General features: G+C 38.8%; 2 protein-coding genes and 2 long non-coding RNA genes across 4 annotated transcripts; 1 reads left to right on the top strand and 3 right to left on the bottom strand.

Moving 5' to 3' along the window:
- Nucleotides 1–37,005: 37,005 nt before the first annotated feature.
- Nucleotides 37,006–39,413, bottom strand: LOC131024426 (uncharacterized). The gene is made up of 2 exons (XR_009101828.1): nucleotides 39,079–39,413; nucleotides 37,006–37,739 (listed from the first exon to the last, which is right to left on the bottom strand). It is a non-coding gene; the product is annotated as an uncharacterized LOC131024426 (long non-coding RNA).
- A 1,549-nt stretch (nucleotides 39,414–40,962) lies between these two features.
- Nucleotides 40,963–42,431, bottom strand: LOC131024425 (uncharacterized). Its single transcript, XM_057953935.1, has 2 exons — nucleotides 42,014–42,431; nucleotides 40,963–41,938 (listed from the first exon to the last, which is right to left on the bottom strand). Exons 1-2 carry the CDS (start codon nucleotides 42,379–42,381, stop codon nucleotides 41,119–41,121), a joined length of 1,188 nt encoding a protein of 395 aa, XP_057809918.1. The 5' UTR covers nucleotides 42,382–42,431; the 3' UTR covers nucleotides 40,963–41,118.
- Nucleotides 42,432–52,166: 9,735 nt separating this feature from the next.
- LOC131024424 (uncharacterized) lies at nucleotides 52,167–53,155 on the top strand. The gene is made up of 2 exons (XR_009101826.1): nucleotides 52,167–52,248; nucleotides 52,869–53,155. It is a non-coding gene; the product is annotated as an uncharacterized LOC131024424 (long non-coding RNA).
- Nucleotides 53,156–58,706: 5,551 nt separating this feature from the next.
- Nucleotides 58,707–59,678, bottom strand: LOC131025927 (uncharacterized). The gene has a single exon (XM_057955708.1). It carries the CDS (start codon nucleotides 59,676–59,678, stop codon nucleotides 58,707–58,709), a length of 972 nt encoding a protein of 323 aa, XP_057811691.1.
- Nucleotides 59,679–72,089: the final 12,411 nt, after the last annotated feature.

The raw sequence follows: 72,089 nt of genomic DNA, 5'->3' as shown, positions 1-72,089 counted from the left end.
AAGAGAAACCTTAATCCAACAACCTGCTCCACCGAGGCTATTACAAAACTAAGTTTAATTTCCACTGCGTATGATATCTATCTGACTGAACTATTGATTAACACTCATTTTGCATTGTTTTTAGGAGTGTTTAAGAGTTCAAAGTGCTAGAATTATGCTTGGTTGTGATATCATTTGGTTTAAGTTTCATATTCTTTTGTGATATTACTTTTGGGTATGGTTTTGGTTATTTTGCTTTAGGTTTGAGTGTTTTGAAAGCTACATATGGATGTTGAAGATCCAAATATCAAGTTACTAGTGTTTCGGATGCAAAAATCGACGAAACAAGCTTGAAGAGCTCGAGAAAAGGAAGAAACGGAGCTGCCGGCGATCAGCCGGCGACCGCCGGCTGATGGAGGAATTTAAGGAAGCAGTCAGCGACCCAGTCGGCGCCCGCCGCTTAGCCCGCCGAGAAATCGGCGTGGCTGGCGATCGGGCGGCGCCCGTCGGGCGCCCGCTGCGTGCAGAAGGAAAATAAAGAAGGAGGCGGCGACCGCCGGGTGTCCGCCGTGCGACCGCCGCGAGTCCGGGTTTTTGCGGTTTTATTCGTTTTTCAAAGTCCTTTTCGAGCTCAAACTCTGTATTTTACCCTGGTACTATAAATAGGTCTTCTTTTGACCTATTTTGGGTTCCCTTTTTCAGTTCCCAGACTTTATTTTTCAGTTTTCTAGCTTTCAGAATTTTATTGCTTTCTAGTTTTAAAGGCTTGGATCAAGACTGAAGATTCAAGCCGCTACAATCGTTTTTCATTCGGTTTTTATACAATTTAGTTTTTATAATTGCATTCTTCTTAATTATGTTTATGTTTTATTTCAGCATGTCTGGCTAGTTCCCTTTAGCTGATTCTAGGGTTTGTAAATAGTTGATTGAATTTATGTGATTTATTTGTTATTACCTTTGTGCCTTCCAGTTTATGATTCATAATTCCTGGTGCTTAATTTCTTGTGAATTATCTGATCAATAGTTTGCATGTTTAGCTATTCGGTTTGAGACCTAGCGGAGATAACTGTTTAGCGGATTCAGGAATGTATGATATGATTTTAACCTTGAGACCTAGCGGAGATAGGTGGATCATAGGGAGCTATTCTTATGAGCTATTGGGAGTTAGTAGATTTTCTTGAGACCTAACGGAGATAGATAATTTACTAATCTACGATCGTTGCTGCTCTAGCGAGAGTGATTGATTAATTAAGTGATCTCTCATCATAACTGGATTAAACTGGTACATAGGATTAATAGATTTATTATGTGGATTTAGTTAATGAATTTACTACCCTAGGATCAGTTGTCTTTTAATATTCGAATTTTCCTACGTCTTTTTAATTATTGTTAATTGCGTTTTAGTATAAGTTAATTAAACCTTCCTGCTTTCGTTTACCTGCATACTGTGAGAGTCTGTTTAGGAAATAGCTAAAGTAGTTTCGTTGTGTCAGTCCCTGTGGATACGATACTTGGTTACCAATTTGTGCTACAATTGCACCGTGTTAGTTGCGGTAATTTGTTGCTAATAAAATAGTGATCAACTTTTTGGCGCCGTTGCCGGGGACTGTTAAGAAGTTGCTTTAATATTTTTGATAGGACTTTATAGTACTACAGGTTTTATTTGTTTTTATTTTTTCTAATTTTTAAAGTGTGATTTTGTAGGTTTCGCATGAACACAAGATCTCACGGTAGTCCTCTTTTTAAGTTTGATCCTAAAATCAACGCTACTTTGCGCAATATCACCAAGCAAAAGAATCAAGCTGAGCAGGATACGATGGCCACTCCTGAACAAATGTAAATTCAAATGCGAGCTCTGCAAGAGCAAGTGAAGAAGTTACTTGATGAAAAGACGGCTACAGAGGCTCAGAAGCCTCCAATTAATGAGGCATTCATTCCGCAATATATTTACCAGGAGCCACCATGAGTGAACGTTAACAACTTTGAGCTGAAAACGGGTTTGATCACGATGGTCCAACAGAGCCAATATGGTGGACAAGCGATCGAAGACCCTAATGTGCACCTGGCATATTTCCTGGAGCTGTGTAACACGGTGAAGATGAATGGTGTCCCCGATGACATTATCCGTCTTTATCTTTTTCCCTTCTCACTGCGGGATAAGGCGAAGTCGTGGTATCATACGCTGCAGCTGGGAGATAATATCATATGGGAAGATTTGGCTCATGCATTCCTACGCAAGTTTCATCCGCCTGGCCTTACATTGAAATTGAAGATGGACATCGTGCAATTTCAGCAGAACGAGGGAGAAAAGCTAGCGGAGACTTGGGAGCGGTATCAGGAGAAGCTCAGAAAGTGCCCAAGCCATGGATTTGATGAAGGCACGCTCGTGATAATGTTCTACAATGCTTGCGGGGAACGTACAAGGATGCACATGGATACAGCTGCAGGTGGCTCTCTACTTCAGAAAAGTAGTTCTGAAGCATGGAACATTATTGATAGTATGGCTTCTACGAGCTACCAATGGCCATCTGAGCGAATTCAATTGAAGAAGGTTACAGCTGCGTGAAGTTCTGATCCTATTGCAGCAATGGTGACTCAACAAGCAGCGATGGCTACACAGCTGGCAGAGTTGACTACAAAACTTGGTGAGTTGAATATTGGACGTCCTGAGCAAGCTGTGATAGACCCATCAGGCATGGAAAATGTCAATTATGTGGATGGCAGAAATTATGGGAATTTCCAGCGAGGACAGCCAGGAATGTATGGCAGAAGTCAACAAATTCAGCAGGGTCAGCAGCAGTTTCAGCCAGGAGTACGCCCGCATCCTAACCTTTCTTACGGCAATCCGAACAATGCTTTGCAGCCTCCACCTGGATTTTCTGTATCTAGCGGAGGAGTTATAAATGAGCCGAAGAAGGTATCGCTGGAGGATATGATGCAGCAAATGTTAACAGAGATGTCTAGCATGAAGATAACTGTTAATACAAGGATGACCAATTTGGAGTCTCAAGTGGGTCAAATTGGAAATAATTTTTCAGCACTGTCCAAGCAAGTGCAGATATTGGAGACTCAAGTTGGTCAGATGGCCAACCAAGCAGCTGCGCAGAACAAGCCAGGCCAATTACCTAGCAACACTCAGTTCAATCCGAAGAGCCAATATCAACAACCTCAGCAAAATCAGCAATTTCATTCCATCCGGGTGGTTGATAATTCAGTTGAGGATGAAGAGCAGCGGAATCATCCAGAGCAGCGGGACGGCAAGGATGGCAAGGAAAAAAATGTAGAGATTATGGAGGATGATGACCTGGAGACGATTGTGTGCGATTCGCCGCCTACTTCTAAGGTATCATCGAATACCTCTACTGTTAAGAAGCCTATTCCTACTCCTACGTTTCCCAGGCCAGAGTACAAGCCTGTAGCACCTTTCCCTCTTCCATTCCCGAGGCCAAGATTAGATGAGCAAAGCTCCAAATTTTTGGAGACATTTAAGAAGTTGGCTGTGAATATTTCTTCCGTGGAGATCTTGAGAAACAAGCCAAATGAGGTGCAAATTGTGAAGGCTTGTGATGGAAAAGAAGAGTGCATTCAATGAATTTGAGGAGGTGCTCGCAGTGAAGGAGTATCAGTTGCCTCCAAAGAGAGAAGATCCGGGCAGCTTCAATATTCCTGTGAAGATTGGAAAGTCATTGTTTGAGAAAGTGATGTGTGACACCGGAGCAAGCATAAATGTCATGCCTTTCAAAGTTTATAGGAAGTTGAAGCTGGGGGATTTGAAGCCAACCAACAAGACAATTCAGCTTATTGATAAGTCTTGCTCTAAACCTCTAGGAGTTGCGGAAGATGTGCTTGTGAAGGTGAGTGATTTTTTCTTCCCAGTCGACTTTGTAGTGTTGGATATTCCGGAGGATCCAAAGATGCCTTTGCTGTTAGGGAGACCTTTCCTTGCCACATGTGGAGCAAAGCTAGATATGCAAAGGGGGACGATGACATTGGGAGCCTATGGGGAAACTGTGATTTTCAAGAAACCTCCACCAAAGGAAGTTCCCCAGAATGAAGTGATAAATTTGGCTGACAGTTTTCTAGCAAATTCGGAGGATGAAGAGGTTGAGAAGAATGAGCTGCCCAAGTATGAAGCCAAGAAAAAAACTCCAAAACCAAAAGAAGTTCTGACTTTTGAGATGTGTTTGTTTTTGGAGCATGATGGGGGGTCTTTGAAAACCCATACCCCCAAGAAGAAGAAAGTGAAATTCCGGATTTTTCGGAACAAGAATGAGAAGGGGGCAATGCTTGTGGAGGATGTTCGAGCCAAGAGAAGTGTTTTGGTGGAGAGAGCACCCAAGAGTAAAAAAGCTTTCCAATGGTTAGAGTGCTGTTTCCGACCTCCATGAAGTGTTTTTGAGGTATCGTCGAGCTCTAGACGTTAAATTAAGCACTTGTTGGGAGGTAACCCAACTGTTTTTCTTTGTTTTGTTTTTCTTTCTTTTAGTTTCGTTTTGTTTCTTTTTGTTTTGTTGTTTTGTTTGGGGTTTTAGTGCAGTGTTAAGCTTGGAAGATGCGGGAACTCGCGCTTTATTCATACCACCACCATGGAGCATGTTTTTATGTGAGTAGTGACACACATATCATCATCCCTCCAAACTTATTTTCGAACTTATGTTCTGTAATAAGTTTGGGGGAGGGGGGTGAGAATAGATATGTGTATCACTTTTATCTTTATGTTAGCTTTATTGTTTTATCCTGCTTGGTTGGTGCTTTGTTGCAATGCTTTTGAGTTGGTTATTACTCCATTAGATTTTTGGTGAGGGGCTTATGATGATTTCTTTGATTAAATTTTGTAGAATTCAATCTTCTTTGACGAGTTGAGCATAATTTGAACTAATTTGCATAATTTAGGGTGATTTTGACCTTGATTGTGGGACGTTGAATAAACCTGTGAGGATTTGAGCTTTAACTGTTTATCATGCACAGTTTATTCTTTGTTGTAAGTTTTGTCATTGCATGTGGTGATCTTCTAGAACTTGCCATGGTTTCTGTGTTGAGGTTGCTGTTGTGCCCAGGATTAGGAGATGATTTTAGGCCATCTTTTGTTAGCCACATTATTTTCCCAAACATTGTCCTTAATGAAAAAATTATCCTTTGTTATCCACTTTGAGCCTATTTAGCTTTGATTCTTTAGCTGGATGATAGGGGGTGATGTAGTATATGGGAATCTTTGTGTGGTGAATATTCATAGTGGGTTGTGAAAAAGAAGGGATGATTTTGTGTTACTATTTACTCTTATGAGCTCTAGAAAAGTTGTGAAAAAAAAAAGGAAAAAAAGTGTGAAGTCGAGTGTATATTGAGATATTTGTTTGAAAGTCGACTTTGTTTGTTGGAAATAAATGGAGAGCATAAAAGAGTGTTTAGTTCTGTTTTGTGATGATTAAATCCCTTGAGTTGTGTTGATTATGGTGATATAGTTGGGTGGAAGATGAAATTTATTCCATGCTTGATTAGTGAAATCATAAGGGTGGTGTTCTTGATTTATTTGAGTCACTTAGCCTATATTTCCCTACCTTAACCAATGGCCCTACATTATAACCCAAAAATAAAGACCTATTTGATCTTAGTCTTGGCACACTTTTAGCGATGGAGATTGTAGACGATTGGCAAGCCTATGGTAAGTGATCTGCATTGCATTGAATTCGATGAGAGTATACACGTCCCATCATACACATTGAGAGTTGAGTGAAACACATACATAGTGAGATTCAATTGTTTGAAATTCAAGGTTGATTTTGCTTTAAGTCGTGTTTAATTGGTGAACTTTATGTTTACTTGTTGGAGATTTGAGAATTCTAACTTTCTACATTTTTCTGAGGCCTCTGTGATCCAAATTTCTGCCCATTCGTGTTTATTGAGTTTATTCTTTCCATTATTCGAGGACGAACAATGATGTAAGTTTGGGGGAGTTGATAAACACTCATTTTGCATTGTTTTTAGGAGTGTTTAAGAGTTCAAAGTGCTAGAATTATGCTTGGTTGTGATATCATTTGGTTTAAGTTTCATATTCTTTTGTGATATTACTTTTGGGTATGGTTTTGGTTATTTTGCTTTAGGTTTGAGTGTTTTGAAAGCTACATATGGATGTTGAAGATCCAAATATCAAGTTACTAGTGTTTCGGATGCAAAAATCGACGAAACGAGCTTGAAGAGCTCGAGAAAAGGAAGAAACGGAGCTGCCGGTGATAAACCAGCGACCCAGCCGGCGACCGCCGGCTGATGGAGGAATTTCAGGAAGCAGCCGGCGACCCAACTGGCGCCCGCCGCTCAGCCCGCCGAGAAATCAGCGTGGCTGGCGATCGGGCGGCGCCCGCCGGGCGCCCGCCGCGTGCAGAAGGAAAATAAAGAAGGAAGCGGCGACCGCCAGGTGTCCGCCGTGCGACCGCCGTGAGTCCGGGTTTTTGCGGTTTTATTCGTTTTTCAAAGTCCTTTTCGAGCTCAAACTCTGTATTTTACCCTTGTACTATAAATAGGTCTTCTTTTGACCTATTTTGGGTTCCCTTTTTAAGTTCCCAGACTTTATTTTTCAGTTTTCTAGCTTTCAGAATTTTATTGCTTTCTAGTTTTAAAGGCTTGGATCAAGACTAAAGATTCAAGCCGCTACAATCGTTTTTCATTCGGTTTTTATACAATTTAGTTTTTATAATTGCATTCTTCTTAATTATGTTTATGTTTTATTTCAGCATGTCTGGCTAGTTCCCTTTAGCTGATTCTAGGGTTTGTAAATAGTTGATTGAATTTATGTGATTTATTTGTTAATACCTTTGTGCCTTCCAGTTTATGATTCATAATTCCTGGTGCTTAATTTCTTGTGAATTATCTGATCAATAGTTTGCATGTTTAGCTATTCGGTTTGAGACCTAGCGGAGATAACTGTTTAGCGGATTCAGGAATGTATGATATGATTTTAACCTTGAGACCTAGCGGAGATAGGTGGATCATAGGGAGCTATTCTTATGAGCTATTGGGAGTTAGTAGATTTTCTTGAGACCTAACGGAGATAGATAATTTACTAATCTACGATCGTTGCTGCTCTAGCGAGAATGATTGATTAATTAAGTGATCTCTCGTCATAACTGGATTAAACTGGTACATAGGATTAATAGATTTATTATGTGGATTTAGTTAATGAGTTTACTACCCTAGGATCAGTTGTCTTTTAATATTCGAATTTTCCTACGTCTTTTTAATTATTGTTAATTGCGTTTTAGTATAAGTTAATTAAACCTTCCTGCTTTCGTTTACCTGCATACTGTGAGAGTCTGTTTAGGAAATAGCTAAAGTAGTTTCGTTGTGTCAGTCCCTGTGGATACGATACTTGGTTACCAATTTGTGCTACAATTGCACCGTGTTAGTTGCGGTAATTTGTTGCTAATAAAATAGTGATCAACTATCCTCTGATAGTAAGGAAGAGTGATATCATCTCTATCTTAGCAAACACGACTGAAGCCCTTACTTGGATCAGTTAAGTTCCAGCAACTTAACTGATAACTCATTACTGAAGAGCTTTCAGTATCAGTCATCAACCCTGTTGGTCAAAACTGTTTTCAGTAAAAATAGGAGTCCTTGTTTGCGTGCAAAGTTTCGTTTCAATCTCTGACTGAGATCCCTCTGATTGAGGTCAGTAGATTGTTGCAAAAATAGCCTATAGGTGTATTTCCCCCCCCCATACACCTATTCGATCGAGACCCCCCGGACCTAACACCCCATTTAGGGGAATGCATGAAAGGAACGAATGTTTGTTATTACTGCGGAGAAACAGGGCATTTTGCTTCAGCATGCCCAAAGAAAGGAGGAGGAGCACCCCAACAACAATATCCCGGAAACCAACAGGAACAGAACCAAGGCCCTAGAGGAAATCAAGGGCAACCACGATACGTTAGGGCCTATGCCCTTAACCAACACCAAGCAGCAGGAGATTAGGGAAACCTGGCAGGTACGATTAATGTTTCGACGTACCGAGTATAGCTTTGTTTAATACTGGAGCTTTTCATTTCATATGCTGCTTTTAAGAAATTAGAATTTGACGCAATCCTCGAGTTGGTTGACTTACTTAAGTCAGCGCCACGATACTTTTAACAAGAGAAAGATCCCTCTTCAATCTTCAAGGGATGACGAGACAAGTTTCCACGACATAACGACGTACCAGATTTTTGATTTTTTTTTTAGTTTGCTAAACGATGTCGCGCAGTTAAAGAATTATGCACGTGTATGATTTAGTGCCGCATAAGAGTTGAGTGGAATGAAAGTCTAGTATCCAAACTAGATGACCCAGATATGCAATTTCGAGGACGAAATTTTTATAAGGAGGGAGGGATGTAACACCCCGCCCATTTATATTATGATTAGAAGTATTTTTGAACTTAGATTTAAGATGATTCACGCCGGATTGAGAAAAAGAAATTATTTTAATTCCAACAAAAATGATTTACAAAAGCATTTGTAAATTTAGTAATTTAATTTATATGCATTGCATATTTATTTAATTAAACATTCAAGCATTTTAGGTGTGTTGAGATTTATTTCATGTTGGGCCTTATGTTTTATTCACATTTGAGTGCATAAATGAAAGCCCAACCCATCATCTTCCATCAAGGCCCAACCCACCTCTTTCCTTGATATTTTCGACCACCACCACCACCGCCTCACTATTCTCTCTCTCTTCAATATATATATCTCCTTCCCTGCACTCCGATCTTTCTCTTCTCATTCACTCACTTCTCTCTCGTTTTCTCCCGGACTGAGCTTCGAACACTGAACTCCAAGAACAGCAACCAACGATTCACCCAGCAAATCCAAGCCAAGGTTTCACCTTTAAACTCCCCTGCTTCTTTACTTCACTTTTCGTCCAATAAATTCAAAATGCATGTTCATGTATTTGTGTTTATATGTGTTTTAGCTTCATAACTGTTAAATGAATAAGGAAAGGTAGAGTCATGAACTGTGCTGCTTTAGTTTCGAGTCTTGAGCATGGTTTTTATGGAGTTGGTTGTATGGGTTGAATGGTGGCTAAATTGGAGTTTTGGATGAGAGTCGAGAGTAGATGAGAGTTGATGGGGGGGAAGGCCGTGGTTGCTGCGGTCCCCGGAAACAGAGGGAGGTACAGGCGCTTCGCCGTTGCTAAGGAGATGATCGGTGAGGTGTTCAGAGGTTGGAAGAGTAGAGCAGAGAGATGAGGGCAGAGCATGAGAGCAAGGCCAGCGGAGTCGAAGGCCAGCAGAGTCGAAGCCAGCGGAGTCGAAGGCCAGCGGAGTCGAAGACCAGCGGAGTCGAAGGCCAGCGAAGTCGAAGCCAGCGGAGTCGAAGCCAGCGGAGTCGAAGGTCAGCGGGGAAGTGATTTCTCTGTTCAGCGGGGAAGTGATTTCTCTGTCAGCGGGGAAGTGATTTATCTGCTCGGGAGACTCGATCCCTCTGCTCGGCCAGAGACGACTTCGCAGAGCTGGAACGCCCGAGCTGTAGGGCAGAGCTGGGATAGCCAGAGCTGGTAGAGACCAGAGCTGATTAACGTAACCGAGCAGAACGGATGTAGAACTCTTGTGCACTTTTTAGTAAATACTCTTTATGCTTAATTATGAAATGAGTCATGCATTGCATCACGTTTTAATTGGTTTTATTTATAATTCCAATTGCAAAGGAAAGACGAGTAAGAATATTGTTGGTGTTCTTGACTCCAGAGAATTGTTTTCAAATAATTATTCTTTAAATTTTGAAAACCCGGCTAAGTGAATCATAGAATGTAAGCACTTTACCATGACTTGAGTTCAGATTTAAAAGACCTATTAAGAATAGATTTCTTGTAGGCTTTGAACGTCAGGAGGATTAGCATTGCTATTCCGATTCAGAGTTAAGATTTAACGACAGGCATTGCCTAATCAGGTGGGCTTACTTTCCAAATGTACAAAGTATGATTGAGTTATTAAGCTCTAAATGTTTCAATGAAATGCAAATTGTTTATTTAATAAAATGCAAACTGTTTATCCAATAAAATGTTTATGTGCACTCTGCTCTGTTTAAGGCTCGCAATTCATGGATCGATCGAGGTTCTCTTATGGCCTAACACGTTATTTGAGGATTGTGTACACTTGTTAGTTGTTTCGGTGGGTTGATCTCCTTCGGGCACTAATTCATGTAAGAGGCGTTATAAGGGTGCTTGGCAGGATGTGTTCCGGAGCATGTATCATGTAAGGCCTGCCTGGGTAGCATCCCGAGGTCAATTCAACTTATCCGAGTTACGTCCTCAGGGCAAGTGCAATGGGATAAATGGATCCGTCGGTGGCAAAAATGTCCGGGATCACAGCGAGTAACAGAAAGGGAGTGTGACATGTGCGCACAAATGAAAAAAAATATTTTAACATGTTTAGAAGTCTTTTAAAATCTTCTAAGTCATGTCAAGTATAATTGGATAAACTGCTCTTATGATTATGAAATGTTTATAAAAATGCTAGCCCACTAAGTACATTAGCCCAAAATTACTTTCAAATGTTTTCAGGTTGATTGGTCGGTGCTGACGGAGCGAGCTGAGGCTAGGGTTCAACTCTGTATTTTGTCTTCCGCTGTTGCACTAGCTCTTTTGTCTTTTGTTTCTCTGACTTAAGACCTATATGTAAATTCTGAATTATGTTTCTTATCGAGCTTTGACTCTCAACTTATATATATATATTTTGTTGAGCCGAGACTATTATTTCACAAGTATTTCATTCTAAATGTTGGTTATCAGAAGCATGACACTAAACTTGTGATCCAAAGGGGACTAGCCCGACTTGTTATTTTATTCGGGTTTTAACAAGGTTGTTCCTTGTTTATTTCTATGAATTAGTTGCACCTCGATTATATTTATTCATTCAAGAATTGGGGTGTGACAGTATGCCAATTTCAAGAATTTAATACTCAAGGTTAAATTGTGGTCGCTGCTTAGATATCATTTCAAGTACAATGTACAACTCCCCATCGGAGTCCCTTCTTGAATATGATATGGTCTAGTTAAAGTCCAACTATTAATTTCCTTTGTCAAAAGGTCAAGTTAACATGGATGGAAATTAAACGACTAGGTAAATAGTCTGGTTGAGGAGTTCATGTGTAAACGTCCACCCTATCGTGGCTTACTCGTGAGATTCCTTGGGTAGTTGGAGATTTCATTAATATTGTTTTATCAAAAGGTTACAATATTATTGTTACAATTTATGTGCTTCATGTTCTTACATGTTTATTTGTTTACATTCAGATATGTCTATGTCTCCAATAATCTCTATTCTCGCCAACAATCCTCTCACCGGTCCTAATTACTCTGAATGGAAACGCCGTATAATGTATATTCTTGATGCTGAGGAGCACAGTTTTGTGCTTACTACCCCACGTCCTGCAACCCTTACTGATGAATCAACCGATGCGGAACGAGAGGCGCATAAAAGGTGGCACAAGTCAAATAATATGGCCAAGTGTTATATTATGATGACTATGTCACAAACCTTGCAACTCCAGCATCAGGTCATGGTTGATGCAGCTGAAATCATGCTGAACCTCTCTGAGGTTTATGGGGAATCTGAAAGATCTGCTCGCTTTAACATAATGAGAGAAATCTTGGCATGTAAGATGAGCGAGGGCAGTTCTGTGCACGAGCATGTCATGCATATGATAAATCTGTTTGACAGGCTCGAGTTGCTCGGAGGCGGTATAGAAGGGGATGTCAAGGTTGACATCATCCTAAATACTCTCCCTAAGACCTTTGAGAACTTCCGTCTCAATGCCATTATGAGCAAGGCCAACTATACTCTCAATGAGTTGTTGAATGCTCTGGTTATGGCAGAGTGAGTCATGGGTAGTGGGAAAGAGGTCCTTGTTGCTGCCAAGGGATCGGCTTCTTCGTCGAAAGGCAGGAAAAGGAAGCAAAAAGGTCCAAAAGGCAAGGGTGACGGTGGAGCTAGCAGGAGTGGTAAGGTGGGCGGCCCTACTGGTGGCGTGAAGAAGCCAAAGGGTAAGGGCAAGTGCTTCAAGTGCGGAAAGAATGGGCACTGGAAGAAAGATTGTCCGGTGCTCAAGGCAAAGGGACAAGGTACGTCACAAGTTCTAGTAACTGAGACATGTTTAGCTTCGTTTTTTACTCATTCATGGGTAGTGGATACGGGGGCAACTGATCATGTTTGTTACACCTTGCAGGGCTTCAGGCCGACAAGGGAGCTGGGAAGTGACGAGATCACCATCTCCATGGGCAATGCGTCGAAGGTCGCAGCTGTTGCTATTGTAGAGTTATCTTTATGTTTTGGTGATGACATTTTAGTTTTGAGAGATGTTTTATATGTGCCAGAGTTTCGGCGGAACATTATTTCTGTTTCAAAATTGTTTATGGATGGATTTTCTATTTCTTTTGATAGAGGTGTCTCTATCATGAAAAATAACAAGATTATTTGTTCCGGAATTTTGAACAATTATCTCTATACTATTACATGTCCAATTAATAACTCTGTCCATGTTGCATCTACATCATAAATTTGTCCAAATCCAAATAAAAGGAAATACTTTTCTCATGAACAATATACACATGCTTGGCACCTAAGGTTAGGCCACATCAATCTAAGTAGGATCCAAAGGCTCGTGTCAAATGGAATCTTGAAAGACTTTCAAGCTGTTCCATTTAGAACCTGCGAATCCTGCATAGAGGAAAAGATGACGGTAAGCTCTTTTAAGGCAAAGGGGAATAGGGCCTCGCATGTGTTGGAATTGATTCATTCTGACCTGTGTGGACCGATGTCCACAAGAGCTCGTGGAGGGTATGAGTATTTCGTCACTTTCATTGACGATTACTCAAGATATGGGTATATTTACCTACTTCAACACAAGTCTGAATGCTTGACAAATTCAAAGAATTCAAGGCGGAAGTGGAGAAGAGATTGGGTAAATCTATCAAGTCATTGCGGTCTGATCGCGGTGGCGAATACCTTGGAAACGAGTTTAAGCAATACTTGTCAGATTTTGGGATTATATCCCAATTGACTGCACCGGGTACTCCCCAACAGAATGGTGTAGCGGAGAGAAGAAACAGAACTCTTTTGGAGATGGTACGATCAATGATGAGTTATGCATCGTTGCCTATTTCATTTTGGGGATATGCCTTGCAAACGGAGGCTTACTTGCTGAATCTAGTACCGTCCAAGTCTGTGCCTAAGACTCCCACTGAATTATGGTCAGGGCGACAGCCTAGCCTGAATCATGTGAGGATATGGGGTTGTCCTGTATACGTGCTTGACAAAGAGGCAAAGAAATTGGAACCTAGATGCGAATTAATGCTATTTGTAGGATATCCAAAGGAAACGAGAGGTGGTTATTTCTATAATCCTAAGGATCAGAAAGTGGTTGTTAGCACCAACGCACGATTCTTGGAACATGATTATATAGATAAACACAAGTCAAAGTTTGAGGTTGTTCTTCAAGAAATCGAAGGCAATGGACAGGCGATTCCATCACCCCAGCCAAGTGTGCAAGTGAATGCACCACAGGACACTGCACAAACCGTTGTCACAGCTGTACCACCACCGCTTCGTCGTAGTGGGAGGGTTATCGTCCAACCCGATATATTTATGTTCTTGGGAGAATCTTCGGATCTTCTCCCTGTTGATGAACAAAAGGATATCGACCTAGATAACTTTAGACAAGCAATGGAAGATGTAGATGCAGATTCTTGGTACGACGCTATGGTTTCTGAAATAGAATCCATGACTGCTATGGATGTATACGAGAAAACCGAACTACCAGATGGCTTTTTAGCTATAGGTAGTAGGTGGGTATACAAGAGAAAAAGAGATTCGGATGGCGAAGTCGCAGCTTTTAAAGCTAGACTGGTGGCGAAAGGCTATACACCCAGGAACAGGGTATAGATTATGATGAAACTTTTTCGCCGGTTGCCATGCTTAAGTCTATCCGAATACTCCTTGCCATAGCAGCCCACATGAACCTTGAGGTTTAGCAAATGGATGTCAAAACCGCTTTCTTAAACGGTTTCCTTGAAGAAGGAAGGAACATCTATATGCAGCAACCCGAAGGGTTTGTGAAGAAGGGCGAAGAGCATCTTGTATGGAAGCTGAAGAAGTCTATTTATGGACTTAAGCAAGCTTCGAGGTCATGGAACAAACGTTTTGACGAGGTCATTAAATCCTATGGATTTACTCGTTGTGAAAATGAAAGTTGCGTGTACCATTTAGATGCCAATGGTGACGTGGTTTTCCTTGCACTTTATGTAGATGATATCCTCCTCATTGGCAACAATGTGAATCTATTATCGGACATAAAGAAGTGGTTATCCGAACAGTTTCAAATGAAGGACTTAGGAGATGCAGCGTACATCCTGGGGATCAAGGTTGTTCGTGATCGCCAGAAAAGGATGTTGAGCTTATCTCAAGCGTCCTACATTGATACTGTGATTGCTCGTTTTAGCATGCAAACTACCAAGAAAGGGTTGCTACCTTTCAGACATGGCATTCCTCTGTCTAAGGACATGTATCCTAAGACGCCTAGTGAGGTTGAGGAAATGAGGAATGTACCATATGCTTCCGCTGTAGGTAGCCTCATGTATGCAATGCTTTGCACGAGACCTGATATTTTCTATGTCGTTGGCATGGTTGCAAGATATCAGTCGAACCCTGGACCAGGACACTGGACTGCGGTAAAGTATATTCTCAAGTATCTGAAGATGACTCGAGATTATAGGCTAGTTTACCAGTCAGACAGTCTAACTCCTTTGGGTTACACCAATTCGGATTTTCAGGCTGACCGGGATGAGAAGAGATCTACCTCTGGCTATGTGTTTACCTTGGGAGGTTGATCCGTATCATGGTGGAGTGCAAAGCAGAAGTGCATTGCAGACTCCACCATGGAAGCCGAGTATGTAGCTGCTTCCGAAGCTGCTAAAGAGGTTGTATGGTTCCGGAACTACCTCTTGGATCTAGGAGTGGTACCTAATTTGCCTAAGAGTATCATAATCTATTGTGATAACTCGGGTGCAGTGGCAAATTCTAAGGAACACAGGAGCCACAAGGCGACCAAACACATAGAGAGAAAGTACCACATCATACGAGAAATCGTAAGCAAAGGAGATGTGCTGGTTGAGAAGATCAATACTTTGGAGAACTTAGCTGACCCTTTCACAAAGAGTCTGCCGCAAAAGGCCTACGAGAAGCATGCTCGAGGGATGGGATTGCGGTTGATGCCACCCACTTAAGGAAACTTTCAGTATAAGTGGGAGAAGAAGTGATAGTGTTGTAATAGCTAGTATTTAGACACATTGTATACTAAAAGTTTGCTTTAGTATAAGTGGGAGATTGTTGGATTTGTATACTGTAAAGCAAGAACGTTTTATGCTTGTATACAATGTTTCCTGTTACCACTGTTTAATCTCCTATCTGATTGTGTTCATGATTGCACATATATGTCCCTTATCTCTTTATAAGTAGATTATATGATGTGTTGTAGATCACAGAAGATCATATAATTGGAATAACCTTAAGAGATATAAAAAATTATCACAACCGAGATGACGTAAGGACGAGTTATTGGTTTAGGCTGCGGTATAGATGGAAGTAGTTTGTCTTGACTACTTGTCTATACTGGTATGTCATAACGTATTGATAGGACCACAGTGAGATATATTCTTCTATCTGACTTAAGTAAAGAATCAAAGATCTCGGTGACTTATAAGATCTTAATACTAATAAGATTCCAGATATATATATGTTGATTCGTATATCACATTGATTTACTATGGGTGAGAGTTATATAGTAACTTGAGTACTGATGAGGAGTAATATGTGCAGAGTAGAGAAAGGATACAAATCAGAGAAATCATCCTCACCAGAGGAATCATACTGGTCAGAAGAATCATTCTTACCAGAGGGATTTCATCCATCAGAGACAACTCACCCTCGTCAGAGAAGTCCTCCATGCCAGAGAAGTCCTCCACGCCAGAGAAGTCCTCCACGCCAGAGAAGTCCTCCATGCCAGAGAAGTCCTTCATGCCAGAGAAGTCCTCCACGCCAGAGAAGTCATCCACGCCAGAGAGATCACCTCCATCAGAGGGATCGCCAGAAACGCGGAAGACTTCCCGCGTGAAGATGAAATTCCAGATATACCCTTCGACCACGCCAAATACATGCGCTTACACCAATTTTACCATTTTACCCTTCCCTGTACTCTATAAATAGATCTCGCACTCGTGCATTGTAATTACGCTATCATTCGCTTTTGAATACAACAGTTATATTTTGCTCTCGTGCTCAATTCTCCGATCGTTACTTTACTCTTTCCGATCAACTTTACTAGGTATAGTTTATGCTTTTCACCTCGTAGTTTAGGTGTTGGTTTCATGAAACACCAACTGGCGCCGTCTGTGGGAAGGCTACTGAGCTAGGATGTGAGATCACGGTCGCCGGCGTACGCAGATCTGAAATTCCAATCGGATTTGCGGGCGTTGGCACCAATTGAGCCGATAATTCGGACACCCAGCTGTTTTTGATCGGTTAATTGCGTCTTCCGGGTTAATATGTTGTTAATCTGCTATGATTTGCGTTGATTTATGTTTTTGGTGCATGGGGAAAGGTGGTGACGGGCATAAGTCATGAATCGGGGAATTTTACGTTCATTTACCGTTTGTTTGGGTTAGTTGTTTATGGACGAAGGGTTTCCTTGTAGAATTGATGTTTTCTTCACTGATCTAGTGTTTTGTATGGGAAAATTGTGGTGTGAGGCTCTGTTTTGATTATGTTGGGTGCTTTTTTCTTACGGATCTAGTGTTTCGCATCGATGAACGGCGGATTGACCTTTTGTCTCTGATATCTTGAGTTTATGCTGTTAGTGTACGGGTGTTTTACGTGTAAACGTGTTTTCTCCGATAATCTTAGAATTATGCTTGTGGGCTGTTGAGTATTACTCTGTTTTTGGGAGGATGTGGGGTTTTGCTGTTAATTAGGGGCTTCGCACTGATGAAAGATTGTTTAGCACTTTGTCTCTTTTTTCATGGACCTTTTTGCTGTTAATTCACGGGTTTTGCACCGATTAATACGACGATTAATACTTTGTTGTTGTTGTAATGGGGTTTGTGTTGCTGATGGGTGGATAATTTGCGTTTAAGAGGAATAATTACTGATGTCCTTCATGCTTGTTTAGACTAACTTTCGTCCTATACGCTGAATACTGCATTATGCTACTGATCTGGCTGATTGCCGTAATAATTCTGTTGTTTTGGGTTTGGTGGTTATTATAGTGCATGATCGTGTCTATTTTTGGGTTATAGTGTTCATATCTTTACACATCTCTTACTTATTCATCATTTCTAACGTATTATGCTAACCAGCCTTTTAATGGTTGCTTGATGTATGTTTATCTTTGGGTTTCCTGCCTTGGTTCTCTCGATGCTCTGTTTTCTCCGCCGGATCTTAATGCGGTTTCATCGGGGAAAAACTCCGTTATGCGGGTTCTGTTTTTTAAATTTATGCCCTGGGTTTATTTCCCAGTGCATAGCGTTACCTTAAGGGGAATTTCTTAACGGTCTCTGTACCGGTATCGGGGATTTCTTATTGGATTTCTTATATCGGGATTTCAATCCATAAACGGAGGATTTATGCTTTCGTCGCTAGGATTTTTCTCTCACTCTGTTTATATGCAGGTACCATGGGATCCTCTGATGCTCACCGGAACTTGGAAAAGGAGTTTGACTCTGCTGCTGTCACTACTGAGGTGCCTACCTCTTGTTCACTGGCCTTCAGGGCAATCCTACTTTCACTGTGCCACCGGGTTTTCAGGCTATCTCAGCCACGCCGACAACAGGGTTGAATGTCAGCGCACAGAGGTTTGCTTTGGTCACACCGGGTTCTGATCTGCCGAATCTGGCTCCCGCGTCTGGTGGAGGATCGATTAACTTTGGGCTGGCAGAGCAAATGATGGCCTTGCTCAGCTACGCTAATATGCGGCAGGCACTGGGAACTCCGATGATGTCCGTCATCCCTACTGTGGCTACCCCGGTGGGAGCAGCCAACCTGCAGGGTACTCAGGCCCCACCTCCCGCTGCTCAGGAGGCAAATATACTGGCAATCAACAAACAGGCTGTGATGCCTGGAGAAGGGCAGGGGGACGCTGTTGACAGAGAGCTAGCTATACCAGAGGGGAGCCGCGTTAGGCTTAACAATGTTGTCAGGAGAGAACGGGTGGATGAGTCTGACAGTCAATCCGTCTCCCTTGTGTTCGAGGAGGAGAGACCGAAGGGGAAGGCACGGTTGAAAAAACAAGTGTCACAATTGAAACATCAGCTTGAAAATCTGGAAGAATCGCTGAGGGAGAAATCCCGGAGGGAAGACAAGGAACAGAGATCTGAGCGGTCCTACAGAGTAGAGAAGTCTCATCACCTAGAAAAATCACGGTACACCAAAGGAGGAGAAGAAAGGGAGCTGGAGTTTTCCTCTGGCAGGCCAGGGCACCGGGCTCACAAACGTCATGACCGAGACATGCCAAGGGACAGAAGGGAGCAGGGAAGATATAAGGAAGATAAGAGGGCTAAGACTTCAAGGTTTCATCCTATCAACAACCGCAGTCCTTTCTCTGACGATATCTTGGCAGACACCTTACCTAGAAGCTACAAGCCCATCTCACTGGATTATGATGGCACTACCGATCCGGAGGTGCACCTCAATCGGTTTGAAGGGTTGGTTACGCTACACATGTACACCGAGGGCATCAAGTACCGTATTTTCTCAACTACTTTGACTGGACCAGCTCAGTTATGGTTTGGAACGCTTCCCCCGAATTCTATTTACTCTTTTGAAGATTTACAGACTCGCTTCCTACGACAGTTTGCGAGTTCGCGGAGGGTAGGAAAGTCAGCTCTTTCGCTGATGGATATCAAGCAGGATCAAGGTGAGACGTTGCGGGAGTATACAGCAAGATTTAACCTCGCTGCTCTGGAGGTGCCAGAGGCAGAATCACAAATAAAAAATTGCGCCTATGTCAGAGGACTCAGGCCGGGGATCTTCTTTGACGAATTGCAAATCCGACCAGCAAGGGATTTTGATGACATTATGGCAAGGTTGCCGGGTTACCTGCAGTTGGAGGACGCCAAGATGGCGAGAAAGGTGGAAAATGATAAGCATAGGGTCAAGAAAGCCGAGGAAGCACCTGAGAGACAGAGGCATCAAGATAGGGCCCCATTCAGAGGGTTGCCTCCTAGGGTATTGCCACCCCAGGGAGGAATGTCATCCCATCAACAACGCACTGTGAATGAGGTTACACGGTTTACTGAGTACACGCCCTTGAATAAACCGCAAGATGAAATCTTCCATTTGATAAAAGACCAACCGTTCTTTCGGGCACCGGGAACCTACCGGAATGGGCCGCTACAGGAAGGGTCCAATAACAAGTTGTGTGAGTATCACAATGCCTTCGGTCACCTTACAAAATATTGTGGACATCTTAAGCATCAACTGGAGCTATTAGTGCGCCAGGGACTCCTTGATCAATTCATTGACAGAGAAAATGAGGGTCAGAGGCGGAATGATCAGAGGGATCAAAGAGATCAGAGGGATCAGCGAGACCAGCGGGATCAGAGGAATAATCGGGATCTGCGACAGGAGCAGGGGAACAACAGAGATCATAGGCCTGATGACAACCGGGATAATCGCAGGGAGGGGGCAGAGAGGCAAGCCCCTCCTCCACCATACAGAATGGAAGTGCATATGATTTGCGGAGAGAACGGGACGCCCACGTCAAATCGGGCTAAAAAGCAAGTCATCAGAGCAGTAAAAACAGGGTATTATCCTAAAAGGGTCATGGAAATTACGGGTGCGGCAGAAGAGCCGGCGATTACTTTTGGAGCAGAGGATATACGTACACTAATGTACCCGCATGATGATGCGCTGGTCATCATGGCGGAAATAGCGGGCTGCATGGTTCACCGTGTCTTCGTCGATTCAGGGAGCGCCGTGAATATTTTATACAAGGAATGCCTCCAAAACATGGGAATAGAAGTGCACATTGAGCCCACAAACGCTCCTTTGTTTGGGTTCGGGGGAGAGATGGTCATGCCGTTAGGTTATATGGAGCTGCCGTTGATCCTCGGCAGTGCAGCCAATAGCAGCAGAGCAAGGATGGTACGATTTTTAGTTGTGGACATGCCCAAACCTGCGTACAATGTCATACTCGGACGACCTGCCTTGACGGCATTCAGGGTCGTGATCTCTATGTTCCATTTGAAAATGAAATTCCCAGTCGAGGGGGGAAGAGTAGGAGAAGTTTGTGGGGATCAAACAGCGTCGAAAGCATGTCACGTCCAAATGCTTGCACACTCATCGGGCCAGAAGAGGGAAAGAGTGACAGAGGGATCAGATACACGGAAGAGGGGAAAGGTGGGCGAGGTGCATGCCTTAGCAGAGGAACGCCAAGAGTTGGCGGATTTATTAAAAGACAGAGATAGCACAGAAAAAACCGCGCTGGTCTCCACCAGTGATGTCTGCAACATGATAGAATTGTTTCCAGGGAAAGAGGGTTTCCAGACAAAGATTGGGTCTGCCATGAGTGATCAGGTCAGAGAGGAACTCATTGGTTGTCTTCGAAGAAATGCAGACGTGTTTGCATTCAGTACCACCGATTTAAAGGGGATTGACAGAAAGTTGGCAGAACATTGCCTCAACGTGGACCCTAAGGTGAAGCCGGTAAAGCAGAGAACAAGAAATTTTGGGGCAGAGAAGGACGCGGCAATAAGGGAACAGGTCTACGGATTGTTGGAGGCAGGGCACATTGTGGAAGTGCAATACCCGGAGTGGATTTCAAACGCGGTGATGGTACCCAAGAAAACAAATACCTGGAGGATGTGTGTGGATTTCAGAGATCTAAATGCTGCTTGCCCAAAGGACCATTATCCTCTGCCGAGGATCGATCAGCTGGTGGATACCACTTCAGGGTGTGCTTTATTGTCCATGATGGATGCATACCAGGGATATCACCAAGTCAGGATGAATAAAGGAGACATTGCCAAAACGGAATTTGCCGTCTGTTGCGGGGTTTATGGATGGAGAAGTATGCCTTTTGGCTTAAAAAATGCGGGAACTACATATCAGCGGATGATGGAGAAAATTTTCAAAGAACAACTGGCAAAGAACATTTCGGTATAAGTGGATGATATGCTTGTACGGAGTGTCAGGGCAGAGGATCATGTTTCTGATCTGGAAAAAATCTTCACGGTGGTCAGAGATCATCGGCTTATGCTGAACCCAGCGAAATGCACCTTTGGAGTCACAACAGGGAAGTTTTTGGGATATAAGGTCACGCCTGCAGGGATTGAGGTTAATGCAGAAAAGGTCAAAGCTATTATGGAAATGACACCGCCCAGAAGAATCAAAGAAGTGCAGACTCTGAATGGGCGCATCACTGCTCTGAGCAGATTTATATCACGCTCGACAGAACGCAGCATGCCGTTTTTCAAGGTGCTGAGGAAGGGAACTAAGTTTCTGTGGACAGAGGAATGCAGAGCGGCGTTTGAGGATCTTAAAGTGTATCTAGCCAAGTTACCGACTCTGACCAAGCCGGTGCCGGGTGAAACATTGTATCTGTATATAGCGGTGGGAGAAGATGCGATCAGCTCTGTGCTTATCAGAGAAGAGGGAAGTCACCAGAAGCCTATCTATTTCGTTAGCAGAATCATACAAGGGCCTGAGCAAAATTACATAGAGATTGAGAAGGCTGCTCTGGCAGTCATGGTCACGGCCAGAAAGTTGAAGCCTTATTTCCTTTCACACCGAGTGGTAGTACGCACGTCTCTTCCCTTCAAACAAGTTTTGGGGCGCCCGGATTTGTCGGGAAGAATGGTTAAATGGGTTGTGGAATTAGGGGAGTATGATGTAGAGTATGAACCGAGAACGGAGATCAAAGCGCAAGCATTGGCAGACTTCATACAAGAAACAACTCGTCGTCCTGTACCAGAGTTTTGGGTGGCCTTTGTGGACGGATCCGTGACGAAAGAGGGATGTGGGATCGGGGTTTATATCACTTCACCGGGTTATGGGACATACCAGTTCGCCATCAAATTCACTTGTCGGTTGTCCAATAATGAAGCGGAATATGAGGCCGTGGTCAGAGGGGCTCACATCTTGTCAGAGCTCAAAGCCGAGTGTGTCATCATAAAGACAGATTCCCAGTTGGTTGCCCAACAGTTTTCAGGGACTTATAGTATCAAGGATCAGCGGATGAGGGCGTACCATTCCAAAATCAGTGAAATGAAAGAAAAGTTTATGGAATTCAGGATCGAGCAAATTGCCAGAGAGGAAAATACGAAAGCGGACTTATTGGCGCGCATGGCTAGTGCGGTGGAGCAAACTTGGAATGATGAAATTATTTTACTCTGCGATACCAGAGAGATGGAGACTTCACAGGTTTTCTCGGTAGAGATCAGGGACGATTGGCGGGCTCCGATTATACACTTTCTGAAGACAGGGGAGCGGCTGAGCAGAGAATCCAATCAGAGGGCTCGCTATGAGAATTACTGCTTAATCAACGATCAACTCTTCAAGCGATCTTTTACTCAGCCCTTACTTAAATGCTTATCTCCAGAGGAGGCTAATTTTGCTTTGAAAGAAATTCATGCAGGTTGTTGTGGTGGGCATACGGGATTTCGGGATCTCGTACGAAAAATTATTCGGGCCGGGTTCTATTGGCCTCACATCAACAAGGAAGCCAGAGAGTTCGTCCGCAAGTGCGAAGCTTGCCAGAGACATGCTGGGCGAATCAATGTACCAGGGGAGCCTATGGTTGTCATGTACGCGGCATGTCCGTTTGACAAATGGGGCATTGATATAGTCGGGAAGTTGCCTACAGCACCAGGAGGGAAATGCTTTCTCATCGTGGCAGTAGATTATTTTTCTAAATGGGTCGAGGCCGAGGCTGTGGGCAAGATCGATGAAGTGACAGTGAAACGATTCATTTGGAGGAATATCTGTTGCAGATTCGGAGTACCGAGAATCATTGTATCTGACAACGGGACTCAATTTACAGGGCAGAGGATAGCGGGTTTCTGTGATCGAATGGACATCACTCAGCGTTTCGTCTTAGTGGCTCATCCACAAGCAAATGGCCAAGTAGAGTTAGCCAACAGAACAATCTGTGAGGAGATTAAAAAGAGGTTGAATCAGAGCAGGGGGAAATGGGTGGAAGAGTTAGACACCGTTCTCTGGGCCTACCGAACTAGCCCGAAGACAGCAACGGGCGAGGCTCCTTTCACGCTGGTATACGGATCCAATGCAGTGATACCAGCGGAGGCCAGACTGGAATCATACCGCATCATCACCTATGATACAGAGCATAACGCCGACCTTCGAAGAACTGAGCTCGACCTTGTGGAAGCACAGCGGGAAGAAGCGCAAATCAGAGCAGCAAAATATAAAAGTGTCATCAAAGCAGGGTACGACAAAAGGGTCAGAGCAAGGAAGCTGGTCAAGGGCGATCTAGTATTGAAAAGAGCAGACGCATTAAAGGCAGTGGGCAAGTTTGAAGCAAATTGGGAAGGACCATTCATCATTACAGAGGTCTTGGGTGGCGGAGCGTACACATTGTCGGATTCAGACGGCAGAGCTCTCCCCAGGCCATGGAATATAAACACACTCAAAAAGTTCTATGTATAACTGCTATTTAGCAGGAGTAATCACTTGTAGACCGGATACTCTTTTTCCCCACAGGGGTTTTAACGAGGTCCGGGGCCATGATATCAATAAAACAGATATGTGGTTCTAGGAAATTCCCTGGTGTTGTGTTCGTTTATTTCAATTATTGCTTTCTTACATTACATATGCTATTTAACATGTTCATGCAGAGCATTGCACATGTCACCAGAGGGGGGAGTAGAGTGTACACCCGTAATCCCCAATTTTCAAATTTAAAATACAAACTGCTTCTTAGCAGGATAAGGGAGAAACAAATACAAAAACTGCTTCTTAGCAGGTCAAAGGGAAAGCAAAACATCAGGAGCTGGCAACTTCGCCTCCATATGCCAACACTTCAAGCTTTTCTCCTCCGTTGGGAGATATTCACGCCAGATCTACCTCAGATCCACTCCGGATCTACTCCACACCTGCAGAATACCAAGAAAAGCAACAAGTCAAAATGCCAAGAGGAAACAATACGGAGAAATAGAACAACCAACATCCAGATCTCGGGAACACGACAATAAGGCTCTCAAATACGGGAAGTCCGCTCCTTACAACCACAAAGCTAGAAACCTGAACTGGAAGCACAGGGAGGAAAGCGGAGCCTCTAGGGATATGAGTGTTGTGAGGGGAACTTCCCGTACTTGAGTGCTTTACAACCAAGATGGGAAAAGATACAGGAAATGAGAGACAAGGGACGGCAGATCTAGGGTTTGAGAGGAAGTCGGAAAAGGGCAACGAGGGAGCTTTCTTTAAGAATCTTGGAGATAAAACCCTCAGGCGGGGGGGAGTCCTGTTTTTTCAGTCATGAACGGGCGCCGGCGTACTTTCTCAAAAGGACTCGCTCCCCCGACTGAGGGCGTTACGACCAGGATAAGAAGGCAGCTTAAGCCAAAAGGACGGGAGATCTAGGGTTTGAAGAAGAAAACAATTTGAGGCGGCGGAAAAAAGATGAAGGATTCTAAGCTAGGTCATGAAGTGTGGAGGGTATATATAAAGGCAGTGTTGGGCTTAAGGGAAGGGCTAAAAGATAATGGGCCCACGTGAGTAATTGGGCCGGAGATGGAATAAAAATAATTGGGCCAACATGTTCATAACAGAGTATTGCACATGTCACCAGAGGGGAGAGTAGGGTGTATACCCGTAGGTCCCAATTTTTAAATTCTAAAATTTCTTCTCAAGGAAAACAGAGGAATCACGCTCCAGCAGAGCTGAGGAATCACGCTCCAGCAGCGCAGAGGGAGGGTTACCACTTAATCGTAAGCCGCGAAAGTTGGTCGTGCCATCCGGGCCTTCCATGCTCCGCGCAGAGGTTGCACATAATCGTAAGCCACGAAAGTTGGTTGCACCCCCCCTGGGTCCTCCATGCTCCGTGCAGAGGTTGCACTTAACCGTAAGCCACGGAAGTTGGTCGCACCCCCCGGGTTTTCCATGCTCCGTGCAGGGGGTTACTACTTAATCGTAAGCCGCGAAAGTTGGTCGTGCTATCCGGGTCTTCCATGCTCCGCGCAGAGGTTGCACATAATCGTAAGCCACGAAAGTTGGTTGCACCCCCCCTGGGTCCTCCATGCTCCGTGCAGAGGTTGCACTTAACCGTAAGCCACAGAAATTGGTCGCACCCCCCGGGTTTTCCATGCTCCGTGCAGGGGGTTACTATTTAATCGTAAGCCGCGAAAGTTGGTTGTGCCATCCGGGCCTTCCATGCTCCGCGCAGAGGGTTATTATTTAATCGTAAGCCGCGAAAGTTGGTTGTGCCATCCGGGCCTTCCATGCTCCGCGCAGAGGGTTACTATTTAATCGTAAGCCGCGAAAGTTAGTCGTGCCATCCGGGCCTTCCATGCTCCGCGCAGAGGGTTACTATTTAATCGTAAGCCGCGAAAGTTGGTTGTGCCATCCGGGCCTTCCATGCTCCGCGCAGAGGGTTACTATTTAATCGTAAGCCGCGAAAGTTGGTCGTGCCATCCGGGCCTTCCATGCTCCGCGCAGAGGGTTACCATTTAATCGTAAGCCGCGAAAGTTGGTTGTGCCATCCGGGCCTTCCATGCTCCGCGCAGAGGGTTACTATTTAATCGTAAGCCGCGAAAGTTGGTTGCACCCCCCGGGTCCTCCATGCTCCGCGCAGAGGGTTACTATTTAATCGTAAGCCGCGAAAGTTGGTTGCACCCCCCGGGTCTTCCATGCTCCGCGCAGAGTGCTCAAGCTTGGATGGGAAGCAGCAAAGGAGTGCTTGGATGGGAAGCAGCAAAGGAGTGCTTGGATGGGAAACAGCAAAGGAGCGCTTGGATGAAAAGTAATCACGAAATCTCTGGCAGAGAAGTTAACCAAATCCTCGTAAGAGGAGGCGGTGAGATCCCTATCAGAGAAATCAACCAAATCCTCGTAAGAGGAAGCGGCGAAATCTCTGGCAGAGAAGTCAACCAAATCCTCGTAAGAGGAGGCGGCGAAATCTTTGGCAGAGAAGTCAACCAAATCCTCGCCAAGATGAGTCATCAAGATCCTCGCCAGAGGAGTCATCAAAATCAAATCAAACCAGCAGAGGAGATGCGGGAATATAAATCCAACATGGAAGAACAACAAAACAACACAAAGAACAAAGAGAGAAAAGCAACGCAAGTAGGGAAGAAATTTCATAAAAACATGCCAAAGAGGCACAACTGTACATCCAAGAACGAGAAGTAAGTACTAAGTTTGTACAAATTTAAGAGTTACAAAAATTTCCTGTAAGTCAGGGAAGAGATAGGGGACATCAAGAGGGAGGAGCAGAAGAATCTTCAGCGGGAGTAGAGGAAACAGGAGCAGAGGCAGAGGAAACCAGAGGAGGAACATCACTGGCAGGGATCTGGCTAGCAGAGGTTCCCTCTGTAAACACTGGCAGCGTGCCAGCTTCCTTCACCTCGGGGAGACGGACTCCCAAGTCCAGCAATTTCACAGCTTCTTGTACAAACGTTTTCTCATCTCGATACAGGGTAAAGAGCTGATCCATTGCAGAAGAGGAGGAAGCGGAATCTTCAGAAACAGAGGCCGTCAAATCAGAGGGCAGAGGAGGCACCACGCCATACTGAGAAAATCTTCGGGTGCTTTTGTTAGTGGGATCCCGCAGCCGGTTCACAAAGCCCGCCAGGGAAGCAGAGAAAGCAGGCGTATACAATGGAGCGGAGGGCAATGAAGCAGACCCAACCCCAAAGGCGAAATAGGGAATGGCCCTCTCCAGCACTGGATACCACCATTCTGGTTTCTTCGGAGAATTCGCAGGGATCCCCATCAGCTTATTTATTTCTTCATCATTGAGGTTATCCATTAAGGCATGCAAATCCAGGGTAGCGAGCTGTTCCGAGGTCGCCCCCGCCATCTCTAACGCCTTGGAGGCGGACTGCTGTATCACATAGGCAAAGAGGGGTCCGAAGTCCTCCAGGTACTCTTGAGTCTGCTTGAAGGCCGCCAAGGTGCCCTCCAGCATCAACCCCAGAAAGTGTTGATCCTGCGGAGACAAGAAATACTCCAGGCGTTGATCTCGCGCCCCCAAGACATAGGCACGGTTCTGCGCTTCCACGAGCGTCTTCTTCCAACCACGCCGGGTCTCTTTATAGGCTTCTTCATATCCCGCCTTGAATCTGGCCAGGTTTTCATGGCTTTCCTTGGTCGTCCTTGTCAGTTCAGAAACCAGGGAGGACTTCTCCACCTCTGCTTGGGACAACTGAGCCTTCAGCTCAGCAATCTCCGCTTCAGCCTTACTCAAACGCTCCACCACCCCGGCCACGTCGTCATCACGCTTAGCGATATCCGCCTGTTCCTTCTCCCTCTCTTTTTCTGACATGTCGTAGTCATGGATGCACTTAACAGCCCCCCACATCCGAGCCTCCACCTGCAAGAAAACAAAACGGGTTTCGACAGAACAATAAAGAGGTTAGTAACTTCGTTTTTTCTGTAACAAAAGTATAAGGAGCAGGGTACCTGAAGAGCCAACTGGCACAGCTGAGTAACTAAAACCCCCCGGGTCAACTTTTCCACTTTCTCCTGGTCCTTTGAATGGACACGAGCTATCAAGGCATCAACCAACCCCTGTCCCGACAAACTCGAAATCGGCCCAGGAACAACATCCTCTGGTTCATCAGCAGGGGGCACCACAGCTTTGCCCTTGCCCTTTCCCCCGGCAGAAGGGGGAACCTTAGAACCACCAGCAGACTTCTTCGCTGGCCCCTTGCCCTTGTCCACCGCAGGCGAGAGGACCTTCGAACCACCAGCAGACTTCTTCGATGGTTCTTGAGACTTGCCGGCTTTCTTCAGACTCTCTTGCTTCTCCTTCTCACCTACGGAAATCAGAGAACCTCTCTTCCTCTTCTTGGAAAGCTCGGTGAGGGTGACACCCGGGACCGAATCAGGCGAGGGAATCTCATCGGTAATTTCCACAATCTGGACATCTTCTTCACCGGCACCAGATGTACCACCAGTACTGGGCGTCCACGCCTGTGAACAAGGCTACCCGCATCAACTTCCTCGGCATCAAACGCGCGGGAGACTCCCATATTTCCCTCTGGGACCTCTATCACAGGGGGAATGATGACCAGCTCGGCCCCAGCTGGTTGTTTTGAAGGAGCGGTTCGGGAAGCAGAATCCCCCGAGCCATGCTCCCCACTGGGAACAGGAGAAGCAACGACAGGCAAATTGTCCCCGCATTTCTTCCTCCAAGACATGTCTGCAAATCAAAATTCCACATCTTTAAAATCAGGGTAACAAAAGTTAATGTATTTTCTAAATTCATATTCTTTACCTATTGATTTCTGGGGATATAGGGGAAACAGGCCATTGTATGCCAGAGCCGAATTATTCTCAGCAAGGTATTTACAGTCTAAGGGCTGGGCTTTGTTCATAGAATTCAGACGGGCTATGACCTCCAAGTCAAAGGCAGAGGGAGCTTCTAGGGAGGCTGGTCTATAAGTAGTCCGAGGATTATGCCATTCTAGTTCCCGAACATGATAATCGCGCCAGGTGCCGAACAGGGTGCGCACATAACAGTAATAGCTCAAAAAGCCGCCATCAGAAGAATTTAGAGAGGAAAGGACAGAAGTGGGACATCTTCGAAGACCTGCAAAGCTATACAAAGGATTGCCCTGCATACGAAGAGATTGGGTCTGACAGAACAGTTTGGCGGTGTCCTTAACACCGTGGGCTCGGCAAAGGATATGGAAGGCGTATAGTCTTCGGATGGCAGAGGGAGCGACTTGAAAAAAAGGGATACAAAAATGGTTGCAAACATCAACCAGAAGGGTAGGAGGAGGAAGCCTTAGGCCAGCGTCTATTTGGGCTTGCCAGATGACTATTACCCTAGGGTGGCGAAGGCTCTCGGGAGGTGTTGAACTTTTAGAGAAGGCCTCGAATTTTAAACCTTCGGGGTGTCGACACTTGCGTTCCAATTTCTCAACCGCCGCGACGCCAAGGAAGGATTCAGGAACACGCTTTGGGGGTTGGGGGATCTTCTTACCCATTTTCTTAGGCTGAGAAGAACTGGGGACAGTTTGGGAGTCATAAGAGGCAGAAGGGGAAGGGAAGTTGTCAAGATCCTGGAGTTGGGGAGAGGAAGATGAAGAAGTTCGGGAAGAAGGAGAGGGCGACCGCGAGGGTTGGGGGACAGAAGTGGAGGCCATCGTCAGAATACACAAAACCTAGGGTTTCTAACACGCTCAATCAGAGCACCAACAAACTTCAAAACTACTTACACTGATCACAAATAATGGGGAAGAAAAAGGATACGCAAATTACCTAGGGCAGAGAAAAATTGACGGTAAAAACCGGAGCGAAGGGATCGCGGGAAATACGCCGGAACAGGGAGAGAATCGCCGGAAAACACAGATAAAGGAGTTCGGAAAACTTGGAGAAGAAGAATAGTGAAAAACGAAAGTTCGAATCGACTAAGTAAAAATGTACGCGGGCAACTACCAATGTGCGGGATGAGCGACGCGTGGCATACGGAAATAAATCGACGGCTGAAAATCCTTACGGAGAGGCGAAAGGACGCAAAGGTTAAAAGATAACCTCGGGGTACGGGAAAAGCACTGTAGCTCAGACAGGCATTTAATGCAGGTGACGTCATCCACGCGGGCGAGTCCTCTGACTAGTTGCACTAATCCAGAGTGAACTAGCCAGACCAGGGGGTGGGAGTAACAAAAACACTGGAGAATAATTTATAGGGTTTATCCTTGCTTTCTTATAGTATTAAGATTCTCGTGTTTTCAGGATTTGCAGGGATCAGGGAAAACATCATAGCACCAGCTTTAACAATACTTCAATGGTTGAACACGAAGAATGCCCGGTTCAACCAGACCAGAGGGGGGAGTGGTTGATGAGGAGTAATATGTGCAGAGTAGAGAAAGGATACAAATCAGAGAAATCATCCTCACCAGAGGAATCATACTGGTCAGAAGAATCATTCTTACCAGAGGGATTTCATCCATCAGAGACAACTCACCCTCGTCAGAGAAGTCCTCCATGCCAGAGAAGTCCTCCACGCCAGAGAAGTCCTCCACGCCAGAGAAGTCCTCCACGCCAGAGAAGTCCTCCACGCCAGAGAAGTCCTTCATGCCAGAGAAGTCCTCCACGCCAGAGAAGTCATCCACGCCAGAGAGATCACCTCCATCAGAGGGATCGCCAGAAACGCGGAAGACTTCCCGCGTGAAGATGAAATTCCAGATATACCCTTCGACCACGCCAAATACATGCGCTTACACCAATTTTACCATTTTACCCTTCCATGTACTCTATAAATAGATCTCGCACTCGTGCATTGTAATTACGCTATCATTCGCTTTTGAATACAACAGTTATATTTTGCTCTCGTGCTCAATTCTCCGATCGTTACTTTACTCTTTCCGATCAACTTTACTAGGTATAGTTTATACTTTTCACCTCGTAGTTTAGGTGTTGGTTTCATGAAACACCAAGTACTCTGTATCTTGGGTGATAGCGGTCAATGTATGATATTTGGTTATTTGTATTAGTACCCGTATCCGGTATAGGATAATGACATCCCCTTAAGGAATTCAATAAGGTTTATTGCGTCAAACCCTGCAGGTTGATTAAGTTCAGGCGCAATAATAAGGTTTGAGTGGTACTACTTAAGGATTACAAAGAGATTAATTAATTTAAGCTGTCAGAGCTCTAATTAATTAATGGATGTCGGATATTTTAAATACGGGGATTTAATAAGTCTAAATACAAGCCCCGACTCATCATCGGCAATAAAGGGGTAAGTCAATATTGGTTCTCTAGTGGAATGAACTGATATTTATAAATTAATTATGGTCTGGGCTGACCATGGATAATTAATTTATTTGAGGCCCATCTTTATTCCTTGTATCTGGTCCCTGGACTGGCCCAAAGTCTCTTATCCCTAGAAGAGCTAAAAATCGCCCATCACCCTAAACTGGCGCCCCCTCTCAGTATTTATTATTTAAATACAGTTGTCTGCTCTCAGGAAAACACACACGCTAATTAATTAGGGTTTTGAGAGAGCAGAGAGGCGCAGGAAACGAGTGGAAATTTCTAGCTTGGGACTTTCATGGTTCGTTGTCCATCCAACGGTGAAAGCTGAGCGGGATACAGTTCAGAAGATCAGAACTGGAGTCTTTCGATTCGATCATCAACGACCTCTGCATCCGCTTCTCAAGTAAGTATTCCTAACACCAATGTGCAACTGTTAAATTCATAGGAGCATGTTAAGATTAATCGTTGTATGATAAATTAATAATAATCTAAGAAACGATCATCGGGCAATTAGAGTATTAATTCAGTTTAATATTCCTTCACTCAAGTACTTCTTTAGCTTGTATTCTTTTCCTACAAAGTGGCTCGTTGGTCATTTTAACCTTGAGATGTGATTTCACAAGCACTTTAAGACTTTACGTCAGAAAGTGTGAGATAGTCTAACTTTCTCGATCTTGTTATTCATTTCTCATTAAGCGACCAAGCCTACATGCCAAAGTTAAGTCGGACTATTCGCATTGCTTGTGATAGTTTATTTTACACACTGAGGATATTTTGTTCGCATTGAGCAAATATGAAGTATTCTCAAGTGAAATATTTTCATCTCCATTAAGCAAAGTAGAATAAATTCTATAAGCAAAATGGAAAGAAAAACTTCAATGTCTAACACGAGAATGGAAATTATATTCCTCGTAATTCCAAGAACAAAATGACAATCTAACATGTCCACAAACCCAAAGATAGATCAAATCCATAAGACCTTATGCATTTAGCAGCAACTATTGATCAAAACAAATGCGCAAGTCAGATTTCTTTGGTCTCACTCTCTTGTTTTTAGTTAGACAATACACATTTTAACAAATGTGTGAACTATAACTCGTATCTAATACCCAGGAGTATGAGTTGTTACATGTTCACCTCAATAAAAAATATACCAAATTCTGCTATCAAAACATCCAATATTTTGAACATCAAGCACTATCCCTTCCAGTGTCCTTTTTCTTGACAAAAGGGCATTTTATCTTTGGGTAACTTCCGCTTCTTATGGTTTCCACCTTAGGATGCAAAATTTAGTTCTTTTGATCATTCTTCTACCTTTTCTTTCCTTTTGGGTTAGAATTGGCAGAAGCATTAATCATAATAACTTATTTATCCTTAGTGGAAGACGATTCAAAATCGTTCTTAACATGTCATGAAACTCAGGCAGTGTCACTGTCCTATTATTCATTTCGAATTCACTATGAAGTTCTCAAATGAGACAGATCATTACTGCAAGATTAAGTTGATTGAGACAAATATCAGATAGTCTCGTTCCAATCGTGGCCAACCTCTCAATTAACTCAATCTTTTTCATGACATCCATAGAGACCTTGTCTACTCCATGTAGATTAATCCTGAAGAGATCAATGAGTATCTTATACTTTATGGTCTTAGCTTCTAAAGCATTAACACTCTTCAGGTGTATCAACATCTCAATCGAAAACATATGATCACGTTGTTTATGCAGTTCAAAACTCATAGACACAATCATGACATATTTAGCAGAAGTTACATCATCCATATATTTCTTATAACTTTCAATGTCAAACATTTTGAAAGTTTCTAAAGTCACATTCAGGATGATGTGGATTGATTTCTCTAAGACATAATCAATCCTATCTAGCCTTAGCACCAAACGCAACTTGCACGGTCAATCCAGAAAGTTTGACCTAGTCAATTTACCGTATCCAACAAACATAACAAAACAGTTGCAGATAAAACAGAGATAAAAGAAAGCAGTAAAAAGAATCAAATCAAATAAGATCACATTTATTTTACTAATCAAACAAGGCATTTTGTTTTGATTAGCTCCCACTATTTTTGCATATTTTATGACCCCAACATAAAATACGAATTTATTAAACATAAATTATAGTGGTCCAAGATCCAAGTCAATATTATGTAGCCTCTGCTTGGGCTGATGACTACAATAATATTACTTAGTAGGCCTCTAAGCCAATTACAACAACCATTTTGTAACTCTTGGTTGATTAATCTAATTAATATGCGTCCTTAAATCACTTTGGTCGAGTTTCACGCCACAAATGATCAAGCAAGTCAACCCCATCACACGGTGCCAACCTATGCATGAGCCTTGGCCTTGTAGATTAGAGCAAACACTTGGGTGTAAATACTCTTGGTCGAAAAGGATGGGTTGCTCAAACAATTATGATGGACGACGTGTTTTGTGCTTACACAAAAGACTTATATTTAGTGGGGATTTACCATGTGATACTAACTGGTTATATTTAATATCCAATATTAAATAGCAAAACAATTACTGGGTGCCGCCTACCCAGGCATACAAAATGCGGACCACACATATTGGGTGCCGCATACCCATACATAGTAACGCGGACTACATATACAGGGCGCCGCCTACCCAAGCATTAAAGCGGTCTCTAACTACTATAGTTAAATAATAAGCATAAAATCAAATAGCATGCTTATCACAAAACAACATAGAATCTCTACGAATAAAATCCATTAATCCAATTAAAATGTTATTCTCCAATTAAAAAATGGGTTAATCAATTCGTATTAATTCCAAATTAATGCAACATTATCATTTCAAAAATAATAATTTCATATATTAATTCAAAATTAATAAAAACTCATCAAATATTATTATTTCAAAAATAATAATAATTCATGATTTAAATCCAATTTATAATGAATTAGTCAATTTATATCAATTCCAAATTAATATAAATATACATTCAATATTATTATTTCAAAATAATAATACTAAATAAAATTCATTAATCTAATTAATTTATATTAATTCCAAATTAATATAAACACACAATGATTATTATTATTTCTAAAATAATAGTAATCAAGATTTATTAATCTAATTAATAAACTTAATTCTGAAATTGGGATTAATATTATTAATTCAAAATCAATAACATTTTTTTTATAAACTGTTCTGCCCAGAATGGGCATTTAAATAAGATTTTGCAGGCCCAATCCAAACAGCAGCAGTCCAACTTAAAGAAACAGGCCCAGCAAGTGAACTAGGCCCAGCCCAGTGCCCATACCCGGTTCTGTAGCTAGGGTTTGAAGAAGAAATGCAGCAGCACCAGCCTCCCTCCAATTCTCGTCACCCCGTCGCCGCCGCCGGATCCGTGACGCCGACGACGTCGCGCGGCCTCGACTGACGAAGCCCGCCGGTCGTCAGCACGCTGGAGTCCAAGCCTGCATCGAGGGGAGGCGTTTTCTGAGGAGGAAGCGGCGGTGCTCTCGCCGCGAGTGCGCAGGTCCGCCGCGCGAGACCACCGCCGGTGCGACGCCTCTTGCGCCGTCTCGCCACCACGCTGTCGTCTCCCACCACCGGACTCCAAGCCCGAGGCAGCGGGATCATTACAGAGGGGCAGCAGCACCTCAGATCTGAAGCGCGACGTAGGCGGCGGAAAGCGATCGGGCGCGGCACACCGGCGAGCCTCGACCACCTGCCACCGTCTCGTCTGTCACCCACTCTCTCTGCATCGGCAGCTGTCGATGACAGTCGTAGTGATCCAGCAAAGGTTCGAATGTTGCTCAGCAACAGAAATCCCAATTCCAAAACTTTCGATTTCAATTTCCAATTCGAAACAGATTTCAAAAATTTCGATTTCAAACTGAATTTTCAATTTTCAAAAATAGATTTCAAAAATCAAATATTAATTAACCCATAAAATAGTTAGAACACGAAAGCAATTATAAATCGAGCCCCGGGCTCTGATACCACTGTTGGAAATCCTTGACATCATCTAATGATACGCAGCGGAAATAACAGTCAAGGAAATGATCTAGATTTACAATTGATTCATGTGTAGAGATTACAAACACACAAAAGTTAGAATAACTTACTTGTTGTGTAGCAAACAATCCTGTAGCAATTCTTCTAGTAATCCTGCAGTTGAATCCACTACTATGGTATCCACGCATATTGCAGATTCGATGCAGGAACAATTCCCGATGCACAATTCAATCTTCGAAAGCTAGGAAATCTCCGATTGAATTCTATAGTGCTCTAAGTGTTTTCTCTCTTGTGATTTTACGTGTCTCACGTGTGTTTTTCTCTCAGACAAAAGAAATATATTCCTATTCTTATAGGAATAAGACACGCCCGTAAACCCTAAGTTAAACAGGCCGGGCTTTTCTTTTGTCTCCAATTAATTAATCCAATAGTCAAACTATTTACTAATTAATTAAAGCTTATTAGAATATATCAAATATATCCTAATCTATGAAGGAATATTAAACTGAATTAACGTTCCGCTTTGCCCGATGATCGTTTCTTGGTTATTATTAATTTATCATACAACGATTAATCCTAACATGCTCCTATGAATTTAACAGCTGCACGTTGGAGTTCAGAAATACCTGAAGAATTCAGAAGAATTCGCAGATTCGTATCTGAACAGACCAGTCAGCTTCAAGCCTTCGTTTGAAGCCTCAAACGTCCTCAAATCGTATTTCGCACAGAAATACGACTTCTTCTTCTTCGAGAGAGCTTTCCGTGGCCGCCTGATTTGTCTGAATCGGAGTTCTGTGGAGGAAGTTATGGCCGTTTTACGGAGACTGCCAGAACTTGGTTTCCTGCGAAAATCTGACTCCAGCTCAGATCTTCTGAACTGTATCCCGCTCAGCTTTCACCGTTGGATGGACAACGATCTATGAAAGTCCCAAGAGAGAATGCTCCACACGTTTTCCTGCGCCTCCCACAGCTCTCAAAACTCTAATTTTTATCAGTCTGTTTTCCTGAGAGCTGACAGCTGTATTTAATTAAAATTAAATACGTGTGGCGCCTCTTGGAATCTGTAATAGGCGTTCCTTCTCTCCTTCTAGGGCTAGGAGACTTTGGGCCAGTCCAGGGACCAGATACAAGGAATAAAGATGGGCCTCAAATAAATTAATTTATCTATGGTCAGCCCAGACCATAATTAATTTATAAATATCAGTTCATTCCACTAGAGAACCGATACTGACTTACCCCTTTATTGCCGGTGATGAGTCGGGGGCTTGTATTTAGACTTATTAAATCTCCGTATTTAAAATATCCGACATCCATTAATTAATTAGAGCTCTGACAGCTTAAATTAATTAATCTCTTTATAAATCCTTAAGCAGTACCACTCAAACTTTATTATTGCGCCTGAACTTAATCAACCTGCAGGGTTTAGCGCAATAAACCTTATTGAGCTCCTTAAGGGGATGTCATTATCCTATACCGGATACGGGTACTAATACAGATAATCAAATATCATATATTAACCGCTATCACCCAAGATACAGAGTACTCGAGTTAGTATATAACTTTCAACAATAGTAAGTCAAAGTGATATACGAATTAACATATATATCTGAATACTTATTAGTATTAAGATCTTATAAGTCACCGAGATCTTGATTCTTCATTTAAGTCAGATAGAAGAATACATCTCAACTGTGGTCCTATCAATACGAAATGACGTACCAGTATAGACAAGTAGCCAAGACAAACTACTTCCATCTATACTGCAGCCTAAACCAATAACTTGTCCTAGAGTTATTTCGGTTGTGATCATATTATATCAATCTAGTCCATATATCTTTCAATAGTGCTGAGATTCAATAATATTTAGGAGTCTAGTGATACTATTCTAGACTCATTTTGAGAAGAAGACTTTAGGTTCAGAGTAAACTCTTGCTCTGATACCATTCTGTCACGCCCCGACTTTCAGAAAAAGAATGTATAAATGTCGAAGCATGACTAAAAGAGAACTCAATAACTAGAAGTGAATGTAAACCGAATTTAACATAGTAGAGAATGGTCTGAACCCAAAGCGTAAGATAAGATCAATTTACATTAGTAAACTGTACAAGAGTCGTCATGGTATACAAAATAGGAAGCGGGTGGAGATATACAAAAGAGTTGTTCCATTAAAGGAATTAGTTATATACAATAGAAAAAAGAATCTTCATCTCAGCACCACACTCCACATTCGCCGCTCAACATGCAAACATTTTAAAAAGATTTGGCTAAGCACTATTGTACTCAGTGTGCTATTGCCGTTTATAAAACATTTGAAAAGAACCATATAATAAAATGTTTCATGCTTAACAGTATGCATATGAAGCTTTTAAACATAAATCATACATCATAAGCATACAAAACTTTACTTTCTTTAACTGCCTCTACTATTGGTACAACTTATAACTGTATGATCGTCGAGAAATTTTCTTCCACATACGATTCCCTTTTTCAGAACTGAGGAACCTGGCCAAGTTCTACCCAATTCTAACTTCCGTGCACACTACACTCTGGCTAGTACTAGCTCAGAGCACGATCGTTAACTCCTTGTTAATTGGTAAAGCCAACTTCATGCCAGTTAATAGCACATACCCAATAGAGAGTAAAACATTGAAGCATGAACATTCACATTTTGCTTTCATAAATATCAGAGCTTAGTAACTCAAAAAATACATTTGAACATAAACACACCTGATATACAAGATGGTCTTGATCTTGCTATAGAGTGGTTCCCACTTAGGTATCCTCTTCAGTTGAGCCTACAATATAAACCTTAGGTTTAGTAAAGACGAACTAAGTCTATAAAACCCATCTTATATAATCTATCCTTCATCATAAGTCCATACTTTAATCCTATATTCACAACACCAAATTAATAAATATAAAGTTTTAGTATATCGTGAATATGCAAAGCACATAGTCAAACTTTAAATCACTAAAGCATATACTAATAAGTCAAATCACATTTACACATTGCACATATTCACCTTAGCAAACAAAACCATACTTGAAAAACTTGATATATGCAATAGTACATGCACAATATCTTCTACATTTCACTCAAATTCAAAAAAATATTATCAATTCATTGAAAATGAATCAGAGAATATGATATATGGTTTTGAAAACCTCTAGATGTCTATTGTATTGTAGAAGAAACTATGAACTAAAATAATTACTAGATTATGATATGTGTACAATTTAGTATGATCTACCAAAAATAGTCAGTTTCAGACCATATAATTAGAAATTACTTGAAAAATATTAAACCTCATCAAATGCAGCTCAAATTCGAAACACAATATCACAAAACATTATACTTAATATGGGAAAAGTTTCAGATTAATAAAACTATATATGACCTTTCAAATAATTTGTGAAACATTAACTAAAATAATTGTCCAATAAAACACCACTCTAAACTAACTTATTTAGAAAATTTGTAAATTATTGTATTAAATGGATAAAAATATAAGCCATATATTTATAGAAACCTATGAATGTCTAGTTTCATTAAAAATAAAGTGGGGCTCAAAAATACCAAACGAACAGAGAGTAATACACCTTGTACCATAACTTAGCAAAACAGTTCGATTTTGACCAACATTTTTAAAACTAAGAGTAAACATATAACTGAACTCCAATAGCTATGAAATTTTACATGAAGGATAAAACATAATCAAGTTGATTCAGTAAATTTTTTAAATCAAAATGACACTTAAAACATATCAAACCATTAGTTACAAATCACTGCGAAACAGGGGATTCTTTCCAGTTTTTCAAAAATACTAATCCTTCACTAAAAATTCTGAAAATTAATATTCTAATCCTAGAAATACTAAATTATACACAGAAAAATATAAAATCAATATCCCTACATGTTAACTATACGAAACGAGATCAACAAATCGAATAAAAATTCTGGCCGAAACAGTTAATTATGAGCCCTAGACTCTATATGCAATTTCTTATACAAAACTATAATTATCATGATTCTAACATAAACCTTTCACAAAATTAAAACCCTATTTGCACACCTAATTTCAAGAATTAAAAGAATTCATGAGAAGCATGAAGACCTTAAACTCTATTATTCACCTTCATTTCCTTGGAGAAGTTGGAACCATAACACATTATCGAGGATTGTGAATTTATCCTTGATAGCATCTTTGAGTGCGAGCCAGTTTAGCTGAAGCTTGTACCGATGGAAAACACCTGAGTTACCTGACCAGCAGTTGGTCTGTTGAAGCCAGCTAACATACGTAGCAACGTGGTTTTTCCTGATAGAACAAGAGTTGATCCATCATGAAGAGTGGCATTGATATGGCGGAGAATCTGCTGTGCATTTCTCATGCAAGAGACATTGTCACTGACATTGAGGATAAGCCACTGGGACTATCTAAGGGTACCTGCTAGATGCTGGTGCTTGTTGGATGGAAACGGTGAGCTGGGGGTGGCGTCGGCCAGGGGCTGAACGTACGCCGTGCCATATAAATATTGAACCGAATTAAAATATAAACAACTGCAAAATATATTTTAATGAATAAATAAATAAATATTTTCAAACACAATTACACAAACATAAATAAAAAGTCGTAAAAAAATAATGAAGAGAGAAAAAATAAAATATTTTAAATTTTAAAATTTTCATAGCTTATTCGTTTTAAATTCATTTTTGATGATTTTTATATCATACTCCCTCCGTCCACGAAAGAACTTCCTATTTTTCCTTTTTGAGACGTCCACGAAAGAACTTCCTACCAATTTTTGGACTATACCCCATCACTTATTTTTTCACTTTTTCATCACACCCAATACTAATTACAATACATTTTCACCGGTCCCAATACATTTAATAACTTTTTCTCCACTTTTAATACATTCAACAACTTTTTTTTAAAACTTGTGTCACTTGTTATTGATCACAGTCAGGGGCGTAGCCAAGGGGGGGCTAGGGGGGGCTGAAGCCCCCTCCCAAATTTTGAGTTTTTTTTTAGTATATATATATATAGAGAGATATATGTTTATATTATAAAAGAAATTTGTTTTACAAAAGTTGATTAGCTTGTTATATTCTTCCATTTATAATTAATTTAAGGATAATTGTGTTATTTAAAACTATATAATCTATAAAAATATTATACATTATTATCACTATTATGCTTGTCTTTTAATAGAAAATGCATAAAATGGATGGAATGCCCAAAAAAAATTTGTTTGCTATTATTACTATGCTTGTCTTTTGTTATTATTGATTCTAGCTTGTAATTTATTGAAAATATATAATTTATGAAAATGTTGTTCGTTATTATTGTTATTATGCTTGTCTATTAATAAAAAAATGCCTAAAATGTACGAAATGACAAAAAAAAAGTTTGTAATGTATTGAAATTAATTTGTAATATATTAAAACTATATAGTACATGAAAATGTTGTTCTTTATAATTACTATTATGCTCGTCTTTTAATAAAATATGCTTTAAAAATACAGAATGTCCCAAAAAAAATTGTAATGTATTGAAACTAATTTGTTATATATATAAATTATATAATCTATGATAATGTTGTTATTTATTATTAGTATTATGTTTGTCTTTTAATAAAATAATGCCTTAAATATACGGAATGTCCAAAAAAAATTTCAGCCCCCGAACCCCCGTGTAAGTTCAGCCCCCTCCCAAATTAATTCCTGGCTCCGCCACTGATCACAGTCACAGTATGCTATGCGTTGCTCTCATTTCTCTTTCGCATTTGTTTAACGAGCTCTTTTCGAGTCTCGGATCCTTAGTCTACTCTCTTGTGCCTTCAAGGGTTTTTTTCTTCTCTTTTATATAAAACCTCAATTTCATCATCAGGAAGTTCTTTCATGCACGGAAGAAGTATTAAAAATATTGTCACAAACTTAAATTTAAAGCAGGTGAACTTTAAAGCTAAGGACAATGGCTATGGAAAGGCACAACAACAATTCAAAGAGAGAAAGAATAAAGAGTAAAGATAAAAGTTATATTTCACACAAGACTGAACATGAAGAGAGTAAGTGTTATAAGATGTATGGGTGTCCATACTTGTACAAAAGATTTAAAGAAGGGAAGAGAAGGGAAAGGCAATGGTACAAAACCATCGCTAAGAAGTGATAATCTATTGCCACTTGGTCTTCAACTTATGACAATGTTTAAAATGATAAGAAATCATCAAACTCCCATCCATTCTTTTCAAATTGAAAGTCTCCACCAAAACATAGCATCCGAATTCATTCCAATCGCCACCTCCTTCCAATTTCTCCACCTTATGAATCTTCACTTGCCTCCCCTCCCCTCCCACCCACCCTCCCCTCTCTTCCTCCCATTTCATCCTCTCCACCAACTCCACTCTCAACCCCACTCCTCCGCCACCGCCGGCCTTAAACCACACCACTCCGCCGCTTGTGCTCCACGTAGCTTTACTCCCACCAACAAACACCTCCTCCCTTTCAACTGCAGCATCAATCACCACCGAATTCCCCTTATTATGATCACGATCAACCTCATATATCTTCTCCCATCTCTGCTCCAATATAACCTCATAATACATGGATCGTTTCACCTGATCTCTCAACGATCCATCCTTGACAAACACGAAGGGAGTGTACCATTTCCCCACCACGCTCGACGAATCCAACTCCGGGAGACGAGCACGGAGCCCGTGGTCGAGGCCCCGTGCCGTCTCCAGTTTGAAAGTGTGGGGAGTCTTGGTGTCGACCGTCCACCCCTTTTGCCGCAGGAAGGAAGGAGGGAAACCATCCGACGTGACTGAGTTCGCCACGAAGTGGCCGTCGGAGCTCCAAAAGGCATTGTATGGAACAATCTGGAACTGCTGGTACACGTTGCGCGGGTCCAACGGCGTCGACTGCACGTCCTTGACGCAGCGGCAGAAGCAGCAGCTCACCTTATCTTCTTCTCTCGAGCAGGTGAAGGCTTCTCTGAGAATAAACATTCATCACTCAGTCCATCTTAATTATGATGTAAAGCAAGAAAAAGCAGAGGAGAAGTGGTACCCTATGCGTTTCCGATGGGGAACGACGGCGTAGTAGCGATTGGAAGACAAGGGGCAGTTGAGAGCAGGAATCAAGAAAACAGGATCGTTAGATACATCAGTGGAGTCGCCGTTGCTGGTGGTGTATTGAATGATGAGCTCCTTGTCTTGAGGGAAAGGCAGCTGCTTAAGGCTGTGATTCTTAAAGACTCCGAAAAAAGAGTATCTCAAAGATTCCTCGTCTTGGATTACCAGGAATCCACTGTTGGGGCCGTCGGGAGCTGCTGCTACAATTTCTGGGGATTTTAGCAGCTGCGACAGAGGCCTTGTCACATACATTTTTTCTTTCTTTCTTGTGCAAATTTGGTATACCTCGGAGATCAGATGCATATATATACTATATATATAGTCATCGCTTTGACATTTCTTTGCTTTATTAGTTCGGAGTTTCGGATGAATTGCTAAAGTCTCAGATTTGAATATTTTCTAATACTAAATGTATACGTTGCACTTGCAAATTTGACTTTTGCAATCTAATTCTAGATGCTAAGCGCCAACCACATACGTATCAAAATATATTACTCCGTATTATTCGTTTAGACTTTAGATGATGTCATTTGTCTGAATCAACATGATTATTGTTTTATGGGTTAAGAGCATCCGCAACGCCCTTACTCGAGTGCCTACTCGAGTAGATGATATTTTCAACTTTGATCATATTTCATACAAGATTTCAAATTTTCATTTTTCCCGACTAAAATCTTTAATTTTCGACATTTTTCAGAAAATATTTCCAACTTTTATTTTTTGTATACACAACTTTTAGCATTTTTCAACGATCTAATGATGAGTTATGTCCTCGAATTCTTGAGTAGAAAATTTCTTTTTTCCACATCACCCAGTAAAACAACGTTGTTCTACCTAAGAATTTGGTGTTGCGATTTATCACTTAGTTGCTCGATTTTGTGTAGAGGATAATTTATGAAAACTCTAAAAATTGAGGGTTTTGAATAAATTACGAAAATTATGGACATTTTTTGAAAAATGTTGAAAGTTAAGAATATTTTCAGAAAAATGCTAAAAATTTGAACATAATTTTCTAATGAAAACGAAAATAAAAAATATTTTATAAAAAATATTTAAAGTCGAGAATACAGAACATGATTTATTCTTTTTTTTTTATAAATTAACAGTATTAAATAAAGAAATTTAATAACTGCGCCACATGGACTCGAATTCAAAACCTTTGGCCTTAGATATTAACTCCTTATCACTTACCTAACACATGGACATGACTTATCCTTGTTTTGTTTACGACTAGGTCATGTATGTATGTATTTAGGCGAAGTACAACGCGCTTCAAAGGAAAGTTTGGGGAAGTTTGGCTTAATCACATATATCAATAAATGATACTTATTCATCCCACTCAATTGTTCATCAAATCTAAAACAACCACTTCTTGTTTATTTCACAGATTCAGCTGATCAATCAAAGTATTAAACCAAATCGGCTTTCCACTAATTTTAGCATTGCCTATTTCAGAGGTTCAGATGCTCTATGCCAACAGAGTCCACTTCTGTCTTACTAATGAATTTATCATTTTAAAGCTTAAAAAATTAGCTATCATTGTATACAATTAAACTATCGATAAAAGTATGGTGATTAATTTTGTGATGCATGTTATGGAGGCCCAAGTTACGTTGCATATGTGGGCTGATTTAGTCGAATCTTTTATTTGTTTTTATTTTATTATTTTCGTGGGTTATATTAGGGTGGCTGAAATTGGGCCTTAGTTGAGTCAGTTTTGAGTTTTATACCTTGTTTTGACTAAAGATTTGTTTCCTTATTAGATTAGGAGTCTTTTTTCATATTTATTCTCCTAGTTTGGTTAGGTTTTCGCATACCCTATATATAGGGCTTGTTATGCACGAAAATTGGAGACCATGAACATTATTTTATTAAAAACTGTGAGTTTTATTTCTCTCTTGAGAGTTTTCTATTTCTTCTTGAATTTTTCCAAGAGAATTCATCTATCGGCGTAACGACGAGTCAACCAACCCTCGTTGGATGTCATTCATCGTCTCCGAGTTGCTGCATCAACGTCACGTTGGGGTTTAGGGAATTCAATTCGCCTAAATCATTCCGTGGGTTAGATTTAGAGGTTTTAGGATCTTCCATTATCTATCGTTCGTTATCAAGTCTTCCGCGTGCGTGTTCGATTGATTGATCGACAATGATCATATCATTTTGCCACCAAAAAGAGGCTGCCCAAAGAATGATACCAAAGCCAATGCTGTTTTTTTTTTTTACTTATTAGAGGGGAAGCAGAATCAGTTGAGTTAGAATCGGTTGAGTTTAAATCATAAACCTGACTACTTAGTTATTAAAATATGCTTTTCAAAGTTTATTAAAAATAAAAATAAAAGATGATTATCATAGATGGTGCTTCAGGTACCACTATAACAAAATTGTCTAGTAATGACACAATTTTAGTGACCTTAAGAGATATGTCACAAAATTTGTTACATCCTTAAATGTAACAAAGTTTAGCTACACCGACACATGTATCTATATACTTTAGTCACACATAAAAATATAAGTAAATTTTGTTTCATTTAAAAGTGTAACAAATTTTGTGACATCTATCCATGTAACAAATCTTGTGACATGTAAAACTATCACAAAATATTTTTATTACACACAAGTGTTCAATATATTTTTGGTGTGTGTTTGCGTGAGAGAGAGAGGGTGTGTGACACAAATTAACACACATATATAAATATAATTATATTATAATATATTATTATACAATTAAATTTTTAAAGAACTAATTATAATATAGATTGTCATAAGTTACAAAAATAACTACACTTTTATATGTCACAAAAATAACTACACCTTCAATGTCATTAAATTTAGCGACATGTCCTTATTTTTGTGACATGCATAATAGTTATCCAACTCTGCTGAAATAGAAATTTTATTAAAGAAAAAAAGAAAAGCAGAAAACTAAAGAACCCTTGAAAGCACAAGGATGCAGACTAAGGGTCGGACCTCACTAAAACCTTTTAGGGAAAAGGCGTAAAACAAAAATCATGTCACAATTTTATAATAGCTAGCTATCCAACTCAACATATCATAATTTTATTTAATAACATTCATACGTGTCACTATTTGTCAAAAATCATGTCACTAGTGGAACATTTTGTGGCTGTGTACAATACAATATGAGGTTAATACAAATCTAATTCTTAGTACAATGAATTTATGTGTACATAATATAGATATACACAATACCCTTCAAATTTTGATCAAGCAGTAATTATCTAATTTAAAGACTATTTTATCCCTTCTACGATTTTCCTTTGTTTACACAATTATTGCTTAAGTATCTAGACTGATATTTATATAGAAATCCAACAATTTCTTTGTAGCACTAATCATGGCAAATTTTTGAACGACGAATATTATTAATTAATTATATTATTTTCGAAATTAAAACTCACTATTAGTTTGCAAAAATTTAGACTATGTTGGGAACTTAATGAATATCATAGTCCTAATTTTGATGATACCAAAATTATTAGGTTTTCTTTGTAATAGACTAGAACTTTCTGAACTCAACTGTTGGAGTTCACTTTCTAGTTTGTCTAAGTGTTCTGAAGACTGAAGATTGAAGACTGGAGGACTGAAGACTGAAGAACTCAATTGAAGTTGCAATAAAAGGCTAAGTCAAATACTGATGTTTTGACTGAACGAGTTTCTCACTGAAGAATCAGTTATGACTGATTCATCAATGCTGGCTATGTAGATTTTGCTCACTGATACTAAAGTCAAGTATCAATTGACATTCTTCCTCGGACTGAATCTTCAGAGTTAAAAGGAAGCCACGCACTTTCAAGTACAGCCGCATTAAATGCAGAGATATTGAGAATCGTCTTTTCTCTGCAGAGCATTCCTTTTTGGTGATTACTTTTCAGAGGCGCCTTACCTCCTGTACCTGGGACGTCGTTTCTCGCCAAACAAGGAACCTCGAAGATTGAAGCCTCAGCCAAATTCGAATTACTCTCATAACGGATGAATTCTTGAAGACCATCTCCGCCAACGGATCTATTCAAGATCTCTCCTATAAATAGAGCTCGATGATCACTTCAATCTTCACCGATTCAAAAGCACAAGCTGAAACACTGCCAAAATTGCAACTCAGTCATTCAAAGATTTGAATCGAAGAAGAGAATACCCAAAGCCCAAAATCAGACTACTGGTTTCATACATTCTCTTAGATCCGTAGGCAACTAAATTATATATCCAAAGCCTAAGTTCCGATTACAGAGAGCCTGTTCTCTGGGATCTAGTTGGTACTTCGAACCTCCTTTCAACTGAGCGAAAGAGTGTTTGAGTAGAGCGGAGTTCAGACCAGTGTTCTGACTCCAAGAGATTTTAGCCAACTGCTGAAAAGGCATTGTTGTGTCTTAGTGTGCTAAGAGTGAGTGAGAAATCCAACTCAGTGTGTTGGTACTGAAAATCTGATTTTCAATTGTAAGATTTGTTGTGCACCCGTAAGCACTAGCCCAGAGTGTTTGTCAGTGTGATCAACTGACCGTGGACGTAGGAACTTGTTCCGAACCACGTAAAAATCATTTGTCGTTTATCGCTTTCAATTTTACTTTCTTATCTGTGCACAAACGTCTCTTTAACTGAAATTGATTAACTGCAAAGTGAAACTATAATCTGACAGCGTGATAATCAAAGGCTATTTCAAAAGATAAGTTTTCTGCTGCTAGTGTTATTAGTCTAACTGATAAATCTTCGGATAATCAGTAAGATTCATAACACTCCTCTGTTTTAAAATCAAGACGGAACCCTTACGCTAATATCAGTTAAAGCCTTGTGCCTAATTGATATCTTTATTGAAGTAATTTCAGTATCAGTCTTCAACCTTTGTTTAACTGAGTTTTCGTTAACTGTCAGTATCAGTTGATACTTTTTCAGTTAACTTCAAAAGGTTGTTCTGTGTGTTTTGAAAAATAGCCTATAGGTGTATTCTCTCCCCTCCCCCACCCACCCACCCACCCACCTATTCTAGACCTTCCGGGACCTAACAGACTATAATATATTAGCTAGAGTATGCAAAGTTATAGTGAAATTAACACTATAAATTATAAAATTGAAGGGAATTTAACTAGGATAATAATGTATTGTACTTTTATTCATTGATCATGATGTTCGATTATTTTATAAAAACATAGTATAGTGTAAACAAACTATAAGGTATTACCAACATTGAAAACAAAGAATAAAAATAATAATAACAATGAATATAATAGTAAGAATGATGTCACACATTAACATCATTGTTCAATTATTTGAAAAATCTATAATATAATGCAATATTTTTTAGGTATTAGTGAATTGGAAATGAAGATCATAAAAATAATAGGAGTCCATATAACGATGATAGTGCAAAAAGCGTATGAGGTACTAGTGCAGTTGAAAAAAAAATATTATAAAGTTGAAACAAATCGCTATAATTATGAGAATAATCCTCAAATCGATCATATTGTTCGATTATTTCATAAAAATATGTTATACTATAAAAAGTTAGAATAAATTAGTGAAACCAAAATTAATTAATTAATTAATTTAATGAAATAAATCACTGTATATAACTGTGAAAACAATGTCACAACGTTAACCACATTGTTCAATTAATATGGATAGAGGGAGTAATATATAAGAATTTTTAGGACTGGTCTATAAAAATTGTTAAATATCACTATATGGATAAAGGTTATAACATTCCTATAATTTAATTTTTTATAGCTATATTTTTACTTTCAACTATAGTTTTGTATTTTGTATCTCTATGAATAAAATAATGTAATTTATACTATTATTATTATTATTATTATTATTATTATTTAGCTCCAACAAAATTAGATAGGATAGTATAAATTAATGTATTAACAGCATCGGATTCTTCTTCCCTAGAAATAGGATCAATAATGGTTGCATTAAGAATTTTGGCTTTTGCTTCTTTGGTAAGGTAAAAATCCCACCATCCTTGAAGCTGACCTGTGAATCTGGTAATAATAGATTGGGCAATTTGCCTATCATTATTATCTTTTATTTTTGCTGCAGATGCATTAATAAATTTAATAATAACTTCTTCTTAAAGAAATCTAAATTATATCAAATAATATATTACTACTACCACTTTACGTGGCTCTGATACCACTATGCGTGGTACAGAATAAACATTTTAGTCTATTATAGAAAGGTTTAATAGAGGAAAATCTATTAAGTTTATTAATAGTAAGTTCCTCTTTTTCTTCTGATTCAGAAGTACTAAGATTTTCTTTTGTTAAAAGTGTAATATGTTGTGAGTTTGAAGATGGAGTTTCAACTTCTTTTCCTTTGATTTTAACCTTTTGAAGTCTATTAATTAGTTCTTCAAGGAATTCTTGGAGAAAATTTTATAAAGAAAATAATCATCTTGAGAATATTTCTGCTATTCTACAATTCGTAAACCATTATCAAGTCCCATGGATTATTAGATGGGATTATAACCTTGAAAATCAACAGTTCGATAAAATCGAAACGAAGATGACCGCTACCATACTTAAAAGAAGAATTCTTCTTAAATGGTGGCCAAAAGAAAATTTCTTTGATGAAGGTAAAACCTATGACAACAGAGGAATTCTATCCCTCAAACCATCTGCCAACATCATGAAAAATATGAATGCTCAGGCTCCTTCTCATGATACGTTGCTCAAAGAGCTACTTCTAAAAATGAATAAAGAATCTGTTAATTCTTTGTACAAAGAAGTTTTTGGAAAATCCTATGCAGATAATGAAGAAATTCCCTTGACATCAACATCTGAAAACGAAAGAAGACTTGTTGTTAAAGAACAACAAAATTATGAAGAAACTGAAGCAATGGATGAAGATGAAGATGATTCAGACTTCGATCTTGAAAAGTATCAAGAAGCACAAGACCCGAATGCAGAATGACGGAAGCAAAATGCAGAATGACACAATCAAAGATGCTTCACTTATTGTTACTACTATTACCTTTTAGAAAAAAATGGCCAACCTTTTCCTTTTTAACTTCTTGGACAAAATGTGCCGGAAGTCTCATTTTTCTCTCTATATAATGCCTATTGTAGTTTTGAAGAAGGGTACGCTTGAGTTCGCTCGCCCTTTTCTTCCTCTCCCTCTCTCACTGTCAAATATTTGTGTTTATTGTACTTGTTTGAAGTTCTGAAGAAATTCTTCTTATGTAAGTTTTATGTTTATATAAGCTTTCTTATCATGAAAAATCATGAGTTTAATTCCTTCAGATCGTAATTATATTTTTTATGCTCCATATGATTATCTTATTAGAGGTAGCAAATATGCTCACTATTTTAAAAAATTAAACGAAAAAATTAAATCTACTAAAAATCTTATCGATTTTATTAATGAACGTCTTGAAGATCCAAATATTAGTGAATTCGTTAAAAACACAATTTATATTCCTCAGTTAAAAAGTGCTACACGAAGCCTTAAGGCCTTGTAAAAACAAGGTTCTTACATATCCGCTGCATAATATCTGAATAACATAAAATGTTTATTCTGTACCACGCATAGTGGTATCAGAGCCACGTAAAGTGGTAGTAGTAATATATTATTTGATACAATTTAGATTTCTTTAAGAAGAAGTTATTATTAAATTTATTAATTGCAAGTTTAGAAGCTCTACACGAGCATTGCTCTAAGTCGGGTATCTGTAAATCCTGTAAAGCCCTTTGGGTAAGGTAATTTAATATAAAATCTAAACAAATTAGCTCAGAAAAGGGTGAAACCACTCTATTTTTAACAGATCTAAAAAAGGGTAATATGGCCATCCCTAAAACTATTAAATGGAGTCAAATTAGTCTCCCTGAAGTCTGGCAACTTGAGAACATAGCTCCACCTGTTAAAGAAGAAACGCGAAAACTTGAGAGTATCATACAGTTTGTAGATGGTGATGCTGAAATTAGATTTTCTTCTCAAAGAAAATTTAGAATAAAACTAGATGAAGAAGGAAAAGTGTAATACCCCGTTTCCTCGAGTTAAGTTTAGAATAATTTTGAACTTAGATTTAAGATGATTCACGTCGGATTAAGAAAAAGAATTTATTTTAATTCCAACAAAAATGATTTACAAAAAGTTTTGTATATTTTAGTTATTTGAATTTATATGCATTACATATTTATTTAGTTTAGCATTCAAGCATTTTCACGAACTTTTAGTTAGCCAACCCTGAGGAATTATTACAGTTTCGACAATTTTATCCTGAGGGATTTTATTTGTCCCATCACCACCCATACCCCTATGTTCTCCATCAGCCACCCTACTTACCTGCTACAGCCCCAATTTCAGCCCCAAAAATTAGCAAAAAGCATGCATCCCATCGCCACCCTATTGCCGTGTCCTCCCCATCACTCACACCTACAAACCTCCATAATTATAGTCTCCAATCTGCACTCTTCTATCTATTAGAAACACACTTCACTCATCCTGAAAATTTTCATCGGCTCCCCAAGCTCATTTCACCAGAAATCAAGTGTTGAGGTAAAGATTCAAAATCATTTCTTTTATCTCCTTTTAAGAACACCACCCCTTTCGTTTGAAAAATATTCATGATCTGAACTTTCACAGCAAACAAGCAAAAATCAGAATACCAACTGAAATCCTCGCCAAGGTAACCACCTGACTTTTTCGCCTACCTCTGTTTATACATTACGCCTCTAGCTCCAAATTGGTTTAGCAGAAACCACAAATAAACCTCAAGATTTACACAACAAAACATTTCAAGCATTTCAATAGAATGACATTCATTTATTTACAAGCATGATTTCTTTTTTTAAGAGAAGAAAAATGGAGTCTTGAACTTGGTTTGTCTGTCGAGTCTGGGCAGAAAGTCGACGGCGGTGGCTCGGCGCCACTGTCGGTCTGACTGGAGATGAGGGAAGGTCGGGGGCTGTGAGGCGGCTCATCGCCGTTGCTCCGGCGAGGTTTTGAGAAGAGAGTCAGTCAGGGGAGGCCGAGCCTAGGGCTCCGGCGGGCGGCTCCTGCTGCTGCTTGTCGCTGGAAGTTTCAGAGAGGGAGGCCAGGCACTGCGGCTCTGCCGTTGCTGCCTAGCCACGGTGAAGAGTGGGGAAGGAGAGGGCGGCGGCCTGGGGGGGGTCGTCGGCCATCGGAAACAGGGGCTGGGGCGGTGGTTAGGGTTGCACAGAGGGAGGCCAGGGCGCGGCGGCCCTGCCGCTGTCGCTCTGCCACGGACGGAGGGAGAGAGCAGAGTGAGGCAGAGCTCCGGTGGCGACTGTGTTGTTGTCGAGTCGAGTCAGAGAGACGGAGGCAGCGTCGCCTGATCTATGGGCGGCGGCTGGAGAAGAGGGGAGGGGTCGATTTCCGATCTAAACTTTGAGCGGCGGAAGTGTGGGAGATGGAGGCCGGTCGACGGCTGTCTCGCCGGAGGGAACCGCGGCGGCGGGATTTGACTGAGTGAGGATGAGGAAGAAGGGGGTGAGTTCGAATAGAGAGAAAGAGGTGAGCAGTCGAGATTTGGGAAAGAGAGTGACTGATATGTGTTGTGTGCGTGACTGATGGAAGAGAAAGGGGAAATAGGAAGGGGTTAGGCTAGGGCTGCTGTTGGGCTTGAGTTGTGGGCCGAATTATATTTTAAATTTTCAGTTGGGCCATTGTTTTAAATAAATGTGTTGGGCCCTTATTTTATTTAAGGATTTTGGATTGCCTTCAATTTATTAAATTGGGCTGTCTTATGTTTTATTAATTGAACTATTAATTAGTTTGATTAATTTATTTAAAGGATAATTTTCATAATAATATTATATTATTATTATGTGCATATTTTAAGTAAATTACTTATTATATGCCAAGCATGACATGAAATTGCATTTTATTTTGCAATAAGAGTATTTACGATTTAATTGGTTTTTTTTTTATAATTCCAATTATTTAAGAAAATCGAGGAAGGATATTGTTGGTGTCCTTAACTCAAGAATTTAGTTTTCAATTATTTATTTACTAAATTTTAAAAACCCGACGTGATGAATCAAGTATGTTTAGTACGTCCACTAAGACTTTAAGTTAGCTTCACGAGACCTATTAAGAATAGAATTTCTTGTAGGCTTTATGAACCAAGGGGATTAGCCCTGCTTTCCCAAAACGAATTTATGTGATTATGATCTTCAGGCTTTGCCTATCCAGGTGGGCTTACTTTCCAAATGTACAAAGTATGATTGAGTTATTAAGCTCTAAATGTTTCAATAAATTGCAAATTGTTTATTTAATGAAATGCAAACTGTTTATCCAATAAAATGTTTATGTGCACTCTGCTCTGTTTAAGGCTCGCGCAGTTAATCAATTGAGGTTCTCTTATGACCTAATACGCTGTTTGAGAATTGTGTACACTCGTTAGCTGACTCGGTGGGTTGATCTCCATCGGGCACTAACTAAGAGGCGTTATAAGGGTGCTTGCTGGATGTGTTCCGAAGCATGTAATGTAAGGGCTTGCCTGGGTAGCGTCCCGAGGTCAATTCAACTTCTCTGAGTTATGTCCTCAAGGCAAGTGCAATGGGAGAAATGGATCCGTCGGTGGCTAAAAGGTCCGGGATAACAGCGAGTAACGGAAAGAGAGTGTGACATGTGCGCACAAATGAAAGAAATTATTTTTAACATGCTTAGAAGTTATTTCACTTTAAAACCTTCTAAGTTATGTCAAGTACGATTGGATAAACTGTCTTTAAGAAAATATGAAATGTTTATGAAAATGCATGCCCACTGAGTACATTAGTACTTAGCCCAAAAATACTTTCAAATGTTTTCAGGTTGGCTGGCCGGTGCTGACGGGACGGAGCTGAGGCTAGAGTTAAATTCCTATGTTAGACTTCCGCTGTAGCAATTACTCATATCAGTCTTTTGTTTTCCCAACTTAAGATCTTCATGTTAAATTTCAAATGATATGCCTGACCGAGCTTAAACTCTTCACTACTAAGTTTATGCTAATGAACGTCGGTTGTCAGAAGCATGAAACAAAACTTGTGATCCAAAGGGGCATAGCCCGACTTTCTATCCTATTTCGGTTTTAACAAGGTTTTTCCCTTGTTTATTTCTATGAATTATTCACACCTCGATTATATTTATTCCTTCAAGAATTGGGGTGTGACAAAAAGGTTGGCCATTTTTTTCTAAAAGGTAATAGTAGTAACAACAAGTGAAGCATCTTTGATTGTGTCATTCTGCATTTTGCTTCCGTCATTCTGCATTCGGGTCTTGTGCTTCTTGATACTTTTCAAGATCGAAGTCTGAATCATCTTCATCTTCATCTTCATCCATTGCTTCAGTTTCTTCATAATTTTGTTGTTTATTAACAACAAGTCTTCTTTCGTTTTCAGATGTTGATGTCAAGGGAATTTCTTCATTATCTGCATAGGATTTTCCAAAAACTTCCATGATATTTCCAAAGGATATTAAAAATATATGGAGAAAATTTTATAAAGAAAATAATCATCTTGAGAATATTTCTGCTATTCTACAATTCGTAAACCATTATCAAGTCCCATGGATTATTAGATGGGATTATAACCTTGAAAATCAACAGTTCGATAAAATCGAAACAAAGATGACCGCTACCATACTTAAAAGAAGAATTCTTCTTAAATGGTGGCCAAAAGAAAATTTCTTTGATGAAGGTAAAACCTATGACAAAAGAGGAATTCTATCCTTCAAACCATCTGCCAATATCATGAAAAATATGAATGGTCAGGCTCCTTCTCATGATACGTTGCTCAAAGAGCTACTTCTAAAAATGAATAAAGAATCTGTTAATTCTTTGTACAAAGAAGTTTTTGGAAAATCCTATGCAGATAATGAAGAAATTCCCTTGACATCAACATCTGAAAACGAAAGAAGACTTTGAAGGAATATTAAATTGAATTAATACTCGATTGCCCGATGATCGTTTCTTGGATTATTATTAATTCATCATACAACGATTAATTCCTAACATGCTCCTATGAATTTAACAGCTGCACACAGGTGTTAGGAAAACTTACTTGAGAATCGGATGCACAGATGGTTGATGATCGCGTCGAATGATTCAGACTCCAGCTCTGATCTTCTCGACTGTATCCCGCTCAATTTCCAACGTTGGATGGACAACGAGCTATGGAAATTCCCAAGACAGAATATCACTCACGTTTCCTGCGCCCCTTCTGCTCTCAAAAACCCTAATATTTATCAGTGTATTTTCCTGAGAGCTGACAGCTGCATTTAATAATACAGAAAAGATAGGGAGGCGCCAGTTTATTAGTGAGGGCCGATATTTCTGTCTTCTAGGGCTTGGAGACATTGGGCCAGCCCAGGGACCAGATACAAGGAATAAAGATGGGCCTCAAATAAATTAATTTATCCATGGTCAGCCCAGACCATAATTAATTTATAAATATAAGTTCATTCCACTAGAGAACCGATACTGACTTACCCCTTTATTGCCGGTGATGAGTCGGGGCTTGTATTTAGACTTATTAAATCTCCGTATTTAAAATATCCGACATCCATTAATTAATTAGAGCTCTGACAGCTTAAATTAATTAATCTCTTAATAATTCCTTAAGCAGTACCACTCAAATTTTATTATTACGCCTGAACTTAATCAACCTGCAGGGTTTAGCGTAATAAACCTTATTGAGCTCCTTAAGGGGATGTCATTATCCTATACCGGATACGGGTACTAATACAGATAATCAAATATCATATATTAACCGCTATCACCCAAGATACAGAGTACTCGAGTTAGTATATAACTTTCACCCATAGTAAGTCAAAGTGATATACGAGTTAACATATATATCTGAATACTTATTAGTATTAAGATTTATAAGTCACCGAGATCTTGATTCTTCACTTAAGTCAGATAGAAGAATACATCTCAAACTGTGGTCCTATCAATACGTAATGACGTACCAGTATAGACAAGTAGCCAAGACAAACTACTTCCATCTATACTGCAGCCTAAACCAATAACTTGTCCTAGAGTTATTTCGGCTGTGATCATATTATATCTCTTAAGGTTATTCCAATTATACGGTCTTCTGTGATCTACAACACACCATATAATCTACTTATACAGAGATAAAGAACATACATATGCAATCATGAACACAATCAGATAGGAGATAAGAATAGTGAATAACAGGAATCATTGTATACAAGCATAAAGTTCTTGCTTTCAGTATACAAATCCAACAGACTTGTTGTTAAAGAACAACAAAATTATGAAGAAACTGAAGCAATGGATGAAGATGAAGATGATTCAGACTTCGATCTTGAAAAGTATCAAGAAGCACAAGACCCGAATGCAGAATGACGGAAGCAAAATGTAGAATGACACAATCAAAGATGCTTCACTTATTGTTAATACTATTACCTTTTAGAAAAAAATGGCCAACCTATCTGGAGAAAATTTTATAAAGAAAATAATCATCTTAAGAATATTTCTGCTATTCTACAATTCGTAAACCATTATCAAGTCCCATGGATTATTAGATGGGATTATAACCTTGAAAATCAACAGTTCGATAAAATCGAAACAAAGATGACCGCTACCATACTTAAAAGAAGAATTCTTCTTAAATGGTGGCCAACAGAAAATTTCTTTGATGAAGGTAAAACCTATGACAAAAGAGGAATTCTATCCCTCAAACCATCTGCCAACATCATGAAAAATATGAATGCTCAGGCTCCTTCTCATGATACGTTGCTCAAAGAGCTACTTCTAAAAATGAATAAAGAATCTGTTAATTCTTTGTACAAAGAAGTTTTTGGAAAATCCTATGCAGATAATGAAGAAATTCCCTTGACATCAACATCTGAAAATGAAAGAAGACTTGTTGTTAAAGAACAACAAAATTATGACGAAACTGAAGCAATGGATGAAGATGAAGATGATTCAAACTTCGATCTTGAAAAGTATCAAGAAGCACAAGACCCGAATGCAGAATGACGGAAGCAAAATGCAGAATGACACAATCAAAGATGCTTCACTTATTGTTACTACTATTACCTTTTAGAAAAAAATGGAAAACCTTTTCCTTTTTGACTTCTTGGACAAAATGTGTCGGAAGTCTCATTTTCCTCTCTATATAATGCTTATTGTAGTTTTGAAGAAGGGTACGCTTGAGTTCGCTCGCCCTCTTCTTCCTCTCCCTCTCTCACTGCCAAGTATTTGTGTTTATTGTACCTGTTTGAAGTTCTGAAGAAATTCTTCTTATGTAAGTTTTATGTTTATATAAGCTTTCTTATCATGAAAAATCATGAGTTTAATTCCTTCAGATCGTAATCATATTTTTATTCCCGTGCACTGGTTGCATGTCTTTATGTAGATAAATATTTGCAATTTGCAAAGGAGAAAGACCTTTTAGGTCATTTTCGATTGGACAACAATTTAAAAATCCAGAGACGAGATATGGATATCTTATCTCTTCTTTTTTTCCTCTTTGAAGGAAGATAGCATCATTATAATATTGAATATCATAGGCTTTTTCATCATTTTCAAATTCTTTAAGATAATCAAAATCTTTTAGATTTTCTTCTTCACGTGAGTCAGAGCTTTTAGTTCCTTGTGGCTTTTGGAATTTTTGATAATTCTTTGATGGAAGAATTGTCATGGGCTTTTTGTAACACCCCAATTTTCATAAACTTTACTATTTAAAAATTTAGAGAACAAAAGATAGTAAAATGATAATTTCTTAATTTATAAGGAAAAATTTAAACTAATTTAAAAATCCATTTGCCAAACTAAAGTAGTATCATAAAAGCAAAATAAAACTTAATGAGTTCAACTAAAATGTTCAATGAAAAATCCTTATCCCTAGTCATTCTCCACTTCCATGGCCACCTCGACTCTGGAACTGCAAAACTGAAAAGATAAGGGGTGAGCATATTGAAAATATACTCAGTGAGGAACATAACAAATATCCATATACATCACATATATAATTAAATCACATTATCATACTTGCAAACATACGCCAAGAGACTAGAGCCCCTTGACAAACATAATCATAGTTTGAGTCGATGGCTTAAGTCCCATGACCAAACACATACATAAATCAATGGCTTAGGTCCCATGATCGATCAATGGCTTAGGTCCCATGATCACACATAACATAGATCAATGGCTTAGGTCCCATGATCGCACATAACATAGATCAATGGCTTAGGTCCCATGATCGCACATAACATAGATCAATGGCTTAGGTCCCATGATCGCACATAACATAGATCAATGGCTTAGGTCCCATGATCGCACATAACTTAGATCAATGGCTTAGGTCCCATGATCGCACATAACATAGTCATAAGATGCACGTAAACAAGTAATCGAGCGCGAAAATAAAAATATATATAACTATATGAATAAGCGTAAAATCCCTCACCTTAAAATCGAGACTAAAAATTCAAATCCGGAATGAAGGTCTTAATCGTACCGCACCTAATTCAATAAATACAATGCTTTAATATAGATTCTACAATAACTTAAACTAAACTCCCATATCAAAACATATAATTAGATATATCTAATAATATATATATGTATATATATACAACTGCTCTAAAATATATATCTAAGATTCTGTAGTCGAAAATTTTAAGGAACTAAAGTATCTTTTATTAAAATATAATATTTTGTTTTAAAAAGCAATGCAATAAACATGTTTAAGTTTTAATCTAAACTAATCAAATATCAAAACTTAGTTAACTAAAAAGTAAAAATTGGCCACCATGCTGATGTAGTAGTAGTAATAATAATAATAATAATAATAATAATAATAATAATAATAATAATAATAATAATATGAAACTTAAGAATTAACAATGTTTCGTAATTTGAAGAAATATAAGAATACTGGAATTAACCTATTTAATCCAACTCATTTAAGGTTTTGATACTACAATCAAAGTTGTAAAAAGATAATTCCGTAAACTAAAACTTGATCTGACAAACACAAATTAGACTCCACCCAACCATATGTCATTATTAGTTTAAATGTTATATATAAGACATTTTAATATCACTACAATAATTTTTTTGAACGAAGACATGATCATGCTGACTCAAGCATCTATTTTAAATTAGATAGGAAAAATTGGAAAAAGTATCATGCATTCAATAATCAAAACAATTACCTGAAACAAGCGACACAGATTAGAACTTCAAAGAAAATATTTTCTTCTGCCGAAATATTCTTGCGTGTGCGTGTATTCTAGGGTTTTAAAAATTGATCTCATATTTATACTAGTCTTTAAAGAGTTCTAGTTCTAGTAGGAAACAAAAGTAATAATAATAATAATAATAATAATAATAATAATAATAATAATAATAATAATAATAATAATAGTCTAGCTAAAATTAATGGTGCATATCTATACGTATCATATAATTATTTAAAAAAAAAAAAAAAAAAAAAACCTATACAAGAAAATACTATTAATTAAAGTTATAAAATAAATCTAAATTATCGGGGTGTTACAACCTACCCCACTTAAAATAATTTCGTCCTCGAAATTCTAATCATGATTCTTGAGCCATAAAAACTTGTTCTATTGGTAACTAGTTACTATATTAATCTCTATTCTATAGCAGTAGAACTTATCGTACCTTTTCAAAGTTTTTCTGCCTCGTTCGGCCCTCCCATATGGTATAATCGTGCATTTCCTCGCTTTTCGGGTTCCTTTCTTCCTTTATGAGGGCACATCGTCGCATTGTGACCCGGTTCGTGACAATAATAACATATTCCAGACCGATACAGGCATTTCCCGAGATGGTATTTATTACATTTCGGACATTGGGGGTAGCTTAGTTGGGGTGTTTCATTAGGTTTGGGCTCCACTCTCTCCCTCTTGTTTTGCGTATCTCCTCCTCCATCACTTGGATCCTCCCATTTCCTCTTTTCATTCCTAACCATATTCTTAGGCGGTGGTTTATCCATCTCTAATCCTGCCTCAACTTCTTGCGCTCGCCTCACAGCCAAAGCATAATCTTGAATTCCTTGAGCCGCCAAAATTCCTCGAATTTCTGGTCGTAGTCCCCTTAAGAACCTATCCGCCTTTTGGTCATTGGTGTTGACTAGGCGTGTGGCGTAGCGTGACAGTTGGTTGAACTTCCTTTCGTAGTCGGTGGTGGACAGCTCTCCTTGTTTGAGATCCAAGAATTCGGCCTCCTTTTGATTGCGGTAGGAGCGTGGAAAGTATTGATTGGTCACAATCTCCTTGAACCTATTCCATGTCAACCCTTGTCGCGCTTGTTCGGTCATTGATCGCTTGTAGGAATCCCACCAATGGCTAGCATCCTCGCAGAATTGAAAAACAGCACATGAGACTTTGTGGGCATCAGTGCACTCGATATGTTCAAAGATTCTCTCCAGCTCTCTTATCCATTCCTCCATTGCTAGTGGTCCGCTCCTCCCATCAAACCTTGGTGGGTTATAACGTCGAAACTGCTCTACGACTATGCTTGTGTTATTGCGTTGTGGATTTTGTGCACCTTGAGCTTGTTGTTGAAAGATTCCTTGCATTGCGGTGATAAATTCTTGCATCATATTTTGTTGATCGGCAGGGGCTCTACGAGGCGGCATGGTTCTCACTTAAACAAGAAAACAAACACGTTCAATTTCTAAGCGAAACCTAAATTATTTAAATCGCAACTTCTCACTTAATCTTTCATGTTCCTCTTGAAATTTCATAATTCGTGGGTGTAGAGTAACTTCAGCTCTAGTCGGGGTTTGACGTGTTCGGGTCATGTAAACAATTAACTATTTCTAACGAAGCTAAACATAATAGTACTAGAACATAAAAGCATCATAAATTATGTTATGTAAAACATCATATCTTCATATACTTGAACAATTAAAACACATACCTTGGAGTCGATGCAGCACATGAGTTTCGAATGACTAGGCTTATCTAACCTTTTAAGCTTACTTAAACCTTTTTGAAAGCAAAACATTTTTTTTTTAAGGCACGAGTCTACAGAAACGTAGACCCGCTCTGATACCACTATGTAACACCCCAATTTTCATAAACTTTACTATTTAAAAATTTAGAGAACAAAAGATAGTAAAATGATAATTTCTTAATTTATAAGGAAAAATTTAAACTAATTTAAAAATCCATTTGCCAAACTAAAGTAGTATCATAAAAGCAAAATAAAACTTAATGAGTTCAACTAAAATGTTCAATGAAAAATCCTTATCCCTAGTCATTCTCCACTTCCATGGCCACCTCGACTCTGGAACTGCAAAACTGAAAAGATAAGGGGTGAGCATATTGAAAATATACTCAGTGAGGAACATAACAAATATCCATATACATCACATATATAATTAAATCACATTATCATACTTGCAAACATACGCCAAGAGACTAGAGCCCCTTGACAAACATAATCATAGTTTGAGTCGATGGCTTAAGTCCCATGACCAAACACATACATAAATCAATGGCTTAGGTCCCATGATCGATCAATGGCTTAGGTCCCATGATCACACATAACATAGATCAATGGCTTAGGTCCCATGATCGCACATAACATAGATCAATGGCTTAGGTCCCATGATCGCACATAACATAGATCAATGGCTTAGGTCCCATGATCGCACATAACTTAGATCAATGGCTTAGGTCCCATGATCGCACATAACATAGTCATAAGATGCACGTAAACAAGTAATCGAGCGCGAAAATAAAAATATATATAACTATATGAATAAGCGTAAAATCCCTCACCTTAAAATCGAGACTAAAAATTCAAATCCGGAATGAAGGTCTTAATCGTACCGCACCTAATTCAATAAATACAATGCTTTAATATAGATTCTACAATAACTTAAACTAAACTCCCATATCAAAACATATAATTAGATATATCTAATAATATATATATGTATATATATACAACTGATCTAAAATATATATCTAAGATTCTGTAGTCGAAAATTTTAAGGAACTAAAGTATCTTTTATTAAAATATAATATTTTGTTTTAAAAAGCAATGCAATAAACATGTTTAAGTTTTAATCTAAACTAATCAAATATCAAAACTTAGTTAACTAAAAAGTAAAAATTGGCCACCATGCTGATGTAGTAGTAATAATAATAATAATAATAATAATAATAATAATAATAATAATAATAATAATAATATGAAACTTAAGAATTAACAATGTTTCGTAATTTGAAGAAATATAAGAATACTGGAATTAACCTATTTAATCCAACTCATTTAAGGTTTTGATACTACAATCAAAGTTGTAAAAAGATAATTCCGTAAACTAAAACTTGATCTGACAAACACAAATTAGACTCCACCCAACCATATGTCATTATTAGTTTAAATGTTATATATAAGACATTTTAATATCACTACAATAATTTTTTTGAACGAAGACATGATCATGCTGACTCAAGCATCTATTTTAAATTAGATAGGAAAAATTGGAAAAAGTATCATGCATTCAATAATCAAAACAATTACCTGAAACAAGCGACACAGATTAGAACTTCAAAGAAAATATTTTCTTCTGCCGAAATATTCTTGCGTGTGCGTGTATTCTAGGGTTTTAAAAATTGATCTCATATTTATACTAGTCTTTAAAGAGTTCTAGTTCTAGTAGGAAACAAAAGTAATAATAATAATAATAATAATAATAATAATAATAATAATAATAATAATAATAATAATAATAATAATAGTCTAGCTAAAATTAATGGTGCATATCTATACGTATCATATAATTATTTAAAAAAAAAAAAAAAACTATACAAGAAAATACTATTAATTAAAGTTATAAAATAAATCTAAATTATCGGGGTGTTACACTTTTTCCCTGAAGCTTGTCGTTTAACGACCTGTGACCACTGATTGTCCCTGTAAAAATTCACGAGTAAGGAAATCCGGTAGGGAGTTAGATTTTCCTGAGATATGTTCAATTTCAAAATCGAAACATGCTAAAATAGCTTGCCATCTAGCAAAAATTTGTTTTGATGCGATGTTTTTAACATCGTTAAAGAGAATATATTTGGCAGATTTGCAATCCACTCTTATTAAAAATTTATTGTTTAAAATGTCTCCTTCAAATTTAAGGACACACTTAACAATAGCAAGTAATTCTTTTTTAACAGTAGAATAATTTTTCTGGGCATTATTCGAAATTCCAGATGTAAATCTAACTAGTTCTTCTTTAGAATTTTCAGGGTTTCTTTGTTTAAGAATTCCACCATATCCGATTTCGGATGCATCTGTCTCAATAATTTTGAATGCTTCAGGATTAGCAATAGATAAGCATGGGAGTTCTTTAACTCTTTTCTTAATGCGTTTTACTGCATTAGTATGATCTTCAGTCCATGGTAAAGGATTTTTCTTTAACCTTTGGAATAATAATTTGCAATCTTGTGCAAGATCCTGATAAAAATCTCCGATATAATTTAGACTTCCTAAAAATCTTTGTAATTGATTTAATTCAAGTATTTTGTTAGGAAATTTATCGGCAAAGAGTAAAAATATCTGGAGAAAATTTTATAAAGAAAATAACCATCTTGAGAATATTTCTGCTATTCTACAATTCGTAAACCATTATCAAGTCCCATGGATTATTAGATGGGATTATAACCTTGAAAATCAACAGTTCGATAAAATTGAAACAAAGATGACCGCTACCATACTTAAAAGAAGAATTCTTCTTAAATGGTGGCCAAAAGAAAATTTCTTTGATGAAGGTAAAACCTATGACAAAAGAGGAATTCTATCCCTCAAACCATCTGCCAACATCATGAAAAATATGAATGCTCAGACTCCTTCTCATGATACGTTGCTCAAAGAGCTACTTCTAAAAATGAATAAAGAATCTGTTAATTCTTTGTACAAAGAAGTTTTTGGAAAATCCTATGCAGATAATGAAGAAATTCCCTTGACATTAACATCTGAAAATGAAAGAAGACTTGTTGTTAAAGAACAACAAAATTATGAAGAAACTGAAGCAATGGATGAAGATGAAGATGATTCAGACTTCGATCTTGAAAAGTATCAAGAAGCACAAGACCCGAATGCAGAATGACGGAAGCAAAATGCAGAATGACACAATCAAAGATGCTTCACTTATTGTTACTACTATTACCTTTTAGAAAAAAATGGCCAACCTTTTCCTTTTTGACTTCTTGGACAAAATGTGTCGGAAGTCTCATTTTCCTCTCTATATAATGCCTATTGTAGTTTTGAAGAAAGGTACGCTTGAGTTCGCTCGCCCTCTTCTTCCTCTCCCTCTCTCACTGTCAAATATTTGTGTTTATTGTACCTGTTTGAAGTTCTGAAGAAATTCTTCTTATGTAAGTTTTATGTTTATATAAGCTTTCTTATCATGAAAAATCATGAGTTTAATTCCTTTAGATCGTAATTATATTTTTTATGCTCCATATGATTATCTTATTAGAGGTAGCAAATATGCTCGCTATTTTAAAAAATTAAACGAAAAAATTAAATCTAGATATTAAAAATATCTGGAGAAAATTTTATAAAGAAAATAATCATCTTGAGAATATTTCTGCTATTCTACAATTCGTAAACCATTATCAAGTCCCATGGATTATTAGATGGGATTATAACCTTGAAAATCAACAGTTCGATAAAATCGAAACAAAGATGACCGCTACCATACTTAAAAAAAAGAATTCTTCTTAAATGGTGGCCAAAAGAAAATTTCTTTGATGAAGGTAAAACCTATGACAAAAGAGGAATTCTATCCCTCAAACCATCTGCCAATATCATGAAAAATATGAATGCTCAGGCTCCTTCTCATGATACGTTGCTCAAAGAGCTACTTCTAAAACTGAATAAAGAATCTGTTAATTCTTTGTACAAAGAAGTTTTTGGAAAATCCTATGCAGATAATGAAGAAATTCCCTTGACATCAACATCTGAAAACGAAAGAAGACTTGTTGTTAAAGAACAACAAAATTATGAAGAAACTGAAGCAATGGATGAAGATGAAGATGATTTAGACTTCGATCTTGAAAAGTATCAAGAAGCACAAGACCCGAATGCAGAATGACGGAAGCAAAATGCAGAATGACACAATCAAAGATGTTTCACTTATTGTTACTACTATTACCTTTTAGAAAAAAATGGCCAACCTTTTCCTTTTTGACTTCTTGGACAAAATGTGTTGGAAGTCTCATTTTCCTCTCTATATAATGCCTATTGTAGTTTTGAAGAAGGGTACGCTTGAGTTCGCTCGCCCTCTTCTTCCTCTCCCTCTCTCACTGTCAAATATTTGTGTTTATTGTACCTGTTTGAAGTTCTGAAGAAATTCTTCTTATGTAAGTTTTATGTTTATATAAGCTTTCTTATCATGAAAAATCATGAGTTTAATTCCTTCAGATCGTAATTATATTTTTTATGCTCCATATGATTATCTTATTAGAGGTAGCAAATATGCTCACTATTTTAAAAAATTAAACGAAAAAATTAAATCTAGATATTAAAAATATCTGGAGAAAATTTTATAAAGAAAATAATCATCTTGAGAATATTTATGCTATTCTACAATTCGTAAACCATTATCATGTCCCATGGATTATTAGATGAGATTATAACTTTGAAAATCAACAGTTCGATAAAATCGAAACAAAGATGACCGCTACCATACTTAAAAGAAGAATTCTTCTTAAATGGTGGCCAAAAGAAAATTTCTTTGATGAAGGTAAAACCTATGACAAAAGAGGAATTCTATCCCTTAAACCATCTGCCAATATCATGAAAAATATGAATGCTCAGGCTCCTTCTCATGATACGTTGCTCAAAGAGCTACTTCTAAAAATGAATAAAGAATCTGTTAATTCTTTGTACAAAGAAGTTTTTGGAAAATCCTATGCAGATAATGAAGAAATTCCCTTGACATCAACATCTGAAAACGAAAGAAGACTTGTTGTTAAAGAACAACAAAATAATAATAATAATAATAATAATAATAATAATAATAATAATAATAATAATAATAATAATAATAATAATAATAATAATAATAATAAATTTATGCAATAACAATTTTATCTTATAAAGGTTTAAACTTTTATTTTATATAAATATAAAGGATAATGAGATTAAGTAATTTATTTTTTGCATTATTTAATAATTCAAACATAACATGTCTAAACCATTTCGACTTCTGGACAAGACATAAGCTCATGATAAAAGAAGAAAACATATCAATAATACAAGATTAAATTAGTTCAAAATTACTTTTGGTTTCTAAATATGATAGCCTTTTATTTTGTAATGCTTGTATTGTTTAATCAGTGCTTCTTGGGTTTTGTTTGCTCTATGTTCATTGCTGCGATTTTGATCAGTTTCTAGTTTATGCTGGGGAATTGTTGCTGTTTTGCCGGCTCGATGGTTTGCTTGTCGGGTATTTGGCGGATTGGTGCGTTTTTAGTGTGTCACACTGGCTCTTTTACAAACTTACAGTTTTTGGGTGCGCTCGGAACTGGGTTGGTGTGGTCGGGTCCTGCTGGTAGCTCCGTGATAAAAGATAGCTCGCGCTTATCTTGTTGGTGTCGAGATGTTTTTGGCCAGCGAGTTTTGGTCGTTGAGGCGTTGTGCCTATCCTTCTTTTGGTCGAGCAGCTGGGTGGCAGTCCTTAGGTTGTCCGCTGCTGTGCTCTTGATGGCCGGTGGTTTTCACCTCTTTGAGGCTCGGTTTTCAGGTGGCCCTTCTTCCGATAGTTGGCTGCTCATCGTTGGTACAGCAAAGAGTTTCCGTTGTTTCATGTGTATTTTACTAGTTATTGTCGTTGCGTCTTGTTTGTTGGGCTCAGGAAATGCCATAGATACTTGGGGGCGATGGTTAGGCCGGAGCTATCGAAGTATTCACACTTTCCCGTTGCCGTGGTATTTTATCTTTTTGATTTTCCTAGACGAGCACTCTTTTTCCTTACTAAGGATTTTCCCATGAGTTTTTTTGGCAAGTTTTAACAAGACTCAACCCTTAGTCTGTTTTTCTATGCTTTCAAGGGTTTAGGTTTTCTTTTTCATTTCTTTTAATAAAATTTTATTTAATACTAATTGTTTAATCAGATTAATCTTGTTAGTGACTATTAAAATAAGATTAGATTAATTATTGTTAATTACTCCCTCCGTCCCATTAAAGTTGGCCACATTTCCTTTTTGGGTGTCCCATTATTGTTGGCCACTTTCTAAATAAGGAAAAATTTAACTTAATTAGAGCTACTAATTAAATTACTAAGCAAACCCTAATTTAACCTACTCAAGTCTAATTTTCCATCATTTACACTTAACCCTAGCCACCCACTCTCTAGGCTCTCCTTCTTACTTCTTCTCCGGCGGCCAATACCGCCGCCCCCGCCCCCCCGACCTCTCTCTGCCTCCCCTCTCTCTCCTCTCTCGTCTCCCTCCTCCTCTCTCTCTCCTCCCTTCTCGATCGCCGTCCTCTCTCCTATCTCTCCTCTTCCTCTCTCTCTCTCTCTCTCTCCTCTCTCGTTGTGTGCGCGCGCACACAAACGTCGCCTCTGCTCTCTCCCGCTTTCTCTTCGTCGGACGCTTCTCTCATCTCTCTCATCTGACCGCCGACTTCCCCGTCTGAATCTGTCGTCGTCTCCGGTGAGCAAGGGTTCCGATTCACGCGATTTAGGGGTGGTTCGCCCAGATCTGAGGTGGCGCGACCCCATGGCCGCCGTCTCTCTGTCTGCGCCGCGACCCCATGGCCGTCGTCCCTCTGTCTGCACCGCGACCCCATGGCCGCCGCCTCTCTGGTCTGCGCCGCGAACACCACCGACCCTTTCCCCCTCTGAGGGTGGCGCAATTTGGGGGTGATTCGCCTAGATCGAGGTGAGGCTGATGAGAAGCGAAGTTGTCGAACTGGTGAACAACGATGGATTTCGGGAACGGCGGTGGTGGCTCTGCCATCGCCGATAAATCAGAGAGGGTGGCGCGATTTTGGGGGCTAGGGATTTCAGGCAGCTGGTTTGAGGGTGGTGGTTGTTGGCTACGGTGGTGGTGGTTGTTTTTAGATTTGTGGGTGGTGCTTTTGAATCTGAGGGTGGTCGGTGGTGGTGGTGCTCCGGTTGCCGGTCTCCGTCGCCGGCGGCAGTGAGTTGCTGGCAAATTTGTGGTGGTTGTTGGAGTTACTAATTAAGCAATTAAGATAAATAAAAATTATTTAAAAATATGAACCACTTAATTAACTCATAACAATACATTTCTTAATCTCTGTGCCGATAAGAATGTGACCAACTTTAAAATATTACTCTAGTCAAATTTTGTTGATAAACATATAAGATCATTTGTTTTCAATAATTTAATGTGATGTTTGTTGTTGGGTAAACTGGCAAAAAATTATAGTTTAAAATGTTTAGGATTTAAGTTTAAACCCACTTAAAGCCAGTACTTGTAGTCCTTTTATTATTTCCTTTCCAACGTTTTCATTATTATATTTTATTTTGTTAAATTTTAACTGTGGTCCTGTATTATTTTTTTGCCACTTTTTGTTTCCTTTATTTTTATTCGAATTGTTTCAATAAAATAAAAGTAAGTAAGAAGAAAATAAAATTGAAGCAAAAGTAAAATATAGCCAAATTAGTGAGTCATGTAATTTTTTTTTTGTGTTAATATTCCTAAATAACCAATTTTCTTAACAAAAAGTTAATAATGTCCACAAAAACAAAAATATATTAATACAAACCAATTTTTATGTAAATATACTATTGTACCCTTAATGAAATTGTAATAAAAATAACATTAAAAGAAAATATATGAAACTTTAAAAAAAAGGAAAAAAGAATTACGCTAATCCCACTCCCCCATTTACCCAGCATCACAAAATTAAAAGTTAATCGCCGCCCCCCTCCCACCTCTCCTCCTTCTCGCGATGTAACTAACCGCCGGCCTTTCTCCCACAGCCACCCGCCCTTGGTTTCCTTCTTTTATGAAACTATAACCCAACTCCCTCCGGTCCGCCGTCGTTCCCCCTTTCTTCCCCGTTTTTCCTTCTTCTCTGCATCTGCAACGACACTCCATTCGATCTCGCCGTCGTCCCCCTCTCCCACACCCTCTTTTCCTTTTATTCTGTAATTGCAATCTAACTCGTTTCTGTGATTTATGTTTTGATTTTTGTTTGAAAGTAAATGTTAGAAGGTGGTGGGTGCCGGCAACAGGTGCTTGTCGCCGGTGACACGAGCTCGCCTGAGTAGAAGACGATGAGTGGGAGGTTTCGATTTTTTTTTTTAAAATCCAGAATTTTAATTTTTGTAAAATAAATTCTAAATTTTTTATCTTAAATTATTAATACATTTTAAAAGTACAAGGATATTTTAGTAAAAGTATTTAAAATTAATATATTTTTATTTTTATGATTATAATTAACCTTTGTTTAAGCAAAATGGTTATTTTAATATTTGTTTCTTTATTTTTTGCCAACGTTTCGTTCCGCTATTTTTCTCTGAAATTTTCAAGCAATTCAAAATAAGTGAAAAAACTATGAAATTAATTAAAACATAGTCAAATAATGAGTAATTTAGTAAATTAGTATATTGTATTTATGGGGAAAAAATCTTTAATTGTTATGAGAATATGAAATTTTACTTTTCCTAATCTTAGTAAATTAGTATACTGTATTTATGGGGAAAAAAATCTTTAATTGTTATAAGAATATGAAATTTTACTTTTCCTAATCTAATCCTAAATTTTCGATTAAGGTTACATATGTAAAAGAAACAATATACTCGCATGACTATTTTGAAAAAGAAAACACAATATTTAACCATTAATTGAAAAAACACAAAATCTGGCAATTTTTTACATTTTAGAACTGTTTTGCTCTTAATTAGGGCGGACTAGATTCGGGTTTGCCCGCGGATTAAGCACACATGTCATTATTAGTGTCATTAGTGCCATATACTCAGTGCTGCACGAACGATACTTCTGGCCATATTAATGTCATTAGTGTCATATACTTGTGTGCTGATATTATTTAGATGAGTACAATTATATGATCATTTTGAACACTTCCCCGTAGGGTTTAGATTATCCATTTATGGTTTAGATTATCATTTAGGGTTCAGATTCTCATTTATAGTTTAAATTCTCCATTTAGTGTGCTGCATATATGGTACTTATGCCCATATTAGTGTCATTAATGTCATATACTCTCTTATATAGTGTTGCACGAATAGTACTTATGGTTATATGAGTGCCATTAGTGTTGTTGGGTCCTTGAGGGTTGAAAGGACAAGTGTATGAGGGGGGGGAATACACATGTAGTCTTCAGTTTCTTCAGTCGCTTCTTTTACCTGTAATCTTCAGTCGAGATATTAAAGCTAAGGGTTTTGGTATCATCAAAATTAGGGTAGATATTTCTTCCAATTTCCAACAAGTGCCATATACTTAGATTTTTTTTTTTTTGGGTTCCGATTCGCCCTAATTAAGGGCAAAACATTATTTACACGTAATAAATGACCAGATTTTATGTTTTTTCAATTAATGACTAAATATTGTGTTTCCTTCTTCAAAATGACTATTTAATTCAAAAGCTCTATATGTAAAATACCATTCCAATAAACTAGCACCAATTAATAATTAATTCAGTAAAATTACTAAAATATCCTATTAAATATATACATAATATGTAGGGTAAATATCATAAAAATCCCTGAAGTATACCCGCTTTATCAAAAATACCCTGAAACTTTCAAAATGTTCTCTAAACCCTCAAACTATCAGATTTTTATCAAATATATCCCGCATTTATTTTTCGATCACCAAAAACGTGATGTGGCTCGCCAGACGCCACAATGTAATCTAAATTTTGTTTTTTTTTAAATGCAATTGCAAAAACGACGTCATTCCGTACCATATTATTTAAAAAAATCACTCTGAAATTTAAAATTAACTCCTATCGTGTTTGAAATTCATGCTAATAACCTAGAATTATGGATAAACACGGTAGAATATGGTACGAAACGAAGTCGTTTTTTCCATGTCATTTTAAAAAAATAGAATATAAATTACATTGTGGCATCCGGTGAGCCACATCACGTTTTTGGTAACCGAAAAATAAATGCAGGATATATTTGATAAAAACCTGATAGTTTGAGGGTTTAGAGAACATTTCGAAAGTTTCAGGGTATTTTTGATAAAATGGGTATAGTTCAGGGGTTTTCATGATATTTACCCTAATATGTATGAATAGTACATAAATAGCACTACTCTTTTAAGTACTATCAATTCGCATGGCATCATTGGCATGGATCTCGCAGGTATATTTGAAATTCAAATTTTCAAAGACACATATATAGTAGGTTTGGGTTTTAATTTTTCATCTTACCTCTATACTAATAAGTCTAATGTATGTTAGTTTCTGTTACCTGCGTTATTTATTGTTCATATACTAGTAAATTTATTATTTGGTGTTCCTTTGCTGTATTACAGATATAAGTAATTAATCACTACTAACTACAAAATCAAAAATACTGACTGCTCATTAATTTATTCAGCAAGCCATGCCTCAACTCTTTTGGCTGATCATCGGCGCGTTGAACAGAGGAGTAGTACGCTATAAATCCATTAGTTAATGAATACTACTATTAATCTTTATCCTACTATTTGCCATTTTAGTCAAATTATGAAAATATAAATGAAACACCAAAAAATCGAATACAGACTATGGAGTGATATTTTGGTAAAATATATATTATTGGGAGATTTATTTCTAGGCTTTAATTTGAGAAAGTTCTATGGCCTTATCATCTATGCTCCTGGATATATTCATTTTCTTACGCTACATTTTATATGACACTGTAATTCATCCATGCTGCATATAATGCATTTTATTATTATATGGATGTTATTGTCAAAATAGAAAAGGTTAAGTATTTGTTAAATACTTATAATGCATTTTATATGTAATTCATCCATGCATGCTGCATATAATGCATTTTATTATTATATGGATGTTATTGTGAAAATAGAAAAGGTTAAGTATTTGTTAAATACACGAATTATCCCAAAATTTTAAGTTTTAATTAATATAACTTTTTTACCAATTAATATATGAACTTTCAATATTTTAAAATTTAGCTCGAATTAAAATTCCAACAATAATCCTATGTGGATGTTGAATTTATCTTATATATGTGATATTTCAGCGATAATTAAAACATTGTGTTTCATGTTAAAATCACGCTATCTAAACTTTACCGGCCACAACATAACATAATAAATGGCAAATTGCATGAAAATACCCCACTTTATACCAAAATCTGTTTTTTTGACAATATTTTTTTTTGTTGCAAAAATTTCAACTACCTTTCAATTTGTTGCAATGTCCGGCCCGTCAAATTTTCCGGCCAACTTAAATCTTAGTTGGCAGCCGGAATGCCAATGTGGCATTAAAAATGCCAAATCACACCCACCCTCCCCTCCCACGTCACCCCCCCTCTCTCTCTCTCTTCCCCCTTTCCCCTTCCCTCTCTCCACACCCTGTTTCCGCCGCCCTCCAAATTCTCCCATCATCTCTCCCGCTCCATTCTTTTCTCAAATCGCTGGTTCTCATCGTCTCTCTCGCTCCATTCTTTTCTCAAATCGTCGGTTCCCATCGTCTCTCCCGCTCTCTCCTTTTCTCAAATCGCCGGCCGTCGTTCTTTTGAGAACGAAACAGGTAGTGGTGCCCAAATGGAAACCAGAGCTGCCGCCTAAGAAAAGGGGGTTAGCCCTAATTCGCTCGCTCGCCGTTCTTCGGCTTGAGAAAACGTCAGCCCTCAAGCCGGCGGACCCGAGAATTTGGGCGCTGGAAAACGGGGAGTCGAAGATGGTGATGTGGGGAGACCCAAGAATCTGGGCGGAGGAGGAAGTGGCGCGACGGGGTTGAAGGGTATTTGGGGCGCCGACGCCCCTTTGTAAACCCTAACCAAGCAGCGCCGCCCCTCGATTTTTCTTGAAATCTTTTCCGGGAAAAAGGTCGATGATGATAACATCTCTGAGAC

The sequence above is a fragment of the Salvia miltiorrhiza genome, chromosome 5, assembly GCF_028751815.1.
Source record: "Salvia miltiorrhiza cultivar Shanhuang (shh) chromosome 5, IMPLAD_Smil_shh, whole genome shotgun sequence".
NCBI lineage: Eukaryota > Viridiplantae > Streptophyta > Magnoliopsida > Lamiales > Lamiaceae > Salvia > Salvia miltiorrhiza.
Note: the sequence above shows the minus strand (reverse complement) of the source record. Positions and strands in the feature narration are given on the sequence as shown.

Bases quoted from the DNA above. Each gene is read 5' to 3' on its own strand.
- LOC131024425 (XM_057953935.1), bottom strand. From the start codon at position 42,381: ATGCATCTGATCTCCGAGGTATACCAAATTTGCACAAGAAAGAAAGAA. The intron at 41,939-42,013 runs GTACCACTTCTC...GTTTATTCTCAG, and splicing joins CCCCATCGGAAACGCATAGG to AGAAGCCTTCACCTGCTCGA.
- LOC131025927 (XM_057955708.1), bottom strand. From the start codon at position 59,678: ATGCCGCCTCGTAGAGCCCCTGCCGATCAACAAAATATGATGCAAGAA.